Here is a 72,089-nt window from a genome sequence, read left to right as displayed (position 1 = left end):
TTGGAAAGCCCTATCATTGTTATCGGTTTTGGTTTGTAACAATTATGTTGTCAGCCCATGTGATATTAAATGGCCCAATCATCATTCACGTTCGTCAGTCATTTAACTATGTCATCAAATATTGAGGCACATGTGATTGGTTGATGTTAAAGGTTCAATAAGCAATATTCAAAAGGTCGGCATAATCATTTGAAGGCTTAATGGATGATAAGGCCCAATAGGAGTTTGTTGTGTTTTTTTTAAAGGTGTCTGATATCAATAATTAAATATAGCCGGTCCTTTATAAATTGTGCCCAATCATACTTGATGGTTTACATGTGAAAAATCAGAGTGGTCAACCACCATTTTACGGATCAATCATATCACATGGTTATGAGATTGTTGTCGGCCACAATTGAATAATGGTCCAATAGAACTATCAAATACAATGAAGTTGTCGGATCTAGTTTATGTCATTTTGTCCACTACTTGTCATCGGTCCAATCATAGTAAATGGTTTTATATGTTTGGTTAATATTGGCGGCCCAATAATAAAAGGTTTTATAAGTTGTGGATTGTGCGGCCCTATCAACTAAGATTGGTTGTCGGCCACTTTATAAAAGAAGTATAGGTCAAATAAGTGTTTACCAGCTGTTGAATGCTTGTGGTATTGCTGTCGGCCCAATCATTGTTCAAACATTTTGAAAGGTTCATCAGTTTATATGTAGTGAACCAGCCCAATTGAAAGAAGGACAAGTTGTTTGGAAGTCCAAGTTATGTTTTTGTGAACCAGGTCATTAAAAGGTCTCTTGATCTCAGTCCTGTCCGCTTGAGAGTTTGTTCCAGTTCTTACGGTCTGGAGTTCAAAATTGTTAAAAGTCCATCAGGTCGTTCGAAAGTCCATCAGTTCGTACGTAGTGAATTTGTTCGTTTGAAATTGATCCGAGTCATAGCAGTTCTCACGGTTTGCCAATTTAAACAGTTTGTCAACATTCAGTTTGCATAGTTTGTTAATCCTCAGTTCGCACAGAATATTCATCAGTTCAAGTGTTCCAGTTCACACAGAGTATCAGTTTGATTTAGTTACTTTGATAAATGTTTTAAACTGATTGTGTTTTGTTTATTTCGACGTCAGGTAATTCGAGATCATCAGGTGATACAGGTGTGAAACATGGATACTGAGTTTTACAACGCGTTTGCTACAACCCCTGCTAGTCCGTCTGATATTGCTAAGAACATGACAATGGAGAATGAAACCGGAACAATGCAAAAACCCCCGAAACTTATGGGAATTGAAGATTATCATGGATGGAAGAAACGTTTCGAGAATTGGGTGCAGGCGAATCATCTAAAAGCTTGAGAGAGCATCGAAACTGAATATGTTAGACCACAAAACGCTATGAGAGTTGATAAAATCATTTCTGAATTCAGTGAACAAGAGAGGGAAAGTTACAAAGCAGAAAAAATGATGATCAATTTGCTACAACAAGCTGTTAAGGAGGATATATTTGTGTTGCTTCAACACGATGAAAATGCTTATTCTATCTGGGAAGCTCTTAAAAAGAAATTTGAGGGAAGTACTGAAATGCTACAAAGTAAAGCAGCTTTGTTGAAAAAGGAGTTTGAACTGTTTACGTGTATGCCTGGTGAGACGACCAAGACTCTTATTGAGAGATACTGTCATCTTGTTCGCACCATGTCACAGTTAAAGATTACAAAAACTCCAGCTGAATGGGTTGAAAAGCTTGCTGATGCATTACCGCAAAAGGAATGGGGCACATATCTGATGATATTGAATAATTCCGGACAGTTTAGCAGACTATCTATTGCACAGTTTATCGAGAAGCTGGAGGCACAGGATTTGGAACAGCAGAAAATTGCTAGAATGAATAGTTCAACTCATCAACAAGATATTAAATTGTACTATAAAGGAAATATTCAAACTGTTGAAGCCAGTCCAAAGATACAAACTGCATTTAGTGCTGGTAATCAGTCTCCGCCTAGCAGTCAAGGATCAGTCAACACTAGTGGGTTCTCAACGGTGAATCCTCCAAGTGTTCAAAGTGCATCTGCTGGAAATGGACATTCGATTCAGTGCAATGTAGCTCTACATCTTCAAAATGGTCAAAATTATTCTGAAGAAGTTGTAAAGCATCATATGGGATTATTGGTCACTACATTAGAGTCTTATGAAGGGTTGATTGCCGGAAGAATTGGCAATCCGATGCTCACAAAGGAAGATTATGACCAGATCGATGCAGAGGAGCTAGAATTGATGGACATCAAGTGGGCCTTAGCGAGCGTTTTGAGGAGAGCAGAAAAGTTTAGATTGGTTACAGGGAGAACTGATTTCTTGGATGCAAACCTTTCTAACTTAGGATTTGATAAATCTAAAGTTGTTTGTTTTCGTTGCAGGGAGAAAGGTCACTTTAAAAGAGAGTGCAAGAATCAGCAGCCGAGAGGAGAAAAGGAGGCAGTTGGGAAAGATGATTATTATAGGAAAACCATTTATCAGCAAATCACTCATCAACCGCATCAACAAAAAGAACCTCAAACGGCACATGGAAGAATGATCGAGGATGCAAACAGGAAAGCTTATTATGGCATAGTTGATCAAGATGATGAGAAAATGGCTGAAGGTTTTAGCTGGGACAAGTTTATTCCAGCTGATTCAAATGTTCAAGCGTTTATTACACATATTGTTTGAAAGCCATAAATGCTGAAGGAATGGATGGAAGTGTTATCTGATGAAGAGAAGAGTGAAGATGAAGGATCTGTTTCTTCTGAAAACAGTTCATCAGAAACAAGTGATAGTGATGAAGAAATTGAACAGATTAATATTGGAAAAACTCACTTATCTTCTGATAGTTTTGAATTTTATTTTGCAGAAAAACTAAAGAAACTGAAAGAGAGGAAAGCTGCGAAGGAAATGAAGGAAGTCAAAGTGATTGAGAAGATTGTGGAAGTTGAAAAGATAGTTGAAGTCGAGAAGATCGTTGAAATCACAAAACCCTGTCTTACATGTTTAGAGTCTTGTAAACAATGTATAGAGAAAGACGAGAGGTTTAGTGAGTTAGAAAAGTTGAAAGAACAGTTGTTATTTGATGTAAAGAATTTGAAAAAGTTGTATGATGTATTCAACGGGCATGTGAATAGTCTGGAGAAGACTAACTCTGAAAGAGAGAAAGCTTTGAAAATGATGAATGCTACCATGATGACAAAGCAGAAAGAGATCAACATGTACATAGAAGAATGTGCAAAATGGAAGAAAGAGTTGGATAGTGAAGCAGCTGAGAACGAAAGAATCAGAAGATTCATGCAAAGTTACAAAGGTTGTGATTACATAATCGACAGAATTTATCCAACAGTTGAAGGATTTGAAGCGTTTAACGGTGAAGAATCAAAGTCAAAGAAGAAGAAGGATACTGGTAAGAAACAGGGTGTCTGTTATAATAAGTGTCCGCCTCCGAATTGGGAAGGGTACTCACCCAGAAAACCTAACGAGGAAGAACTAAAACAGGCAGTCAATATTAAGTTAGAATCCGAGATAACCGATGTTTTACCGGACAATATTGACGTCACGTTCACAGCGTCCGACACAGATCATGAGTCCGAACTGATAAAACGAATGGTCGATCAGGTGTTGAATAAGGATGAGGAGTCAGAGTCAAAGTCCGAGTCCGAAAGTTCGTGTCAGTCAGTCGGGAGTTCAAATTCGTCCGAAAAGAGTTCAAAATCATCGGGAAAACGGGTTTATAGTAAAGAATTTTTGCTATCAAAATCTAATTTGAATGATGGAACATTTGAAGTTGTGTATACTTTGAATGATTCTGACAAATTATATTTTGATAGAGAGTTTCCAATAAGAGGTGTTAAAAATGAATTGATTAAAAAGGTTTTCAAACTAACAGAAATTAATATTTCTGAAATAAAAGATTTAAATCTTAATGGTAAACCTAAACTTTACACCTCAAGAGTTCAACAAAGGTTAAACAAGAAAAAGGGTTACAATTCTGGTTCTGGTTTTCAAAAGAAACCAAACCAAAATCGTAGCTACAAAAAGAAAGGACTTGGTTTTACTCCACCAGAAAACTATAAAAATGAAAAATTTTCTAAAACAAATACAAAATTTGTTTCAGGTACAAGCTCGGAAGAGGAAGCAAAAAGCTCATTCTGGAAACAATCTAACCAAGAATTTCTTGCCGAGAAGAGAAAGAATGGAGCTTATGTGAAGAAAGAAACCAGAACCTGTTTCCGATGTAATGAAGCCGGTCACATTGCATGGAACTGTCCGAAAGCGACAAACACAAAACAGGGAGTTTCTGAAAAATTGAAAGAAGTTTTTGTTGACAAAACCGAATCACCAACTGAAAAATTTAAAGTTTTCAAGAATTCAACATTTGAAGTTGGTGAGTGTTCGAAGAAATTTTACAGGCGTAGTGTGAAACTTGACAACCAAAAATGGGTTGTTAAGAAATCTGAGGTAAAATCTGGCGATGAATATGATTCCACAAAATCAGAGGAGCCACAGTTTGATAAGAATGATGAAAACTCAATTCCTTCAATGGATGATGACAACTTTCCACCATTGAGGACTGAGAATTTTAAAAGGAAAGCTGGAAAGTCTGAAATCTCAAATCAGGATTATTCTGAAAAGGATAATTTTGATGTTGAGAAAGCATTTAATGGTAAAGTGAAGAAAATTTTTGGAAAAATGGTTGATGGAAAGGTGAAAGGGGTAAAGGATTTCTATGCTAAAAAGAAGGCAACTTACACCCCAACTAAATCCGAATTGAAATGAACCAAGGCTGGTCAGGCTTGGGTGGACATTTTCATTGCTTGAAAAACCTGACTTGCCGGAGATCCCAAGTTTGTAATTGTGGATCAGGAATCGGCATCTTTCATGTTTTAATAAGGTTGTTTTTGTAAATGCTTGAAAATTGTTAAAATTTTACAGGTTGAATGACTACGCCGGAGCTTCCAGGTTGGTAAGTGCGAAGCAGGAATCGGCATTTTGAATATACATACAAGTGGTACTGTATGGTTATTTTACAAGTGGTACAGGTTGCTAAATTGCAAAATAGTAAATCAGGGACATTAAGTTGTACTTGATTTACTAACTCATGATAACACAAAGAACAAGATGATGAACCATATCCCCGATTTTAACAAAGTTGATAAACCTACAAGTGTTTTTTATCTTAACAAACTCATTTTCCGGAAAAATCATTTTGATTAAAACAAACTTAAGTGTTTTGAAATCTAAATGAGAAAATGGTTTGTGAAAGGGGGAGTTCAGATTGTTTATGCCTAGTGAATGGCGATTTGAAGCGATTTGATATCAGTTGTCAAGTTTCTGTATAGTTTGTGTTACTTTTTATGTTTCATGTGGGTCAAAAGTCTAGTAGTTTTCAAATTTCCTTTGAAATGTGTTTGCATTTTAGGGGGAGTAGGGAAATTTCAGAAAATCCAAAAACATTAGAAAATTTGAAAAAGCCAAAAACATGATAAAATTCAAAAATGAGTGTTGTTGTGAAAAGAGGAAATGATAGTACATCAGTAGGCTGTCACAACATGCTAAAGAAATGTAAAGATAAAATGTGATAAACAATCTCACTGAGGATGTGCCAGTAGGTTTTTACACACTTAGTAAATTGTGACGAGATATAAACTAAATTTCAAACTTGCTTGTTCTGTGGGTTAACACAAACTTGGATATATAGGTAACCCCTGAAATCTTGTTTGAAAGGTCCCTTATTCTGAGATACTAGGTCTTTATACTCAGTGATATCTGGGGTATTATCCCGGGACTTCTGCTGTATGGAAGTACTGACCTAGTCCCCGGATAATGCTTTCAACAAATGCTTGAAACATAGCATCGCCCTCAGCAAGCTGATGAAACAATAAAATTGATAGTCGCTGCTGTTGAAATCAAAAGATCCTCTAAAGGGGACACACCAAAAAGTCGAAGCTACCATCTCTCTGCGTATACGGAAGTATCGACCTGAGCTCTCATGGCCCTCGCATTTAACCCCTGAACAGATATTATCTGTGGTATACTCACCTGTAAGACTGAATATTGGGATCTGGATACGAGAGTATATTCAAGAAGTGGGACACACGGATAAGTTTAAGTCATTAAGACATTAACATCGTATCTCGGAACAATTGAACTTTGTATGAAAATTTAAGTGGACAAATATACTGACAATCTAGGTAAATTGTTTAGAACTTAAAATGAAATGAAGCTTAACGGTGTTGGTGATTTGTCTAAAAAACTGATATGATCCTGTTACACAAACTCACAAAAAATATTGTTTGTAAATATTTCTTTACTGCATTACATTTGTCTTTATTTCAAAATCCAAAAGATTTTCAGTGTGCTTTAGCATAAACTTTTGAAAAAGTCAAAAAGATTTTTGACAACTGGTATTGAAAAGCAGATTTTCAAAACTCCGAGTGCTAAACATGATGAGCAATATTTGAGGGGGAGTGTTTGTTTGGAATTAAATGTTGGGGAATTGGCCTGTAATGATCCCACCTAGACCTTATTGGCCATTATAATCCCACCTCAGAATATTCCCCCCACCAGTCCCACCTTTCACCTATTTTTCCTACAATGGTCCCCCGTTAAAAAAACTTAACGGAGTTAAGCTGTTTTCCAAATTACAAACATATTTTTTAGGGCTTTTGATCAGAACGATGATACGAGTCCATTGATGTAAAACTTACTTCGAAATGGTGCTCCAAGTGACTTGATTTTGGTTAATTGGAAATTTAAACACCTGAATTGAAGCGTCGTTTTCATCGTTTGGAGCACCGTTACGAGGCAAGTTTTACATCAATGGACTCGTATCGTCGTTCTAATCGAAAGCCCTAAAAAATCTGTTTGTAATTTGGAAAAAAGCTTAACTCCGTTAAGTTTTTTTAACGGGGGACCATTGTTGGAAAAATAGGTGAAAGGTGGGACTGGTGGGGGGAATATTCTGAGGTGGGATTATTAATGGCCAATAAGGTCTAGGTGGGATTATTACATGCCAATTTCCCTTAAATGTTTTCATAATCTAACCTTTCAGGTGGTTCATCAACACTGTTACTGATAAAGTTTTAGTTTGGTTTGAGAGAGAGTTTGTTTTAGTGCATACACTTTTATTCTAAATTGTAAAACTTATGTTTTGGGTAGAGAATTTGCAGGTGATCCAGTTGCAGGTGATCCAGGTTGTGTTGCTTGAATCTGTAATAAGCCAGACAACGATCCTAAAGCTGATGATGCTGATGAACTGAAGAAATGCCAGCGAGGGGGAGTCTGAAGACATGCAAGAAAAGATTGAGAGAGAAAAGCCCAGAAACTGATCAAGACTGAAGATGTGAAGACACAGCATAGTCGTGACTCAATGAACGACTCCATCAACATCTGAGGGGGAGTCTGTTGGTGCACTATATCTGTTGATTTCGTCTTAGATCATATTATTCATTGTATTGTATAGATTAGGGCGCGTTTTACGAGAAAACTAGAGAGTATATGTGTTTTAGAGAGTAGGTCCGCTTATACGGACATAGTAGGTCCGCTTATGTGTCAGGTCCGCTTATACGGACATAGTAGGTCCGCTTATTTGTCAGGTCCGCTTATACAGACATGTCCGTATGTGGGGACCTACCTGCACTATAAATACCACATAAGTGGATCTCATTTGTAACCTTCTGATTTCCATACCGAGGTGCTGCCGGTGTGATTGAATGTAAACGTTGTTATATCAATCAGAAAAGTGACTTAAGAGAATTTCTAGATGTTTCTACGTCAGGTACTTGTTTTCCGCACCTGTATCTGATCAAAACTCCTCTGATAGACTCGTTCGGGTCAAAACACGATCCTACATGTGAACCTATAATCAGACCTAATGCACAGCTAAATCAAAATGTCCAACTGAAACTGAAACTGATGCACAACTAAGACAAATGTCCATTATATATTCAAACCACAAATGTCCATTATCTGATGCACAACTAATGACTATCTAATGCTAATCTGTTCAAACACCAACAACTGAAATATAACCTAATGCACAACTAAGACAAATGTCCATTATAACACAATGAATTGAAATCTAACCAGTCCATAATTAGCATACATAATAGTTTAAGTTAATCGGCATACAAAAGAAGGGCTAACCCTGATCATAAACACCAAAAACCCAAAAATGATCAGGATCAGTCCAAAATTAACCCTTTTGAAGTTTTATAGTAATCCTAATAGTTACATATATAATATGTGCAGCCAAGCAACCACCATCGGATTCATGGTCGGCGGCTGAAACAGGGCTCTATCCTAAACCCACTTCCACCCCTCAAAAGGACCCGATATTGGATCCTAATCGGTCGTCGAGTCACCTACACACGAATTCCGACTGGAATTCGAAGAAAACCAACCCATATTTAAGATTATACAATGGGCACCCGTATCGAAATCATAGATTAAATTCAAAGTTAAGACAAATGTCGTACCGATCACGTGGAATGTAAACAAGATTACCGAGTATTGCCTCATCTTTATCGATAGAGAGCCTATTCGTTTGGACGAACTTTCTCCGGTGAGGCAAGAAGGGTGGAAGAAGGGTAGGGGGATTGAAAATGAGCTTCTCAAACAAGTTAGGGGATTAATATGGAAGGGCGGTGTAACTTTTGGGTGAATTTACCATTTTGCCCTTTAAGTTATTAATTAAATAAAGGGATAATAATTGGAAAATATAAGCATGGACGTTATGCAATGCAATCGGCAACCACATGGACTTGATTGTTGCGTTTTTTTTCAAATGAGGGTTGTTCCCGCGTTTTGGTGTAAACCTCAGGGACGTAAATTGAATATTAAAATATCATATATGTGGATTGTGTTTTGTGGTTTGGATGATAAGGCTCTAATTATCGAGTGACAAACATTATGGTGTTTATGTTGATTAGCATGTTGTGTTTTATATTCATAGTTCTACCATTGTGTGTTTGAAGCTTTTATGGACTATTATGGTTTTAATATTGTGTTTTAGTAGTCTTCACTTTGTTATTTATGACTTTGTAGCCGAACCCCACTCTATGGGGGGGGGGGGGAAAGATCCATTAAAATGTGAGTTTCGCCTAAGTAGCTTAAGAAAAATTGTAAAGATAACATGTGGTACTCCATAAAAGTTGAATAAAAGGGCATTTGGGTCCAACAACACAAACTTTCACCCTTTTGTTTTTTCAAAGAAAACAACACAATAGAAAAAAATATAGCATAAAAAATCTAATACCAAAAAGTCAGTATAAAAACATCTAGCACAAAAAAAGTAGCACAAAACAAACCTAGTACAAAAAATTAGTAAAAAAATATAGTAAAAAAAATTAGCACAAAAGTACTATACAATATAGAAATACAAAATATTCTTTTTGAGTTTTTTAGTTGTCATATTTTATATAGTAATATGGTACTCAAAATAAAGATAGAAAGATACTCCATTTTATTGGGTAATTTTTAAAAAAAATTGTATAAAAATTACGAGCGTTTAAAAAATTATAGGGTTAGGTTAATGCGGAAACTAGTTTTAATGAGAGAACTTGAGAACTAATGTGAACACAAACAATATAAACCCAAAACAAACAATGAACCCCCCATCACCAAAAAACCTAAACCCACACCTCCTTAAAAAAACAAAAAAAAAAAAAAAAAATCTATTCCACACCGAAAACCTAAACCCACACCACCAACCCTCAAAAAAAAAAAAAAAAAAAAAGATACCCCGCAAGAAACCCCACAAAAAATCTAAACCCCACTCACCACATTCCCACCAAAGCTAAATGCTAAAAATTAAACCCTAAAGATAAACCACAGAACTAAATGCTAAAAATATTATTATTTACTTAAAAACATTTTACATTAAAATCATAACTTTTTATTAATAAAAAAATCTATTAATAAAAATTTTCCCTTTCAATTGAAAAAAAAATCCTTTTTATGTGTCTTTGAGTTTTTTTAGATAGTTTTGGTTGTATTCACACTAATTCTCGTGGGTCTCGTCTTAAACGCTAGTTCTTAACGGATAGTCACCCTATGTAAATATAAATAATAAAATACTGTTTTTCTTCTACGGGTTTGTGTATAAACGGGTTCGATCTTTGACGCAAGGGAGGGGAACCGTGCCAAACCTACGTTTTGGAATACAAGCCGGACCACTTTGGAACCACATTCGGTTCGGGTTTGCCAAACCGGTTTCTTGTTCATCTCTACGTAGAACTGTCTAGGTCCAAAACCAGTTAAAAGTTAAAGAGGAACCCGAGGACCGACCCTGAATCGTTGGGGTATAATGATCTTGGGTTGTACAGGTAATATGGGTTGAGTTTATAAACGGGCTGGGCAGACTAAATGGGCTTTGTGGTGTAATTTTGGGCTACCACCCCCACCATTGACAACCACCACCTCCAGCCCTTTTTCCCTCTAAACCTACCATCCAAAACCAACTCCACTCCCACTGCCACCACCACCACCGACATATCCTGAATATTATGTTCTCTCCTATAATTCATAACTAGTAGTAAGACCCGTGTGAACAGACGAGAATGTTTAATAACGATCGAAATGAAATACTTTATAACAGATTATAATATATCATTTAAAACCCGGGTAGTTTTAGTAATGTTTTATTATATTAATTAGTAAGTAATTATCGGTTCATCTAGATTGTCGGGGATTTGATATATATTGACATTCAAAGTAATTTAAAGTGCTTCAGAATTTAATACGTTGTATTCAATCTTCATTCCTAAGAGATCTGGAACAGATCGGATCAAGTTATTGTTTGACAAATACCTCAAAAGGAACAAATTATTAGCATAAAAACTACAGAAACTTGGTTTATATTATTTCATTACTTCAGCTCACTAAGACTTTTGAGATTCGTTAGCTCCTCAGGCACTTCCCTAGCCAAGGAATTCAGGTGCCTGTTAAATAAAAGACGGAAAAATAAACAAATAGGTAGATCAAGTGAAAGCATTTAGTTTGGAAGCCATTTTCATTATTTTAAAGATTTCTAATCGTTGTCTCGTTGATACTTTCGTTGTCTCGTTGATACTTACACGACCTCAAGAGTCTGCACAGTTCCTATCGAAGCCAGATAATTGGTTGTTGTTAACTATATTGTTACTACGTGAGCATGTACATGGAAACAATTTTTATGTATATATATATATATATATATATATATATATGACAAAGATCCGTTAGGAACCACCCTTTATTGTGAGAACCGCGAGAACCAATGTGAACATAACCAAAAATGCCTAAAAATAGCTAAAAAACACAAAATTATTTTTTAATACTTTTTTATAAAAAAAATCGCTACTTTTAGTAGCCAAAAGTAGCGATTTTAACAAAAAAAAAAATATTAAATTTTTTTTTAGATTTTTTAGGTTTTTTTGGGATTTAGTTTTTAGCATTTTAGCTTAGGGGGGTGGGGGGGGGGTTAGGTTTTTGGGGGTGGGGGTGGGGGAGGGGGGTTTAGGTTTTGGGGGGGGGGGTGGGGTGGGGTGGGGGTGTTTAGGTTTTTTTAGCTATTTTAGGTTGTGTTCATATTGGTTCTCGCGGTTCTCGTAATAAAGGTGGTTCTCGCATGAACCTTACCCTATATATATATATATATATATATATATATATATATATATATATATATATATATATATATATATATATATATATATATATGGTAGGGTTCTAGAGTGAACAACCTCCTAAGAGTGAACTATGTGAACTAATCATAGCCCTTGATTATCTTTTTTGTTAAAAAGGTTAGGATGGTAATTATACATTAAGTTATTATTAATTAGTTTAATTAATCCATGAAAGTTACACTTTCCTATTTTTTGTAATTACTTAAAATATCTTTTAAATCTAAACAAGTGTATATCATAATCACCATTAAAAAAAACCAGATTTTTTTTTCAATCCACCAGTTCTTCATCGATAAAAACCCATATTTCAATTACGTACGCTAGGGGTGTGCATGGGTCGGTTTGGTTCGGTTTTTACTATTAACCATAACCATAACCGCTAGTTCGGTTATGGAGTTTTGGTAACCATAACCATAACCAAACTTCGGTTACGGTTAATCGGTTATGAAGTCGGTTATGGTTCGGTTTTGGTTAGTTTCGGTTAAGTAACCAAGCAAGGCTTGAAATAAATAGGGTTGTGCACGATTTGAACTTAGCTTGAGCCTATTTTATAAGATAACGGAGACTGAACTTTTTGGTTAAACTACCGATTTAGGATTCTTTTTAGTAAGGTAATTCTCAAACAAAAACAATTATGGCTATAAGACCTTAGTTCTTTATCAAAATAAATGGCATCTACATCAAGATTATTTTGTTACTAACATACTTTTATCTTAGTAAAAACCCTATATGGTTTTGTAAAATACAAATCCGTTATGTAAAGTTAACATCACAAGGTCGGTTCGGTTTCGGTTATATCGGTTAACCAAAGCTTCATAACCATAACCATAACCGATTGAGCGGTTATACAAAGTTTCATAACCATAACCATTGGTTATATTGGTTATCGGTTATTAGTGGTTCGGTTATGTCGGTTATGGTTTGGTTATCGGTTATGATGGTTAATTTGCTCACCCCTAACGTACACACATTCATGAATACCGAAGTACACCTGTGTATTTAAATTTAATACACCTATGTACAGACATATATACATTTGTGTATTATCTTTTTTTTAGATTAGTAAACTCATACTACTTCACCATAAACCATAACATGTCCCCAAAACAAATCCGAAAACATATTATAAGGTATAGAAACCAACTAAACATCTAGTTTACATAAAAAAAATAACCCAACCAAACAAACAAATAACCACATATCGGAAAAACAAAAACATAGTATTCATCACGGAGCGTGTTCGCATGGGAGTACAAAATCTTGACAACATACTTCTTCACATCAATCTTCACAGCATACTTTTTTACAGCAACCTATCCGGTATTATTCCTTCAGATTGCCCACATTTCGGATGATTCACTGATTCCTTCAAATTACAAACTGTAAAACACAAATACGTTTACACAGGTCAATGAATGTCTTAGATAAATAAAAAGACCAATACTTTATACACAGGTGTACACCCAATTTACACAGGTGTATACGCAGTTTATACCTACAATAAATTTGTATACACATGTGTACACCAAATGTACAAACACTGTATACACAGGTGTACACCCAAATTACATAAGAAACTGAAACAAAACCGAAGCTTATGAAGACCCTCGGCCAAACAAAACCGAAGCTTAAATCCACTGTTGTTGCTGTTTCATAGCCCAATTCAAGAACCACGTAAAGCATAAAGGTATAATAAAAAACCACCATAAAAGTAACAAATGATTATACAAAATGCATATCACTAAATAAAAAACAAAGTAAACTCTAAAGCATTTGTTTTGTAGAATCTGAAGAGCCGCATGAAGCAGAAAGTTATGATCTTTAAAACTGTTTCATTAAGTGATCCAAAAAAAAAACCCCTAGATTTGTAAGGATGTCAAACCCCAGTTGAACAAAAAGACCCATTTTGAATAAAAAATTGCATCGATGAAAAAAATTTGACCAAAAAAACCCTTAACTATAACTTCAGCCATATATTCATAAATAAAAGAACACGGATGCAAACAAAACATTTAACTTTTAAAATTACTCAAACTAAACACATTTTATAAACAAAATTAGGTAAGAAACAACATCTAAAATAGTTTATACCCCGAGTGAAGATCGATTCATACAATAAAACACAAAATTATGATCAATAATCATCTTCTTCCGAATACCACCATGGCTGCTGCCGTGCACCACCATGGCCGGCCGTCGTGGGTGCCGTTGTACACCATGGTTGTATTGATGAATGGATCTGTTGTTGACGAAGTGGTTGTATTGATGATGAATGGATCTGTTGTTGACGAACTGGTTGTGCACCACCTGCAACTGCCTTCACGGACATCGCCATCACCGTCGTTAACCATCAACCACCTCCACCTTCATTGTCATCTCCGGCGACTGCATCGTCTACCATCGTCATCATCATCGTTCTAGTATGGTTGTCGATCGAGGGTAGTAGATATCGAGCAAGAGATGGTTATTGATCGGAGGTAATAAATCAATCGGTGGTGGTTGTCGTGGTGTTGTTTGTATCGAGCATGGGAGAGAGAAGTCGAGCAGGAGAGAGAAACAATAATGGATTTGAATTTATGAGATTTTAATATAATGGAAACAATTTAGGTTTCCTATTTGAATTCTTTTAATTGTGTAATTACACATGTACCCTTTTGTATTTAATTAAAAAGAAATTTAACCAAATAATTATCATCATGCCATTCACTTAAAATCTCAAGATCATAAAAATCAATGGCCCAGATCAGTTCACACAGTTCACAAACAAGGATGTTGTTCACTCATGATCCCTATCCTATATATATATATAGTGGAGAGTTCAAATGAGAAGAAACTTTATGTAAGAAGAAAAAAGAAGAAATTTCAACCAATAAAAATGCTTCATTTTACTTCATTTAATATAAGTATTTAATGTTACTATAAGGGTAATATGGTAAACCTACAAAGATCATTAGTTATTAGTATTCCTTTTTAATAGATAACTACATTAAAAGTTGTAACGTATCTTCAAAATATATTTTTTTTGAAAAAATAAAATAAAATAATTTAGAGTGTAGGATAAATTACAATATGTAATATGATAAATAACGGGTTGTGTTGGATAAATTTCAACATGTGTAGGGTAAATTTCGAAAGGTGTAGGGTAACTTTTGATGTGTGTAGTCAAAAAAACATTAGTGTGAAGGATGATATTTTTTATGACTAATTAATTAGTCAAAGATGATAATAAATGAGATAAATGAAAAACTATTTAATATTTTACAATTATACCCTTTGTTCTTTTTCTTCTCAATTAAATTTTCTTCTCAAATGCACCTTTCCCTATATATATATATATATATATATATATCCAACTCAACCAAGTAAAGATTTAAATAATTTATTGAAGGTAATGCAATACTTATAAATGTATTAGGCTCATGCTTGAGTTGAAAAATTTAGATTGAATGGGACCTGATAACTGATAGCAATGCTAAACATTAGATAACAAAATTGAAAATTAGCAACAGTGATATACCTTTAGAACCATATTACTAACGCTACCCGCTAACTCGCCAAAATTATCAGCTCAATCTCCATTTGATTTGTTGATTAAACAAACCCTAACATTTCAAATTCAACAAAATCAACATCCTAAGCTAATATTAAAAGGTCATTTAAAACGTTACTAAAACTACCCGTTGGGCACGTGGCCTTCTAGGTATTAATACAATAAATAATTGGAAACTGGATTCGAACCAAGACCTCAACTATAAGGGAATCACGCTTACACTATGTCTCCCCTTGAAAGTTAAATCATTGTAACTTACAAGTAATGGTTCTAGAGCACAATCCCTATAATACGTTTAATTATAGGAACCAAACACATATCCCAAAACTTGCTAGAAATATTATTCTTAAATTCTAGCATACACAAAATTTTCTTAGGGAACTTGCATCAGGTTCATTATGTATAAAACTACAGGTCCTCAACCCAATTTGCAGTCTATTAAATTAGCATATATATTAACATTAATGGACAGTAGCCTAACCTATAACCGGAGGTGGCACGATACGTGCATCAAGATTTTTATTCATATTCATAACTCCTTTAATATCTGTAACTTCATTCACAGCAGAACTCATCTCATTCTTCTCTTTAGCACTCTTATTCTCTTCAACTTCTACAACCACTGATGTCATATGAACAACACCTTCACCTTCCGTGGCTGCAATATCATAAGCCGTAGCTGCTTTCTCTTCTTTGTCATATCCACCTAGCCACCAAAATTAGTAATAAAATCAGATCATTTCAACTTTGAATAGAAGATCATGATAATGATATTGATGAAACAATGTTATGAAACCACTGTTGGGTTAAAACAGTGTTTTGAAACCACTTTTGGGTTAAAACAGTGGTTTCAAACAGTGGTTTCAAACATTGTTTTAACCCAAAAGTGGTTTCAAAACACTATTTTAACAACACTGTTTTAACCTAACAGTGGTTTCAAACACTGTTTTAACCCAAAAGTGGTTTCAAAACACTATTTTAACCCAAAACAGTAGTTTCAAAACACTGTTTTAACCCAACTATCTAAATATAATTAATTGTGAGTTGTGCCCTTGGCAAAGAAAGCTTCAAAGTGGATAGCTCATATGATGACAAATAATAAACAAACGCTAATAAGCGAGTAAAGCAAAACTGCCATATTTAAAGGCAAGAACAAACAAATACTACAAAATAAAAAAGGGTTGAATAATCTGACCCTACCCTTTTTACCTATCCTAAAGTCTACCTGATTAGAGAGTAAATACACCAATTAGAGGCTCAAACTGCAACTAAAGTCAAATAAAGTGCACATCAGATTACTATACTATGAATGTATGGATTCGCATATTCATCATTGGAAAATATACAAACAACAATGAACTGATCAAATCAATTATATAAAGATCAATTGAACATGTAATTATCCTTAATCACCCAATTCTAATCAAATGTTAGGAATGTCTAAAAAACAATATGTACTCACCTAAATCCTTAAACACCCAATTGTAATCAAATGTTGGGAATGTCTAAACAACAAAATGTACACACCTGAATTTAATGAGTTGGCCTCTATGATAGAATGAAGTTTCTTCACTTCATTCTTTGAGAGACCAAGCTCTTTGCATTTTAAAAGAGCCTCACGTGCCTTGATCCTAAATGAAGAAACATATGACATTTACATTTTTGTTTTTTTAACATATATATATATATATATATATATATAATGCTAGACAAAAAACCCTAAAATTCTTAGAAAACTCTGGAAACCCAAATCTCCCCCCATTTTTACCCAACCTCCCGACATTTTTTTTTTGAAAAAAATTACACATGTAATATACATGTTTTAGAGTGTTTTGGGCCAAAAAAAAAAAACAAAAAAGCGCCGAAGGGATTTTTTTAAAAAAAAATAAACAAAATTCAGTGCCTAACATGTGTTAGACAAAAATGCTGAAAGTTGCTGAATTTTTTTTTTTTAAATTATCCCTTCGGCGCTTTTTTGATTTTTTTGGCCCAAAACTCTTAAAAACATGTATATTACATGTGTTATTTTTTTCAAAAAAAAAATTGTCGGGAGGTTGGTTTTCTAGGGTTTTTTATATAGATAGGGTTTTCTATCTAGCCCTACCCTATATATATATATATGTAAGAGTGCAAACTGGACAACTGACAAGTTAACATTCCCTCTAAGCTTGCAAAGTGAACCTATGAAATTTGGTGTCTCAAACCATCCTGACCCATATTCTTGCTAGCAGGACTCTGCCCAGAAACTAAAGGATTCTGCCCACCGCCGCCGCTTCCATTACTCATATCTTCAAGCAGTTGCTAGTTGCTGGATCATGCGTTGTTGCATGCCAGACCTCACTCCTTGCCTAGCACGTCATTTCATTGAAATAAAAACAAATATTTAATTTAACCGAACCACTGTGGAACAAAAAATGGAATTTTTATCATGCCATGAACTGAGAAAGCCAGAACCAGACCATGCATAACCGGTTCAGTTTCCTCCACTAGGTTTTAACGTTTTGGACAATGTTATACACACCCCTAACTTCAAAAAACTAAATCCATACCTGTCTTTGTAACTGCTCAGGTCTTAGTTTCTCTTTATTTGCCAGCTCATATTCACCATTGATCAAGTGTTGTTGATCTGGTCTAAACCTATATTTGGTTCAAGTTGACACGGATCATGTCTGAATAAAGGCCAAACTTTTTAAGAAAGTTCATAAATAGAAAAGGAGTTATATATGATCATAAAATCGGACCCACTTGAAAATGAGTCTTTGAAGTTCCACTTTAGATAAAATAAACAGAACTATTTAACCCCCTTGAAATAAATCAACCCATTTATATGTGAATAAGTTGTTAGTGCCACGTGCACAACTCTAATATCCAATAATCAAGTACTCAGAGAGTGAAGTTTGAATAAGTTAAGAAAAAAAACAATAACTTTCAGTATATGGCTTACTTATCTCTTTAGTTATTTATAATAAGTTGTTAATGCGCCTAAAGCGTGTGCAAAGTTTGCCTTTGTTGTAAATTTGCAGCAACCACCCAGGTCACCCTTGTTGCCCTGATGATATAAACAGTAAGATGTGCAAAAAAAAAAAAAAAAAAAAAAACATAACCGGCTGAGTACATACGTTAGAAGAATGTATTCGACTAATACTAATTGTAATAGTTAAATACTGTCGCAACCCTCGTCCCCCTATACAAATACGGGAACGGGCGGCCGTGGCCACTTTCGGTGGTGTCTGGTATTTTCTAATTTTGACAGCGGAAATTTCATCAGGACCGTAGTTAGAAAATATTTTATCAGAGTAAAATACCACATTTTCATAATATTCAACACATGGGTTTAAACCCAAGTTTTAAGTACACACAATTTCATAGGAATAAATCCTATTTTTATTTAATAAAAACATCTATTTCTTTTAGGTAACTTTATTGCCACTTTTCGAAGCCTTCAGTGCTGTCCAGCTGGCTTCTATTTGGCTTTCACATTTTGTTACCTGAAACGCGTTTAAAAATATTTTGTCAATGGGAAATACTGGTGAGTGAATCCCAGTTCAATCAAGTTTTAATAAAAATCATTGTACAGTATTGAGAGCGGTCTCACAATTACATTTGTTTCCAAGTCATATCAATTACCACCCGCGGTACTGTCAAACCCAACTTGTGGAAATGTTACCCCTCACAAGGCAGTAACAAAGTTTGTATACAAAACCCCAACATATCGATGATAATTGTATCCTTACAAATACTCAATAACTGCTTAATGTATAATTAATCGTGTGAGGTTTTGTAAAACAATTTGCAAAAACGAGATTACTCACAAAACGGTTTACACAAAAAGAGGATTACTCATAAAATGGTTTACACAAAAAGAGGATTACTCACATTGCTGTCTTAGATTATCCTTTAGGGTTTCCTGGTGACAATCTATAAATTACACAAATGCACACGTGTTAGTATAATAACCCATTTTAACATTAGTAATACCCTCACCGAGACGACATTCCAACGACTATGTCGGGCAGAACCACGACAGCCGTTACGGAACCCTAGATCGATCGGGCAGAGTATCTAATACGTATCCAGGGGTTATGATACTTACAATGGAGCAAAACTTCGTTATTTAAGGGGATATTATACCCGAGTATAATGCCTACTATTAAGAAATTGAGAGAGAGATCGAGTGAATGAACGAATTTCGACTGAAGGCCCGATGCTCTCTTATATAGGGCCTGATTTGGCTTTTCTCGTGGCCCGCGTAAGAGTAGGCTAAGGCCTACGCGGCCCGCGTAATAGGTCGGGTAGGGTTTAGCTCATCCGGGTCATCGCCTAGCGTTCTCGATCGCTCGCGGCCCGCGTAAGCTCAAGGGGTGGCTTACGCGCCCCGTGACAGCCCCAAAATTTTGATTTTTAATTAATTTTATTAATATTAAAGGTATTCGGGGTCCGTTTTCACGTATGGGGGTATTTTAAAATATATTAGGGTGTCGAAAATATTTCGAGGGTGTCTGTTTACTTTAGGGTTGTTATAAATAAGAACCCAAAATTATAAGTACCAAATTATAATACCACATCAAATACCCTATTATTCATATTAAATGTTTAAAAGATATAATATGAAGATATGTAGTTTGGTGACCAGCCAAAGCCGCCAGTCCATCACATTTGTAACACCTAACTACAATCTTGACAACCAATTTTGGCTACATCTAGTTTAGTTCAGAGCCTTTAGCTACTCGCCTACACTTCAACTTTCTCAATAGAGTAAACTTTGTAACTTCTGTCTGATCTAAAAGTCACAAAAATCCAATAACATTTTTGACAAACTTATCTGAAAATTGTATAATATAGTACCTCTTTTTCGTGGAGTGTCACGAAACCAAGGTACATTTTTTCAATTCTAGTTTAGACTATACTAATTAAGTAATCAAATGTAAAACAGGTGGAAGTATCTCATATTATATTTTTCATATTTGGAACCGTAATTAGGGAAGATAAGAACACATAATTCTATTAAGATGCATATAAATGAGGTGGTTAGATTACCGGTCCTCTTTGCACACCATCTGGCTTGATAGCAATGAAAGCGCGCTCCATCTACACAAAAAAAAGGAGATACATCATGGTTCAGAGATATATCAAAAGAAAGAGAGTCATGATTCAAAAAAAGGGTAAAAGAATGTAATATTTGTGTCATATATGTGCCTCTTGATCTTGAAGCATGTCTGCTGTTAAGAAATTAAAAGACTTCACAGTCCAATCAAACTTCCACTCTCCCTGCACACATAACAACAACATTTAACAATTACAATAACATAATTTCCATCAAATCTGTATGAAACAAACAAAGAGCCATTAAATAAAACAAAACACTACATTCTCATCTTGCGTCATACGTCTGGCAGCACACTTAAACCTCTTTGGCTCCTTCTTCTCCTCTTCACCTTCTTCTACCTTCTTCTTCTGAGATGTGTTCCTCTTCTTCTTAGGGCTCTTAAAATCATCCAAATCGAGAAGGTGTTTATACACAGGATTCTTATTCCTGTTACTTCTACTCGACCTCCTACAACCTGTTTCTGTTTCTATTTCTGTTTCCTCCACGTTGTTCAGATCTTTGTTATCAACCGTACCTGTTTCCGGTGACATGTGTTCTTCCTCTTCTTATTCACTTGAATCAACCTCTTTCTTCGGTTTAGATTTCTTCTTAGCACCGTTTTTCGCCTTCAAAACCCTACTGTTCTTCTGCATCACTGTCAGATCGTGAATCGTCTAATTCCTGATTGTCGTTGTTCGTAACCGTACGTGTTTCCGGTGACATATGTGCATCTTCTTTGTAACATACGAAACTTTTCAAACCCTAATATAATAAATACCATATGTATTATGACATGTCAGATATTATGTGATCCTAATATTAGTCGATTCTTGTAAATTCTAAAACCGTTAAAAATGTAAAAATAACAATAATAACAACATTAAAATTATTAAAACAAATGTGTATGTACAGGAAATTATTGCAATCATCATGTTTAGAATTCATTTTGTCTATTTTGGGTCGCCGACAGAACACACACACACATATATATATATATATATAGGGTGGTTCTCGTGGTTCTCGCAATAAAGGGTATATATATATATATATATATATATATAGGGCATGGATCTACAGAAAACTTATTTCTACTAAGAAAACCTAGGAAACCCAATCTAGACCATTGATCATGATCATCCAATGGCTCATAAAATTTGAAGCATTTTTGAATTAAATTAAATAGAGTGGTAAAGTCAAAAAGGTACTTCAAGGGCATATGGGTAAAATTACCTATGATATTATGACATTTTATATATTATATTCATATTGATTAGACATTCATGATATGAAAAGGAGAGAGAAGCACAATTACCTATAACCAAGATTCCCATTTCTCTCTTTCTCTCTCAGACCTTCATTCTCTCTCTTCTTTATTATTGTCACCATCACCATCATCATTGTTTCTCTTTCTTCTTTCTTCTTTTCTTTGAGAATTCAAAAAAACTTCTGTGCATTCACCATCATCATCATCCCTTCTCTCATCCTCTCTCTTTCTTCATGTTTCAATCACCAAGAACACACACAAGTGTGTGTGAGAGAATCGTTATTGTTAAAACCCCTTCGTGTTCATGAAGAGCACCAAGAACACACACACAAGTGTGTGAGAAAGAAGCAGGCCTGAATCATTCGGTTGCATGTGTTTCTAGAGAGAGAAAGTTATTAGAACACCAAGACCAAGAACACACACAAGTGTGTGAGAGAGAAGCAGGTCAGAAATCATTTGGTTCATGGGTTTTAGAGAGAGAAAGTTGTTAGAACGCCAAGAACACACACACACAAGTGCGTGTGAGAGAATCATTTTTGAAGATCTTCATCGTGTTCATCAGACGGGTCTAGATCCGGTTAGTGTTCTACTAATTGCAAGAACACACTTGATTTTTTTGTTAAAAAGGTTGTCAATAACTTTTTGTGTGCTCAAAGTGTTCTAGTAATGGGTTAATGTTCATGTATTTTGCAGGTTTTTGTTTTTATGTTAAAATGATTTTTAGTTTTTTGATATTTTCAGTTTGTTGACCAATAATTTATGGGTTGGGTTTGTGTTAGGTTTTATAAATTGGATTTGCTTTATTTTGTTTTCTGTTTTTTGTTTAAATTGGGCATCCCAATTATTGGTAGATAATTAGTTTGAAAATCCATAATTGTTACAGTAAAGGTTTCAAAATGTTGTTGGTTAAGTTGTTCTTTTTTTATAATTAGTGTTAAATGTTTCAAATTTTTGCAGGCATAACTAGTTACGTATGTTACATTTCTGCCAGCTAGATTCTAAACTGTTTGTCCTGTATGTTGTAACATATGTTACACTTTCGGACAATATATGGTGCATACATTGTGTTACACATTTTGTTTTGATATGAGTGGATATTGAAATGGTGAATGGTAATTGTTGTATCCTCATCTTAGCAAGTACTCTTTTGCTGACTACTAATATTTGTGTTTTTCATTTCTTGGGCAGGACTGGGACTGGGAAGAAACCTAACAAAACATTATGTGTTTACAAATCTATATCTTTTTAAATGGGTTGAAATGTTATTTTAAATGGGTTGTTAGTTGAAATGTCTTGCTGGCATAATTAGCTACATATGTTGTAATAAGGTTACACGTGTTACTTATGTTAAAACCAGCCCTTTCTTGGACATAAAAAGGAGCTACACATATGTAACACATGTTTGTAACGTGTGTTACACTGGAGGGTACCTTTGATGTTGTACAGAAGTTACCCTCCAGTGTAACACATGTTACAAACATGTGTTACATATGTTCAACCTCTTTGTTACCAAAAATCGGGGCTGCACATATGTAACACGTGTTACAACAGGTTTTTACCTACTTGCACGTCTCTATTACAAATGGATGAAAAACAGTTTTTTTAAAACATCCACGGTGTAACACTTGTTTATTTGAAAGTTCTTAAAACAACCGTTGTAACACGTGTTATAATCCCATCTTCAATGTAAAGATACATCCAATGTAACACGTGTTACAAAAGGAAATTACCTACTTACACATCTCTATTACGTTGATTTAAACAGTTATTTAAAAACATCCACTTTGCAACACTTGTTTATTTGAAAGTTCTTAAAACAACCGTTGTAACACGTGTTACAACTTTTTTAGTGTTGTGCATTTTCCTTTTTATTATGTCATCTTCAGCTTGAAGATACATCCAATGCAACACGTGTTAGGTTTGTTACGTGTTACAAAAGGTTTTTACTTAATGTAATAGTAAGTTTAAATGTTAAAATGTTTTTTTAAGATTGGCTGTTAAATGTTAAAATATATAAACTTCATAATTTATTCGGAATATCTCGTTTATTTTACAAATAACTCCGGAAATATTACTTGTGCTATTATGTATTTACTATGGCGGTTGTATTTGCAGGAGTGAGGAGAATGACCAGGTCCGTGACGGGTAGGCTGGCTAATAAGCGAAAGCAGAACGATAAAGAAACAGAACGATAACGAAAGAAGGTAGATGGAGAAACCGATGAAGAATGGGAACAAGAAGTCGATGAAGGGCAGGTGGTGGGTACCTTTGACGTTGTACAGAAGTTACCCTCCAGTGTAACACATGTTACAAACATGTGTTACATATGTTCAACCCCTTTATTACCAAAAATCGGGGCTGCACATATGTAAGACATGTTTGTAACTTATGTTACACTAGAGGGTAACACATGTATGATCATTTTTGGATCATTTGTATATATTTAAGTCTGTATAAACCTACAACATTGATACCCCCAAAAAGGTTACACATGTTACGATAGAATGGGAAATGTGTAGCAACGTTCAATACTGTTGTTTCACTCTATAGTGTGTAACATGTGTGAAATGGCGTTTGTCAGTAAAACATATAACTTGTAAGGTGATACGACTGTATCTTTAAAACATGTTTACCTATAAGTACTTACATGTTACAGGTTGTATCTTTAAAACATGTTTAAACTGGAAACAGGAAACACTTGCAATGTATAAAGCAGAGTTACAGAAGATGTAACATGTGTAAAACTGGAAACACTTGTGTAACATTTTGGTGTAACACATTTTACAGGTTGTATCTTTAAAACATGTTTACCTATAAGTACTTACAAAATATAAAGCAGAGTAGGAACACAACTTTTAAGGATGTTACATACATTGTAGAGAAGATGTTACATGTGCACACATAATTAAGATGTGTAACATCACGACAAGTGTCATGTGTGATCTTTTTTTGTTACCCTAGGGTGCTAAACGTATTACAACGTTCATAACACACGTAAACTTATACTAACATCCGTCCCTATGTCCACAGATGATATAGAACATACTCCACGTTACCATATTTACTAGTATTCTAATGGCACTAAATTGTGGACACCGAATGTCAACGAGCAATATCATCCTATTATTGTTAAATCATACGTCACACTGGAAGAACTTCTTGCCATGTGTAAGGCTTATAACCAAGAAGCTGGGTTCAATGTAAAAAATATACGTTAATGCAGTTTTTTTATCTACTAATAACATTGTTAATAACAAGTCTAGGTACTTATGTAACATGAAGTGTATCGTTTGTCCCTTTAATTTGTTACACTAGTCTCATATACTTATAGTTACATATATTACTTGTTTGTTCATTGATATGACATTTTGGATGATGTAATGTTGTTACATATGTAATTTGCTAAGTTTAAATTGACACCAAAGGGGCTGACATATGTAACACATGTTTATAACATATGTTACAATATGGGTATATATGTAACACATGTATAGCAATCTTACACATATTACATATAGGTGTTACATGTGTTACAACGTCAAGGTTACACATGTTACATATAGTTGTTGCATCAAAAAAAAAAAAATTGCCTTCACAACAACATCCGTATTCATCCAAATATTGGCATACTAACAATGAAAATAAAAATAAATTTTATATCAATAGTTGTAATGCTTCTAAAATGGTCTTCTAAAAATTGCCTTCACAACAACACCATCGTCACCACAAAAACCTGATGATGCGTTGTAATCCTTCCGCGGGTTTCGCTTCTTGATAACCATCTTCATCTTGAACACAAAACATCTTTCCACCTATGAACAAAACAAGTACATCAATATTAAATATTCTATAGTTAAAACTTATTAATCTTCTATGTAACATGTGTAACGTGGCTATACATGTGTTACCTCTCTAGTGTAACACATGTTACAAACATGTGTTACATATGTGCACCCCCCCTTTGTGTCCAAAAAGGGTTGGGGTATTTATAAGTAACTTGCATAATGTTGTTACTACATATGTAGCTAATTATCCCACAAAAAAAAAAACACGACTTTTTATTTGTAAAATAAACGAGATATTCCGAATAAATTATGAAGTTTGTACGTTTTAACATTTAACAGCCAATCTAGAAAAAACAATAAGCTGGTCTCATATACTGGGTGTAACACATGTAACACCCTATATACAACATATGTAACCCGCAGTGTAACACGTGTTACAACATATATGACAAACAGTTTAGAAATTTTAGCATTAATCTTCGTAAAAATAACAATATACTCTGTACAAACAATTTAGAAAGTCAACATTAATCTTCGTAAAAAATATCAATATACTCTTCGCATAAATGTAGCTGATAGAAATGTAACATATGTAACAAATTATGCCAGTAAAAAACACGAATTTCTATTTGTAAAACAAAACCGATATCCGATTAAATTATGAACTTTCTAAAGGTAATGAAAATGTAATATCGGAGTGAATTTATTCAAAAAAACAACTAAAAAACAATGAAATTTGAAACATACATCGTAAAAATTATGGATTTTCAAACTAATTATCTACCATCAATGGTGATGCTGAATTTAAACAAAACTAGAACACAAATCAAACCAAATCCAATTCATAAACCCTAAAAAAAACCCAGCTCACCCACATCCCCCCCCACACACACACACAAAAATCCAACTAAAAGCAATCATTAACTCAAAATCGCTGGACAAACAATTTAGAAATTTAACTTTAATCTTCATAAAAAAATCAGTACACTTTGAAGAGAGAAATACAACATACAAAAATTTCTTATAGATCTTGATTTAAAAAATAAAATAAACAAACTAGCTCTGATTTTAAATATACCAAACGTTATACAAAGTATAAATCTAAACAAATTACATAAATTAACAAAAGTAATATCTTTAAACCTGTTTCTCTCTCACACACTTGTGCGTGTGTTCTTGGTGTCTAGGTGAACAACATGAAAATTGTTATCTCTCCTTCCAAAACATTAGCTTTCTCTCTCTAAAAAACAGAAACAAAGATGTGATTAAAATGACACCGAGCTTCCTTTTCTTTGAGAGCTTTGATGGTGGCTTCGATCTTCAATGGTGGCTTCGATCTTCAGATTTCAAGGTTGGAAGGGATGGTGGCTTTGATCTTCGATCTTTGAGAGCTTTGATGGTGGCAGAGCATTGATGGTGGCTTCGATCTTCATATTTCAAAGGTTGGAAGGAATGGGGTGAAAGCAATGGAGTTAGGGTTTTGAAGAGAAAGGAATGGGGTATGAAGAAGAAAGAAAGAGATGGATTCTGTATGTATTTTTTGTTTAAAAAGGGAAGAAATGATGGGTAATAAATGAGTTGATGTGATGGTGAAGAGAGTGAAATGATATCTTGATTAAATGACCAATACGCCCTTTTAACATGTGTTTTAAAAAGATGATATGGATCAATCTTGGCCACACAATTAAGGTTTGCCAAGTTTTCTTGATTAAATGGGTTTTTCATAGATACTTACACTATATATATATATATATATATATATATATATATATATATATATATATATATATATATATATATAGGGGATCGCTAAAATGAAAACCACCTATAGTTGTAAGAACCATGGGAACCACTTTCTAGCCATTAGATAAACAAGATGGATGTATGAGATTAAAAGTAACAAAAATTAATATTAAATGGTTTTTGTCTTATTATGTCTTTAATATTATAATCCAAAAGGGTAATTTGGTAAAATAACTCTATTTTGTCTTTTTGTTTTTATTGTTTTTTATTAGTTTTTTTTTTGTATTATTATATTACTTTTTATTTTTTAAACATAACTTTTTTATTAAAAACATTTTAAAATTCAGATTTTTTTAAAGGTTTTTTTATACTTTTTACAATTCAAGTTTTACGTTTTTTTGACGCGCCGTTTTTACGCCGGGTTTTTTCAAGCGTTGTTATTTTTTACGCGCCAATTTTTTAACGCCGTTGTTTTACGCGCCATTTTTTAACGCCGTTTTTTTCAACGCCCCTTTTTTACGCGCCAACTTTTTAACGCCGTTTTTTACGCGCCAATTTTTTAACGCCGTTTTTTACGCGCCAATTTTTTAACACCGTTTTTTACGCGCCGTTTTTTAACGCCGATTTTTACGCGCCAATTTTTTAACGCCGTTTTTTACGCGCCGTTTATTAACGCCGTTTTTTCAACGCGCCGTTTTTACGTTAACGAAATTTACGTTTTTAACGCCGTTTTTTACACGTTTTTTTACGTAACAGTTTTTACGTTTTTATGTAAACTTTTTGCGTTTTTACGTTTTAGGTAAAACTTTTTACGTTTTACGTAAAACTTTTTTACGTTTTACGTTTTACGACCGCCAAAAAACTTTTTACGTGTTGCGTAAACCTTTTAACGTTTTACGTAAAACTTTTTACATTTTACGTTTAACGTTTTTACGTTTTACGTTAAAAAGTTTACATTTTACGTTTAAAAGTTTACGTTAAACTTTTCACGTTTTACGTAAAACTTTTTATGTTTTACGCTTCACGTTTTTACGTTTTAGGTTAAAAAAGTTTACGGTTTACGTTAAAAAGTTTACGGTTTAATTTTTTTTTACAAAAGAATTTTTACGCAAAAACGAACGCACCCAGAAATCGCAAACTCGGGAGGTGTCTCAGATATATTGTTATCATCATCGACGCCTCAAAAAAATATAAAAACCCAACAAACAAAAATAAAAAACGAGTGGAATCTTAAAAAAACGATGTTTTGGCTCAGATTATCCGATAAAACAAGAGGCTGCAAAAAGTGGGGTTGCAGGTTCAAAAAACCTACCCTCCGCCGTCCTTGCCGCGCCATCGTCAGCAAAATCTACGTTTTTTTTTTGCATCATCGTCGCCTATCCATCGAATCAAAACCCACAGATTCATAGAACACAAATCAAAACCCCCCAAACATATCAAAAAACCATCAGATTCGTAAAACTTAAAAATTTCAACCAGATCATTCAAACCAGAAGGAACATGAACATGTTTCAAACCAGATCATTCAAACCAGAAGGAACAGGAACATGTTTAAACAAGAAAGGAACAGTAGCATCATTCAAACCAAATCAAAAAAATATGAAGAACATACCAAAAATCAAAAACAAACATCAAAGAACACAGGCTAAAATATGAAAATCCCCAACATACCAAATCAAAACAAATATCAAGATCAAATTCCCCACACATGCTAAACCCAGAAAAATCAAGAACACATGGCAAAAAAAAAATACCAGAGAAATCAACAACACAGGAGGAGACCTGGACCTCCGCCGCTCACGGCGGCGCTGCCGCCGGCTCACCACCCAGCCATCGAACCGCCACCACCACTCACGGCGGCGCTGCACCACCGTCATCGAGCACCACCTCCACCACCGCTCACGGCGGCGCTACCACCGTCATCGAGCCATCGAACTGCCACCACCGCCACCACCGCTCACGGCGGCGCTGCATAACCCTGGCGTCGCCGTTAACCCTCATCAACATCTTCATGTCCATCTCTCCGACCTCTCTCTCTCTCTCTCTCATCTGGTTCTTCTCTCTAAAAAAAACATGTTAAGTGGGTGTATTTAGAGAAGATTAAGATGGAGGGGGGATGGTTTGTAATGTGGTGCGGGTTTGTGGAGAACAACGGCTGCCGGCGATGGAGAAGGGTGTTTGTGGGCGGCAGAATGATGGGTGAACAAATCTTCAAGAGAGTGCAACAAAGATTTCATGGTGGGTGAACAGATCTTCAAGATTTTCATGGTGGGTTTGCTTTATGTATTCGAGAGAGAGAGATGAGAGTAATGAGAGGGCTGGATTTACAGAGAGATTGAAGGGAGAGAAGTGGGTGGGATTTTAAATTTTTGGAGAATGAAGATCCGTATTTATTTGAGAGAAAAGATGAAAGAGAAAGACATTAAATAGAGAGAGAGGATGAGGAGAGAGGAGAGAGGTAATTAAAAATTTAGTAATTTAATGAAGAGAGAGGAGGGATTTGACATTTGGGGTAAATGACCAAAATACCCTTTGGGTTGTCATATTCTGATTGGTTGAGAGTGGTTCTCATGGTTCTTACAACTGGAGGTGGTTTTCATTTTAGCTCCCTCCCTATATATATATATATATATATAGGGGATGGTTCAAATGAAAACCACTTTTATTGTGAAAACTCGAAAACTAACTAAAAAAAGCCTAAAAAACACACAAATTTTTTTTTTCAATTTTTTTTATAAAAATCGCTAGTTTTTATATATAAAAAAAACTTTTTTTCAAAAAAAAAAAAAAAAAGATTTTGTGTAGTGCACATGTGTAATAATACACATGTGTAGTACACATACATATGTGCAGTATTACACATGTTCACTACACAAAAATTTTTTTTTTTGAATTTTTTTTATATTAAAAAACCTGCGAAATTTTGATTGCAAAAAAAAAATTAAAAAAAAAATTTTTGTATGTTTTTTTGGCTTTTTTTAATTAGTTTTCGAGTTTTCACAATAACTAGTGGTTTTCATTTGAACCTTCCCCTATATATATATAGGGAGAGGATCATGAGAAAACTACATATATATGAGAAAACTAGAAAACTAACTAAAAGCCACTAAAAAGGAGGGGGGAGACTTTTAATGAAGGAGGGGTAAAATTGGAACAAAAAATATATAACTTTTCAAACATTTCCCATTTCTCCATACATTATCATTTTAAAACAAAAATGACACCATAAGATCACAAATTTTCTTATCTTTCATTCAAGTATATTCGAGCATATTTTTTATGACATAAAAAAAGATTTACGGTGTCGTCTTGTTTTCAATACTATTATTATAGTAGTGCACATGTGCAATATTACATGTACTACAATGTGCATTACATGCTTAAAATTAGCTTTTTGAGTCTAGTTTAGCTTTTAGGGTTAGTTTTTTTGGAGGTTTAGGATTAGGATTAGGTTTTTGGGTGGGGGGAAGGGGGGTTTAGGTTTTTGGGGGGTGGGGGTGGGGGGGGGTTAGTTTTTTTCGGGTTTATGTTTAGGATTTAGTTTTAGGTTTTCGGGAGGGTGGGGGGGGGGGTTAGGCTTTTGGTGGGAGGGTGAATTTAGGTTTTTGGGGGGTGGGGGTGGGGGGTTTAGGTTTTTGGGGGGTGTCGGTAGGGGGTGGGTTAAGTGGTTTAGGCTTTCCGTATTAGTGCACATGTGCAGTACAACAAAAAAAAATTAAATTTTTTTTTCCATACATAAAAAATAGCGATTTTTCTATAAAAAAATCTAAAAAAAAAATTGGTATGTTTTTTAGGTTTTGTTAGGCTTTTTTAGTTATTTTTTGGTTTTCTCATTGAAACTAGTTTTCTCATGATCCATCCCATATATATATATATATATATATATATATATATATATATATATATATATATAGAGTAAGGTTAACATACAAAAAGCCTTATCATACATCACGTAGGAGACAATGGTAACCTTTGGATCAGGGGTATAATCACGTATGGGACCACATAATCACACATGGGACCACATAATCACGCATGGGACCACATAATCACGCATGGGACTATAATCACGCACGTTCTATGATAATAACGCACGTTATATTTTTTGTCATGTATGTTAATGTAGGTTAAGCCCTGATGTACATTATACTTTCTCTCTCTCTCTATATATATATATAGGAATATAAATAAGGAGAAAGATATGCAAAAGATAATAAATAGGTCAAACATTACAAATTTAATTGCAACCATATCTCCAGCCCTTTAATTCTCAATCTCCGACCATAGTGACGCGGTTTCCCGTTTCCAATTATGGCAACATGAATCTTCGTATTTTGTATTCGCTTACTGACATCCATTCAATCTTTTTAAAAGCCGATTCAAGCCACAAAAACCTTCTCGGAACAACCACTACCTCTCTGCTGCTACTCATCGTGGTGATTCAGGCCGAACAACCTACCGATACACCTCCGTCCGCTGCCACCGTCTGCCCCTTGTGTCCTTCGTTTCGCGAATAGGTACCGTGTTTCACGAATAGGTACCGTGATCACCTTTCTCTCCCTTATAAACTGTGTTTCGTAATTATGTTAACCGACCTCGACAATTTTTGACAGCCGCCACTCGCCGCTGCACCCCTTTGAACCGCCATCACTGTGGGAATCCAGCCGTCGCTGCTATTTGAACCACCGGGATCGCGAACCAGTCATCACCACCTTTCTACCGGATACTTCCGCAATCACGCCGTTTTAGTCGTCCTTGCAACCATCGTTCGCCACCTTCGGTCATCACGAACCGCCACCACCTTCGTTTCGTTCTTTCGAGCAGGAGAGGTAGGCGACCAACTTTAATGTTATTTCGTTTCTGTTCTGGTAACTTCAGCATGGGATATGGGTTGGGTTCTTGAACTTCCCGCGGCATGTTATTTTGATAGAGCGTTGTTTATGTGTGTCGTCATGTGTGAAAGTGAGCGTGTGTATAGGCATATAGGGTGTGTGAGTTGTATGTGTGCGTATGTGTTTGATGTGTGTGTGACTGTGTGCTTTGCGTGATGTATGTATTGATATACATATAATTAAGTGTGCGGAGGTGTGCTCTGATGTTGGTATATGTGTTGCATGGTGTGTGTGGAAAAATGTGTGTGTGAGTTTTAATTGGTGTGTGGGTGCGTGAATGTATAGGTTGAATATATGCATGTGTATGTTTTTTTTTAAAGTATGATCTTATTAATTTATGTGATGCATGTAGGTGGGTGTATTGTGTATTGCATGCAAGCATGCATGTGTTGTGTGAAACATGTCTGTGTGTATAGTGTGCTACTTGGTGTATGTGTTATGCAATATTTTTGTATGAGTTGTGTATGGGGAGTAAAGGACACTAAAACCTATATGATTTAGTATTTTATAAATAAATTAATGTTATTAGTAAACTGGTAATGGTTGAAGTTTGTATTATTATTATTATTATTATTATTATTATTATTATTATTATTATTATTATTATAATTATTGGTTGGGTCATTTTAAAATACTCTAGTATTTTCTGATAAGATGATAAAGATTTTAATCATGTTCCTAAATTTGATATACATTCCTTTTCACAAACATGATATACCTTATAAATCATAGAACATGACGATTAAATACTTGTTAGTGTCAAATGATGTGTACTTTGATAATATATTACGGGTAAGGTTAGTTTTCCGGTCAATGAGAAAAATTACAAAGAACGACACCTTTAGATTAAAGTTACAATAATAAAACTAATTTTGAGAATACGGGATTTAGGTGCGTAATACTTGAGGAGGACATTAATTGTGGACTTTGCTTTTGCTTGCTTGGTTAAGGTACGGATTCTTTGGTCTTCTCATCATAGTATATTTTTATTATCATATCAGTTACCTTGCAGTACGGATTTTGTCTGTTTCCGCTTCAGTTCACGTTTATTATTCGATAAGTTCGTAGTAGCATGCAATAGACTTTAGCAGTTGTAATCATTATTGCATGTTCCTATGAGAATTAGTCTAAGTTGCATGTATATTAATACATGGCCTAAGTTTCTGTACTCTGTCACCCGAGCATGTCTGGCTTGTCGCTTGGGCGTCAACGGCATGGCACTTATCGTGACGGATAAAAGTTCACGGCGTCTCTACTTTGTGCTTGTGTAGCACCTGGCCCCTAGAGGCGCATAGATCGATCTTAGCTCCGAGTCTGAGTTTGTTGTCTGGAGATTGGAATAATGGGTGAACGCCACACTCACCATCTCATAGGTGCATGGACTAGCTAGCTATGTACCCGTCTGTTTAGGCTCGTGGGTGCTTCCGTCTCACGTGACTTGGTTTGTTGTTATTTGTAGTCACGTAATCTGATATCTGTTTCTGATCTGATATGTTTATAATATTTTCTGGTAAGCTTTGTATGTCTGATTATGTTCTGCCTCAGATTATGTTCAGTATTTGTTCAAGTATCCGTTTTGGTTTTGTGTTCAGAAAATTCATATTTCTTTCTTTATGTCCTTTCTTTACTTGTACTAGTTGATTTTTCCGTTACTGGGCAACCTTTGGCTCAGTCGTAATTTTCTTTGTTGTGCTTTTCTTATTTGTTGGCAGGTAATCTGGGGAATGTTGGGAACTAGTGATGATGAGAGTAAAATGCGGTTCAAAAATAAAGACTTTTATTTATTTCAGTATTTTGAATTAATTAATACTTAGGATTCTTCGTTTGTTTTTGAAACTTTTGGTTGTCTTTTGGATCCTATTTTTTTCCTTGTTAAACGGCTTGAGTTTGGTTTTTGATATTTGTAATAGTGACACGTCAGCCCTATTCAGGTCGGGGTGTTACAATTATGGTATCAGAGCCCAGGCTCCTTCCTGTAGAAAACTTTAACATTAATAACTAAACGTGTGAGTTAATGGGTAGACGTCGGGTTAGGACTTCCCTCTTTTATTATCCACGTAATTTGAAATTTTCGCTTCTCACATGTGAACCTTCTTTTCAGATGCCTCCAAGAAGAAGTGTGAACAACCATCGTAACGAGAATAACGACATCCCTATTGAGACCCTCATTGCTAACGCCGTCGATACGGCTATCGCGGGTTTGGTTCCTAACTTGTTGCAATAGCTTCAGCAAAATAACAACGGACCACAAGGGGGCAATAACAACAACGGACCACCACTGGGTAACAACACCAACGGCCCTCAAGGCGGAAATGATAACCCTCCTATTGCCATTCATGAATGGCTTGATCGCTTCCAAAAGTTAAAGCCAAAATCGTTTAGTACTGCTGCTACACCAGTTGAGCCGGAAAACTGGATTGCTCATATGGAGAAGAATTTTGAAGTGTTGGGTGTGAATGACGAATTCAAAGTCAGGCTTGCTAGTTACAAATTCGAGGACGACGCTCATAGGTGGTGGAAGACTTTGAAGAATGCTCGTGGAGGAGATAATTATGCAGCCACACTCGCTTGGGGTGACTTTCGTGCACTGTTCTATTAGCAGTACTTCACTGATGCTGATCGCCGTGAATATCTAAGGGAGTATGCCTCTATCATGCAGGGCAACGATGCCCATCATGGAATTTAAGAACCGCTTCTGTCGTTTGGTTAATTTTCTAGGCCCGGCTGCCGGAACACCAGAGCAGCAAACCAACACTTTCAAGTGGGCTATATGTGACCGGGATAGTAAGTTCATCCTAAATCTTCGTTTTAACGACATTACTGAGATAATTGATGAGGTTAAGAACTTGGATAATGATAAGAAGCATCGTTAGAAGGCGTTTGATGAAAATCGCAAGCGACCACGAGAAAATATTCAGGGGCAGTCTTCTACTCATGCTGGAAATGATCAGTCTTTAGCACCACGAGATCGTAGACACCGTTCTAACAGGTTTTACAGCAATTAGTCAAGAAATGGGGGAAATTGAAATCAGAATCATAGGCCCGCACAGAATAATCAGGCCCCCATTAGAGCCTAACCTATGAATCAGCAGAATCCCCAACAGAACCCACCTCTAAATCGTGACCCTCCCTGTGCCACTTGCGGGAAACCACACAAGGGTCCATGTCGTCGAGCCGAAGGCCTCTGTTTTAGATGCGGAGGTGCAGGAAACTAGATTAAAGAGTGCCCTCAACTTAAAACTGGAGCTAATACTAGGGGAAATTTCAGGCCTGCTGAGGGACGAGTTTTTGCAGTTACAGCTAATGACACAGCTAATGCCCCAGGTACTGTTTCTGGTTATGTGCATATTGGTGAACGTGAATTGTATGCTCTTTTTGATACTGCCGCTACACATTCTGTGGTTTCTCTTTTATTTCCTAAATATTTGAAGTCTACGCCTACTGCCTTAGAGTATCCTCTAGTTATATCTACACCTTTGAGAGATGCTTCTGTTATCTCCTATGTTTATAGAAATTGCCCAATCCGAATTGAGTCCACCATTCGTGCAGCAGTCTTGTATCCAATTCACATGAGTGATTTTGATGTTATTCTCAGTATGGACTGGCTATCGCAGCATAGCGTTTCGATTCAATGTCAGACTCGTCGTGTTCTGTTTGGAAATCCTCAGTGTCCAGAACTTATTTATCAGGGGACTCAACCTCATAAGTCCATGAAGATTATCTCTGCACTTCAGGCTCAAAAGTTTTTATTGCATGGTTGTGCCGGATTTCTTGCTTCTGTAAAAGTTACGTCTTCTGAAGAGCAAAACATCTCTGATTATCCGATTGTCTGTGAGTTTCCTGATGTTTTTCCTAAGGAGCTGCCTGGACTCCCACCAGATCGTGAAGTGGAGTTTACTACTGATCTTACTCCTGGTGCTGAACCGATTTCTAAGGCACCTTATCGCATGGCACCTCTTGAGCTCAAGGAGCTCAAAGAGCAACTACAAGAATTGTTGGAACTTGGTTTTATCAGACCCAGTGTCTCCCTGTGGGGCGCACCTGTCCTGTTCCTGAAAAAGAAGGATGGTTCTATGAGACTCTGTATTGACTATCGAGAGTTAAATAAAATCACCATACGAAATCGTTATCCACTCCCCCGCATAGATGATTTGTTTGACCAGCTTCAGGGTGCCAAATGTTTTTCTAAGATTGATCTGAGGTCTGGTTACCACCAATTGAAGATCAAGGATTCTGATGTGCCTAAGTCAGCTTTTCGTACTCGATATGGACATTATGAATTTTTGGTTATGCCATTTGGGTTAACCAATGCTCCCGCTGTCTTCATGGACCTAATGAATCGAGTCTTTCATGAGTTTCTTGATAAATTCGTCATAGTCTTCATTGACGATATTCTGATTTATTCTAAGATCAAGGAAGAGCATGAGGACCATCATCGTATTGTACTTGAGATTTTGCGACAGAAGAAACTCTATGCAAAATTCTCGAAGTGCGAATTCTGGTTAGACCAAGTAGCTTTTCTTGGTCATGTAGTTTCTGCTAGTGGTATCTCTATGGATCCTGCTAAGGTGGAGGCAATCACTAAATGGCCTACACCTACCTCACTCACTAAGGTTCGCAGTTTTCTAGGTCTCACCGGTTATTATCGCAGACTCGTTGAAGGATTTTCGACTGTCGCTTTGCCTCTCACGCAACTTATGAGAAAAGGGGTTAAGTACTCTTGGAACAAGGACCATGAGAAAAGTTTTCAACAATTGAAGAAAAGGTTGGTTTCTGCCCCGATTCTCACACTCCCATCAGGTACAGGTGGATATCAAATTTACAGTGATGCCTCGAAGAAGGGTCTTGGATGTGTTTTGATACAGCATAACAAGGTCATTGCTTATGCCTCACGTCAGTTAAAACCGTATGAGGTTGATTATCCGACACATGATCTTGAGCTTGCCGCAGTTATCTTTGCTCTAAAGATTTGGTGACATTATTTGTACGGAGAGACTTGTGATATTTTCACTGACCACAAGAGCTTGAAGTACATCTTTACGCAGAAGGAGTTGAACATGAGGCAGAGACGTTGGCTAGAGTTGCTAAAGGATTATGATGCCAACATTCAGTATCACCCGGGTAAAGCCAACGTTGTGGCCGATGCTTTTAGCCGAAAGAGTTTTGGGTCTATTTCTTCTCTTCAATTGCAGCCGCAGATTCTCGCAGATCTAGACAAGTTGGGTATTGGTATTCATCTTGGTGACTCCAATGGTTATCTAGCCAGATTTCAGATAGAGCCTGACTTGATCTCGTGAATCAAGAGTGCTCAACAAGACGATGGAGAACTTTGGGCTATTACTCAGAATTTGGCGGTTGGAAAACAATCAGAGTTCAGAATTGATGAGAATGGAGTAGTCTGGTGTGGAAAATGGTTATGTGTGCCTAATGATTCCACTCTGCGAGAGTCATTGTTAGCTGAGGCACATAGTTCACCATTCTCTATTCATCCTGGGTCTACAAAGATGTATCGGGATCTTCGCCAGCACTTTTGGTGGAGCGCCATGAAAGAGGATGTCGCTAGGTATGTTAGCAGATGTCTCACTTGCCAGCAGGTTAAGACCGAACATCAAAGAGCTGGTGGCTTGCTTCAACCACTAGACATTCCGGTGTGGAAGTGGGATGACATTTCTATGGATTTTGTAACTGGTTTGCCAAGGACGTTTAGAAAGAATGATACCATATGGGTTGTATTTGACCGTTTGTCAAAGTCTGCTCATTTCCTTCCTATTCAGCAAGGTTTCTCAGTCAGTAGATTATTTGAGATCTTTACTCAGGAGATTATCAGACTTCATGGTACTCCAGTATCTATTGTTTCTGATCGTGACCCACGTTACACTTCTCGTTACTGGAAAGGTTTGCAAGCCGCATGGGGCACCAGGTTGAGATTCAGCACCGCATTTCATCCTTAGACCGACGGCCAATCGGAGCGTACGATTCAGACACTCGAGTATATGCTTCGGGCATGTGCCTTAGAGTGGACTGGAAACTGGGACGAGTACCTCTGTGTTGTTGAGTTTTCCTATAATAATAGTTGGCAAGCTAGCATTGGTATGGCACCATTTGAGCTTCTTTACGGTCGAAAGTGTAGAGCTCCTATTTGTTGGGAGGAAGTCGGCGAGAAGATTATTGAGGGACCCGAATTAGTGCAGATTACGAGCGAGAAAGTTGCTATCGCTCGGGAAAAGGTAAAGGAAGCTCAGAGTCGACAAAAGAGCTATGCAAACCGACATCGTCGAGTATTGGAGTTTAATGTTGGTGATCGGGTATTCTTGCGAGTTTCACCTTGCAGGGGTGTTCGCCGTTTTGGAATTAAAGAGAAGCTTAGTCCTAGATTCATCGGTCCGTTTGAAATTCTTGAAAAGGTCGGAGAAGTTTCTTATCGTTTGGCACTACCGTCCTAGTTATCGCACGTGCATAACATTTTTCACGTATCTCTTCTTAGGGGATATAACTATCATCCGTTACATGTCGTGAATTATCTAGTTCATCAGATTCGTGAAGACTTGTCATTCGAAGAGGAACCCGAAGCTATTCTTGACAGACAGGAGCGTATTATGCGCAAGAAGACTATTCCTTTTGTTAAAGTTCTGTGGAAGAACCATTTTGAGCGTGAAGCTACATGGGAAGTGGAAGACATGGTCCGCTCCCAATATCCGAATCTGTTCATGTCTTAGCTCCTCGTAGTCCCGGTTAGTTGACTTTATCTTGTTCTATTTTGGGTTCGTTGACTTTATGTTTTTTGCTCTTTTGTTTGATCCGTTTCGGTATCCAGTGATATGCCATCTCAGAAACCTGTTTGTTAGTGTGTTTTATATGGTTATAAGGGATGTTCTGAGTCCGCTATGTTTGCTTTTCGTGTGTTATTTGTGCTTAGCAATTTCGAGAACGAAATTTTTTTTAGGGTGGTAGAATTGTAACATACGAAACTTTTCTAACCCTAATATAATAAATACGATATGTATTATGACATGTTATAATGTCAGATATTATGTGATCCTAATATTAGTCGATTCTTGTAAATTCTAAAACCATTAAAAATGTAAAAATAACAATAATAATAACATTAAACTTATTAAAACAAATGTGTATGTACTGGAAATTATTGCAATCATCATGTTTAGAATTCATTTTATCTATTTTGGTTAGCCGGCAGAACATATATATATATATATATATATATATAGTATGAGTTGGGTGGAAAGTGTGTTTTTCCTAGAAAGTCTAGGAAGCAATAAGAACGCGACATGTGGCATTGAAGGATTTTATCTAAAAGGGCATTTATATACTTTCACAATCTATTTTTATTTTAGGAAATTATCTTCAATAACTAACTATACATAAATTTCGGAATTTTTTGTTTTCGATTTCTGATCTCACGTAATATCAATCATTCCTTCGTTTTCTTGCTGGAATCTATCAGTATGTTCTTGGTACTGTGTTTTAACAGTTTGTTCTTGGTGATGTGTTTTAACAGCAAGCAGATTCATACAGCTGTGTTTTATTATTCAGATTCATACAGTTGTGTTTTAACAGCAAGCAGATGCATACAGTTGTGTTTTAGCATTCAGATTCATACAGTTGTGTTTTAACAGCAAGCGTATTCATACAGTTGTGTTTTAGCATTCAGATTCATACAGGTGTATTTTAACAGTAAGCAGATTCATACAAATGTGTTTTAACAGCAAGCAGATTCATACAGTTGTGTTTTAGCATTCAGATTCATACAACTGTGTTTTAACAACAAGCAGATTCATACAAATGTGTTTTATCATTCAGATTCATACAGTTGTGTTTTAACAGCAAGCATATTCATACAAATGTGTTTTATCATTCAGATTCATACAGCTGTGTTTTAACAGCAATTCAGATTCATACAGCTGTGTTTTAACTGCAAGCAGATTCATACAAATGTGTTTTACATCAACAGATTTCACCCCAGCTTTCGATCGGCTTCCGGTAACTGTTCCGCTGCTATCTATCATTTCCAAAGTTTCCTGCTTTTTGAATCTCTTCCCTGCAACCAGCAAAATACCGTCAATTACAAACAAGAATCACCCGTAATCGCTTTGTAAAACACGCAGTACAATGAAAGCTTGATCTTACGTATATGGAACAAGGAAAATCTCTTATCTTCATCCATGATTTTAGGTATTTTTGGTATGATTTTGGGGGTTTCCGAATTTGGGTTTAGAGAGAGAAAGAGAGAGAGAGAGAGGGAAATTGGCGTGTATTAAGGAGATGTAATATCTTTGACGGTTATTTTTGATTGGTTTAAAACATACATAAGGACGAAATTGCCCATACTCATTTAAAACAATCTATTAAATATAGTTAATTATTACAAGATTGCCATTGATTTAATCTCAACCCTTAAACACACCAATCGGATGGACAAGATCGCTTCCTAGACTTTCTAGGAAAAACACACTTTCCGTAGGAACCCTACTATATATATATATAAGGAGAAAGATATGCAAAAGATAATAAATAGGTCAAACATTACAAATTTAATTGCAACCATATCTCCAGCCCTCTAATTCTCAATCTCCGACCATAGTGACGCGGTTTTCCGTTTCCAATTATGGCAACATGAATCTTCGTATTTTGTATTCGCTAACCGACATCCATTCAATCTTTTTAAAAGCCGATTCAAGCCACGAAAACCTTCTTGGAACAACCACCACCTCTCCGCAGCTACTCATCGTGGTGATTCAGGCCGAATAACCCACCGATACACCTCCGTCCGCTGCCACCGTCTGCCCCTTGTGTCCTTCGTTTCGCAAATAGGTACCGTGTTTCACCAATAGGTACCGTGATCACCTTTCTCTCCCTTATAAACTGTGTTTCGTAATTATGTTAACCATTAACCAACCTCGACAATTTTTGACAGCTGCCACTCGCCGCTGCACCCCTTTGAACCGCCATCACTGTGGGAATCCAGTCGTCGCTGCTATTTGAACCACCGGGATCGCGAACCAGTCATCACCACCTTTCTACCGGATACTTCCGCAATCACGCCATTTTAGTCGTCCTCGCAACCATCGTTCGCCACCTTCTATCATCACGAACCGCCACCACCGTCGTTTCGTTCTTCCGATCAGGAGAGGTAGGCGACCAACTTCAATGTTATTTCGTTTTCTGTTCCGGTAACTTCAGCATGGATATGGGTTGGGTTTTTGAACTTCCCGCGGCATGTTATTTTGATAGAACGTTGTTTATGTGTGTCGTCATGTGTGAAAGTGAGCGTGTGTATAGGCATATAGGGTGTATGAGTTGTATGTGTGCGTATGTGTTTGATGTGTGTGTGACTGTTAGCTTTGCGTGATGTATGTATTGATATACATATAATTAAGTGTGTGGAGGTGTGCTCTGATGTTGGTATATGTGTTGCATGGTGTGTGTAGAAAAATGTGTGTGTGAGTTTTAATTGGTGTGTGGGTGCGTGAATGTATAGGTTGAATATATGCATGTGTATGTTTTTTTAAAAAAAATGCATGATCTTATTAATTTATGTGATGCATGTAGGTGGGTGTATTTTGTATTGCATGCAAGCATGCATGTGTTGTGTGAAACATGTTTGTGTGTATAGTGTGCTACTTGGTGTGTATGTTATGCAATACTTTTGTGTGAGTTGTGTATGGGGAGTTAAGGACACTAAAACCTATATGATTTAGTATTTTATAAATAAATTAATGTTACTAGTAAACTGGTAATGGTTGAGGTTTGTATTATTATTATTATTATTATTATTATTATTATTATTATTATTATTATTATTATTATTATTATTATTATTATTATTATTATTATTATTGGTTGGGTCATTTTAAAATACTCTAGTATTTTCTGATAAGATGATAAAGATTTTAATCATGTTCCTAAATTTGATATACATTCCTTTTCACAAACATGATATACCTTATAAATCATAGAACATGACGATTAAATACTTGTTAGTGTCAAATGATGTGTACTTTGATAATATATTATGGGTAAGGTTAGTTTTCCGGTCAATGAGAAAAATTACAAAGAACGACACCTTTAGATTAAATTTATAATAATAAAACTAATATTGAGAATACGGGATTTAGGTGCGTAATACTTGAGGAGGACATTAATTGTGGACTTTGCTTTTGCTTGCTTGGTTAAGGTACGGATTCTTTGGTCTTCTCATCATACTATATTTTTATTATCATATCCGTTACCTTGCAGTACGGATTTTGTCGGTTTCCACTTCAGTTTACGTTTATTATTCGGTAAGTTCGTAGTAGCATGCAATAGACTTTAGCAGTTGTAATCATTATTGCATGTTCCCATGAGAATTAGTCTAAGTTGCATGTATATTAATACATGGCCTGAGTTTCTTTACTCTGTCACCCGAGCATGTCTGGCTTGTCGTTTGGGCGTCAACGGTATGACACTTGTCGTGACGGTGCGTAATAAAAGTTCACGACGTCTCTAGTTTGTTCTTGTGTAGCACCTGGCCCCTAGAGGCGTATAGATCGATCTTAGCTCTGAGTCTGAGTTTGTTGTCTCGAGATTGGAATAATGGGTGAACGCCACACTCACCATCTCATAGGTGCATGGACTAGCTAGCTATGTACCCGTCTGTTTAGGCTCGTGGGTGCTTCCGTCACACGTGACTTGGTTTGTTGTTATTTGTAGTCACGTAATCTGATATCTATATCTGATCTGATATGTTTATAATATTGTCTGGTAAGCTTTGTATGTCTGATTATGTTCTGCCACAGATTATGTTCAGTATTTTTTCAAGTATCAGTTTTGGTTTTGTGTTCAGAAAATTCATATTTCTTTCTTTATGTTCTTTCTTTACTTGTACTAGTTGATTTTTCTGTTACTGGGCAACCTTTGGCTCAGCCGTAGTTTTCTTTGTTGTGCTTTTCTTATTTGTTGGCAGGTAATCCGGGGAATGTTGGGAACTAGTGATGATGAGAGTAAAATGCGGTTCAAGAATAAAGACTTTTATTTATTTCAGTAGTATTTTGAATTAATTAATACTTAGGATTCTTTGTTTGTTTTCGAAACTTTTGGTTATCTTTTGGATCCTATTTTTTCCTTGTTAAATGGCTTGAGTTTGGTTTTTGATATCTGTAATAGTGACACATCAACCCTATTTGGGTCGGGGTGTTACATTTTTCTTCTTCGTCTTCACTTGAATCAACCTCTTTCTTCGGTTTAGATTTCTTCTTTGCACCGGTTTTCGCCTTCAAAACCCTAGGTTTCTGTTCTTCTGAATTTTGAAGGAGCGTCATGAATTTTGAAACTTTAGTTCCAGAGCCAGAGATAAAAAAGGGATTGGAATGAGTGCGGTGATTTAAATTTTGAAAGTCCGCCCAAAAGCCAAAAAGGGTATAATTGGATTAGAAAAAAATAGATAGAATATATATTAACTTGTTATTTATGACATCAGCATGGACAAAGTGGCATATCTCAGAGGTAGGTTGACACGTAAGCAAAGTGAGGTCAGCTTCTAATCTCTTATTATAGATTATATAGATTTCGAATATCTAGGGTACTATGTTCAAGACTGTGTGGGAGAATTTCCTATAATAACTAGAGTTAGTTAACAATAAGGATTTCTCTAAAGCAGACATCAAAATGTATTATATGAGATTTGTGGTTTTTTTTTTGGTAATTCTTAATTTCAGTAACAATACAAGAAGATGGGGTTAGTTGTGGGAAAAAATCCAAATAAAAGCCTTTTTGCTACTGGATAATGTCACACCCCCAAAATCCACATGCGGAGTACCACCGCTAGGTGTGTGACATGACCAGGATCCAGCCATCAATTATACTGAGTAATTTAATTTATAACATAAGTAATATTCACCAACCACAGGGTTAGCAAATATCATAATCAAAGTTCAAAAGTTTTAAGTTCAAATAACAGTTCTAGTAAGTAGCGAAAGCATAGGCAAAACAGTTTAAAACCGAGTTCATAGTTCAAGTTTATTTAGGACCCAACACACGGGTTAAGACGACCACTACACATCCCCAAGCTGCAAGCTCCTGAGTCACTGGGTACCTGCAAAGCATGCAGTAGGGTATCAACATAATGTTGGCGAGTTCACGAGTTTGTCCAGTTTTTAACTTTTCGAAAAATGTAGGTTGTTTAGATAAAGCATTTATAATCACGTCATGGGGAGCTACCCCATATGAAAGCTACTAAACTGGCGTTACCGAAACTGTTGACGAGAAGATTTTGTGCCCTAGGTCAATGTCTATCGTCATTGACCAAGATGCAAGGTCTACTAGTTCACGCCCGATCTCCCCCGGTCACGGTGTGAGGTTGTCAAACCTAATAGCGATATCAACTAATAACCCGTTCACCCCCGGCAATTAATCGGTACAATAAGCAGGGACTTTATATGATAGAGATCCGTTTAGTTTTTGCTAGTCGTGATATAAATATTATCCAAACGTATCTCCCCCGGAAATAGTAATTTAAATTATACCCAATCGCATTTCCCCCGGAAATATTAGTTTGAAAGAATTCCTTAGTTTGTTCGTGTCCCTCCCTGGGACGCATGCTTATAGTGTGTGAACTCACCTTAGTTTGCTCGGTAGATAATAATGTTTATGATAAACTTGGTCAACCGCGTCCTATAACGGTTACCATTAGTTAAGACCGTATGCAAGTAGTTTACGTATAACACATTGTTCATACATGTATCAAATAGTCACGTATTCCATACACATTATTAAGTCAAGTAATCGTATAGCTTGATAATGCACACTAATGAGTATTCAATACAGTACCAGTTAGTCATAGGTTCAAGTAGGTCACATATGTCAATCAAGTAGGTTTGAATTTTTAATCAGTGCATGACTAACACCCTGGCCCAAGTTGTGCAGCCCAACAAAATGACTTGTGCGATCAATACCCACTTGTGCGGTTCCTGATACCATGTGCAAACACATGGTGGGGCCAGTCCTTAAATTGTGCGATTGGTGAGATGTTGTTTAGTTGGAAAAATTGTGCGATCCATATTTTTAAAATGTTAAACGTGCAGTCGTGGGGCCCTTGTTCCCTTGTGCGATTCATGTCATGAATTACAAAATAGGTGGTGGGGCCAGCTCTTCATTTTGCGTTTGAAACAATTTGTACGAGCACTACAAACATGCAGGACTGGTGGTAGGCCCCGACATTAATTATGCGATCAGCCTTAACATGCATTTCTTTTTTTATTCATTCAGATCAACAGGAAAAGACAAACAATTTAGCACACAAGATTCAAATTATGGAACACTCATGTGGGTTGTACCATTCGCACTCCTACTTGTACATTCATGAAAAACCCATACCCCACTAACAGTTATCATCTTCCTCACTTTTAGCAAATCATTTCATCCAACAATATTGCAGGCATACGAATTATATTAACAATATCACTAAAAATGCAAGACCAGGTTGTATTCTAAGCGGAACTGGTTGTACCACCATGAAAGCATGACAACAGTATTCAAACAAAAAAAAACCAGTTCATTAAATTACATCTACTTTCATGTTCTTGCAAATCTGGATCATTAAAACTTTTAAAGCTCACAATTTTGCATCATCTAAACGACTAGTAATCCCTATCATCATCATGTTAAACATTTAAACGTGCTTAACAAGGTTGTACCTTGCGCATACACAGTTGTACCCACCAAGAACACAGTGACAACATTCAAAAGAAAACCCAGATTCCTTTCATAACTCTACACTATTTTGATGATTTTAAGTGGTCATATATAACACAGACAATCATTTTTCATCTCTACACATACAAATATGCAAAACCCAGCTTCACCACATTCAACATGAACAGATTTAACATCAATGTGAGCAAAATCATGAATCATTATTATCTAACTCCTTTTTCTTAGCACAGAAATCTCCTCAAATAAGAACAATCATTTATTAAACGGAAATCATAGAAATCATGAAACAACATACCACATCGACAGATATCACAGTGTTAAGGTTCTTAATAACCTGAAAAGTGTGAGCTTAAAGGTACAAGAATATAAGATGGAGATCTTCAAGGATAAGTTGGAAGACGAGGCTAACGGCTGCCGTAAATACTCCGGTGAGCGGTCGGTGTTCAGCTGAAGAGGAGGAACAGACCTGATGTCGAGTTAATCGGAACTTTATCGGAGAAGAACGGGGGTTGCCAGAGGTGGATCGGTGGAGGTGAGTTTTGGGTGTTGCAGGTATTTTCGAGGAGGAGGAAACAAAGAAGAGAGAAGGAGGTGTGCCTTGGGATTTGCTGAAGAATGTATTGATTGGAAAGTTTTCCCAGGTTGTCGGCTAGGAGTATTTATATACACTCACTTGATTGGATCGCACAATTCATGTGTGCTCTCACATTCCCTTGTGCGACTCTATTAGGGTATCTAGAAGGTGTCTCTTAGGCCGATCAAAAGGAGTGGGCTCTAATAATTTGGACAATTTTTATCCTAGTGTTTTAATAGTACAAATAGCCCCATGCAATATGCTCATACAAGGTAATTAACTAATTCACTAATTATAAATCTGAGATAAATATTTAAATCATATAAATCAAGTAACAAGATTTCTAGTTTAAAGAATTAAAACGGGCGGGTCAAACCCAAAGTGTCACATTATCCCCAAGTTATAGGAAATTCCGTCCCGAAATTTAGCGTATAGTTACTGTCAAACTAATAAGTTAATTGTTTTCACGGGGTGTCACATCATCCCCCCGTTAGTTTGGAATTTCGTCCCGAAATTCGGTTGTAGCTTCAGTGCTGGGGGTTTCGTTTGGGAACAGCTGGGGATACTTGCGCTTCATCTGGTCTTCCCGCTCCCAGGTAAACTCTAAGCCACATCGCGAGTTCCAACGAACTCGCACGAGAGGTATCTGGCTACGTTTGAGGGTTTTAATCTCTCGATCTGTGGTCTCAATCGGTTCCTCAGTAAAGTGTAGTTGTTCGTCAAAAGTGAGTTCCTTGAAAGGAATGATGAGTGTTTCATCTGACAGACACTTCTTCAGATTAGACACATGAAAGACGTTGTGCACCGCACTCAGTTCTTCCGGCAGATTCAATCTATAAGCAACCTTACCGATCTTCTCGGTAATTTCAAATGGTCCAACATATCGCGGATTCAGCTTGCCCCGTTTACCAAAACGAACCACACCCTTCCAGGGTGAGACCTTAAGTAGAACCCAGTCGCCGACCTTGAATTCTAGCGGTTTCCTACGCTTATCCGCGTAACTTTTCTGACGGTCACGGGCTGCCGCCATGCGTTGTCTGATTTGGGCAATCCTTTCCATTGTGTCTACTACTAGTTCTGGACCCGTGATCTGATTGTCACCAACTTCCACCCGGCAAGGAGGTGATCGACATTTACGACCGTACAATGCCTCAAAGGGTGCTGCCTGAATGCTGGTGTAGTAGCTGTTATTATACGAGAATTCCACTAGTGGTAGGTGATTCTCCCAACTCTTGCCAAAATCGATCACACATGCCCTAAGCATGTCTTCTAAGGTTTGGATGGTGCGTTTAGACTGCCCATCCGTCTGTGGATGATAGGCGGTGCTCATGTCTAAACGTGAGCCAAAGGATTTGTGCATAGCTTGCCATAACTCCGAAGTAAAACGTGCGTCTCGATCGGAAATAATGTAGGTTGGCACTCCGTGCCTTGACACTACTTCCTTTAAGTAAATGTCTGCCAAGGTAGAGAACTTGTCTGTTTCTTTAATAGCCAAAAGTGTGCAGACTTGGTCAATCGATCCACCATCACCCAAATAGTGTCATTTCCTCGTTGGGATCTAGGTAGGCCAGTAATGAAATCCATGGAAATTTGCTCCCATTTCCATTTCGGGATCTCTGGTTGCTGGAGTAGGCCCGCTGGTTTCTGATACTCAGTCTTGACTCTCGCGCAAGTCAAACATTTGCTGACATATGTTGCTATGTGGGCTTTCATGCCAGGCCACCAATATGTAGTCTTTAAGTCGTGGTACATCTTATCCGAACCAGGATGTACTGAGTAACGGGACTTATGGGCTTCGTCCATCACAAGTTCACGTTGACCTCCATAGAGTGGAACCCAAATGCACCCCCTGTCACATAGTAAGCGCCGTCTCCCTTTTGTTCCAAACGATTCCTCGATCCCCACAGGGACTCAGCCCTGACGTTCTCTGGTTTCAATGCTTCGACCTGTGCACCTCGTATCTGAGTAGGGAGGTTAGACTGGATGGTAAGTTGTTGCGCTCGCACGCGCTTGGGTGTAGTGTCCTTTCGGCTGAGGGCGTCTGCCACGACATTGGCTTTGCCCGGATGTACCTGATTGCGCATTCGTAATCATTCAGGAGTTCGACCCATCGACGTTGTCGCATGTTTAATTCCTTCTGCTTGAAGATATGCTCGAGACTCCTGTGATCGGTGTAAATGGTGCACCTGGTACCGTACAGGTAATGTCTCCATATCTTAAGAGCAAAAACCACTGCTCCCGATCCCAAGTCGTGCGTAGTGTAGTTTCTTTCGTGAGTCTTAAGTTGTCAAGAAGCGTAAGCAATAACTTTCTCGCGTTGCATTAACACGCAACCGAGCCCATGAATTGACGCATCGCAGTAAACCACAAAGTCATCGGTACCTTCAGGTAACGAGAGAATAGGAGCACTACAGAGATTATCCTTTAGCTTCTGAAAGGCAGACTCCTGAGCATCATTCCATTTGTAAGCAATACCCTTTTGGGTGAGAGTCGTGAGGGGCTGAGCAATCTTCGAAAATCCCTTGATGAATCTGCGATAGTATCCTGCCAATCCCAAGAATTGGCGGACCTCCGTCGGAGTCTTAGGTGTAGGCCAATTCTTTATAGAGTCGATCTTAGCTGGGTCGACATGAATTCCGTCCTTATTAACCACGTGCCCAAGGAAGTGGACTTCTCGAAGCCAGAACTCGCATTTCGAGAACTTGGCGTACAGTTGCTCATTGCGAAGGAGTTCGAGAACAAGACGCAGGTGCTGTTCATGCTCCTCTTGACTCTTCGAGTAGATCAGAATGTCGTCGATAAACACAATTACGAATTTATCGAGGTAAGGCTTGCACACTCGGTTCATGAGATCCATGAAAACCGCAGGGGCGTTAGTCATTCCAAATGGCATGACGAGGAACTCATAATGACCATAACGGGTTCTGAATGCAGTTTTGGAGATGTCTTCGTCACGGACTCTCAGCTGATGATAACCTGATCGCAGGTCAATCTTAGAGTAGTAGCTCGATCCTTGCAACTGATCAAATAGATCGTCGATGCGTGGGAGTGGGTAACGATTCTTGATGGTAACCTTGTTCAGCTCACGATAGCCGATGCACATTCGAAATGTGCCATCCTTCTTTTTGACAAAGAGCACTGGTGCTCCCCAGGGCGACGAACTAGGACGGATAAATCCTTTGTCTAACAGTTCTTGTAGTTGTGTAGAAAGTTCCTTCAGTTCAGCGGGAGCTAGTCGATAAGGCGCACGAGCTATAGGTGCTGCTCCGGGAGCTAGCTCGATTTGGAATTCGACCTGACGGTGAGGAGGGAGTCCAGGTAGTACTTCAGGAAATACCTCGGGGTAGTCGCGTACAACTGGAAAATTCTCGATCCTCCTTTCCTTTTCCTGGGTGTTGGTGACAAGTGCTAAGATAGTGGTGCGCCCCTTTCGTAAATACTTCTGGGCTTTTAAGAACGAGATGATACCCGTGACCTCTCCGCCTTTGTCACCTTGAATGATGAGGGGTTTTCCAGAACGACGGGGAATACGTACCATTTTCTCTTGACAAAGAATTTTAGCCTGATGTTTGGATAACCAATCCATACCATTGACGACGTCGAAACTTCCAAGAACGATAGGGAAAAGATCGATGCTAAAGGTCTGACCAGACAACACTATTTTGCAGTTATTGATAATGTGTGAGGCTTCGATATTTCTACCATTTGCTAACTCAACGATATGCTTAGAACTTAATATTGTAGGCGTACGCTTAAGCTTCTTACTAATACGTAGGGATACATAACTAGCATCGGCTCCAGAATCAAATAATACAGAAACATAACAATCATCAAGTAGGAACTTACCCGCCACGACGTTGGGGTCATTCCTCGCTTCTCCAGCCCCAATGACAAAAGCCCTTCCTCTAGCACCATTCCCAGCATTGTTGTTGTTTTGGGTGTTGTTCCCAGCGCCCTGATTGTTGCCGTTCTGATTCAGCTGGGGGCAATTCCTCTTAATGTGTCCTTCAGCTCCACACTGGAAACAACCCTTGACATTCCCATGATGTTGCTGCTGCTGTTGTTGGTTCTGCCCTACGGGACGTGGACTCCTACAGTCCTTGGCCTCATGCCCCATCTTATTACATCGCTGACACTGACTTTTCCCACAAGGCCCACTGTGGTGTCGGTTATACTTGTTGCACTTGGGGTGGTTCCCTCGATAGCCACCCTGTTGCTGAGGGCCCTTGTTGTTTTCAGTTTTCCTTTGCTGAGATGGGACCTGAGTGGGGTTAGCATCCTTGTTTTGGTTTCCTTCCCACTTACGCTTGTTATCACCAGAAGTTCCAGCAGTAGCACTGATCCTTTTGGGCAACTTGCCCTGTTCCACAGCCTGATCAGTGAGTTTGTGAGCAAGACGGACGACTGGCTGAATGGTATTGAGGTTGGCTGAGGTCACATGGCTTCGGATTTCTGGGGCCAAACCCTTGATGTACAATTTAATCCTTCGATACATAGGTCGAGACATGTTTGGGCACAGAGCAGCATAGTCGTTGGACTGTTTGGTGTAGGTCTCGATCTCTGATCCAACCATCTTGAGCTCAAAGTACTCATTTTCGAGTTTGTGGATGTCATCCCTGTGACAGTACTCTTCCTTGATCATGTCCTTGAAATCTTCCCATGCAGTAGCATTGGCAGTTTCCAAACCAAGCATTTGAATCTGCGCTTTCCACCATGAAAGCGCGTTTTCTTCAAGTGTACCAGTAGCAAACTTCACCCAATTAGCAGGGGGACACTCGCAGACAGCGAAAACAGCTTCGGCCTTCTCAATCCAGTGCAGAAGACCTATGGCACCCTCAGTGCCATTGAAAGGGAGAGGCTTGCAATCCATGAAGGTTTTGAAAGTACAAGCACGTGGTTGCGCAGGCGCAGAGCGAACAGAATTGAGAACGACAAGACAATACAGGAGTAGGACCTAATCATCCTAGAATGACTAGTTTACCTCCAGGGTGGGCTGCAAAAGCTGCAGCCACGGTGTCGATCAGGTTCGTAAACTGCTCCTGAGTCATGTGGACATTGCCTCTTCCGCGTCCGCTCATTGTCTTCATAACCAGAAAACACAGTATGAGTGTGATGTCGTAACGTAACGAGAATGGGATAGAAGAGGGGTGTATCTATCTAACTAGGCACACTAGTACGTATAGTGGAGCATAAAGCATAAGGTAGACAAGCAGGTAAACACAAGTCCGAGCTATGAGGTTTAATGTGTTGAGCCTTGCACTTGGAGTGTAGTGTCGTCACGAGTCACGGGTTATAGTCTAGTTTTCTCAAAAAGACTTCCTTTTTAAAACCGAGTTCACTATAACCAATAGCTCTGATACCAATCTGTCACACCCCCAAAATCCACATGCGGAGTACCACCACTAGGTGTGTGACATGACCAGGATCCAGCCATCAATTATACTGAGTAATTTAATTTATAACATAAGTAATATTCACCAACCACAGGGTTAGCAAATATCATAATCAAAGTTCAAATAATAGTTCTAGTAAGTAGCGGAAGCATAGGCAAAACAATTTAAAACAGAGTTCATAGTTCAAGTTTATTTAGGACCCAACACACGGGTTAAGACGACCACTACACATCCCCAAGCTGCAAGCTCCTGAGTCACTGGGTACCTGCAAAGCATGCAGTAGGGTATCAACATAATGTTGGCGAGTTCACGAGTTTGTCCAGTTTTTAACTTTTCGAAAAATGTAGGTTGTTTAGATAAAGCATTTATAATCACGTCATGGGGAGCTACCCCATATGAAAGCTACTAAACTGGCGTTACCGAAACTGTTGACGAGAAGATTTTGTGCCCTAGGTCAATGTCTATCGTCATTGACCAAGATGCAAGGTCTACTAGTTCACGCCCGATCTCCCCCGGTCACGGTGTGAGGTTGTCAAACCTAATAGCGCTATCAACTAATAACCCGTTCGCCCCCGGCGATTAATCGGTACAATAAGCAGGGACTTTATATGATAGAGATCCGTTTAGTTTTTGCTAGTCGTGATATAAATATTATCCAAACGTATCTCCCCCGGAAATAGTAATTTAAATTATATCCAATCGCATTTCCCCCGGAAATATTAGTTTGAAAGAATTCCTTAGTTTGTTCGTGTCCCTCCCTAGGACGCATGCTTATAGTGTGTGAACTCACCTTAGGTTGCTCGGTAGATAATAATGTTTATGCTAAACTTGGTCAACCGCGTCCTATAACGGTTACCATTTGTTAAGACCGTATGCAAGTAGTTCACGTATAACACATAGTTCATACATGTATCAAATAGTCACGTATTTCATACACATTATTAAGTCAAGTAATCGTATAGCTTGATAATGCACACTAATGAGTATTCAATACAGTACCAGTTAGTCATAGGTTCGGGTCACGTATGTCAATCAAGTAGGTTTGAATTTTTAATCAGTGCATGACTAACACCCTAGCCCAAGTTGTGCAGCCCAACAAAATGACTTGTGCGATCAATACCCACTTGTGCGATTCCTGATAACATGTGCAAACACATGGTGGGGCCAGTCCTTAAATTGTGCGATTGGTGAGATCCTGTTTAGTTGGAAAAATTGTGCGATCCATATTTTTAAAATGTTAAACGTGCAGTCGTGGGGCCCTTGTTCCCTTGTGCGATTCATGTCATGAATTACAAAATAGGTGGTGGGGCCAGCTCCTTCATTTGTGTGTTTGAAACAATTTGTACGAGCACTACAAACATGCAGGACTGGTGGTAGGCCCCGACATTAATTATGCGATCAACCTTAACATGCATTTCTTTTTTTTATTCATTCAGATCAACAGGAAAAGACAAACAATTTAGCACACAAGATTCAAATTATGGAACACTCATGTGGGTTGTACCATTCGCACTCCTACTTGTACATTCATGAAAAACCCATATCCCACTAACAGTTATCATCTTCCTCACTTTTAGCAAATCATTTCATCCAACAATATTGCAGGCATACGAATTATATTAACAATATCACTAAAAATGCAAGACCAGGTTGTATTCTAAGCGGAACTGGTTGTACCACCATGAAAGCATGACAACAGTATTCAAACAAAAAAACCCAGTTCATTAAATTACATCTACTTTCATGTTCTTGCAAATCTGGATCATTAAAACTTTTAAAGCTCGCAATTTTGCATCATCTAAACGACTAGTAATCCCTATCATCATCATGTTAAACATTTAAACGTGCTTAACCAGGTTGTACCTTGCGCATACACAGTTGTACCTACCAAGAACACAGTGACAACATTCAAAAGAAAACCCAGATTCCTTTCATAACTCTACACTATTTTGATGATTTTAAGTGGTCATATATAACACAGACAATCATTTTTCATCTCTACACATACAAATATGCAAAACCCAGCTTCACTACATTCAACATGAACAGATTTAACATCAATGTGAGCAAAATCATGAATCATTATTATCTAAACTCCTTTTTCTTAGCACAGAAATCTCCTCAAATAAGAACAATCATTTATTAAACGGAAATCATAGAAATCATGAAACAACATACCACATCGACAGATATCACAGTGTTAAGGTTCTTACTAACCTAAAAAGTGTGAGCTTAAAGGTACAAGAGTATAAGATAGATATCTTCAAGGATAAGTTGGAAGACGAGGCTAACGACTGCCGTAAATATTCCGGTGAGCGAGCGGTGTTCAGCTGAAGAGGAGGAACAGAGCTGATGTCGAGTTAATCAGAACTTTATCGGAGAAGAATGGGGGTTGCCGGAGGTGGATCGGCGGAGGTGAGTTTTGGGTGTTGCAGGTATTTTCGAGGAGGAGGAAACAAAGAAGAGAGAAGGAGGTGTGCCTTGGGATTTGTTGAAGAATGTATTGATTGGAAAGTTTTCCCAGGTTGTCGGCTAGGAGTATTTATATACACTCACTTGATTGGATCGCACAATTCATGTGTGCTCTCACATTCCCTTGTGCGACTCTATTAGGGTATCTAAAAGGTGTCCCTTGGGCCGATCAAAAGGAGTGGGCTCTAATAATTTGGACAATTTTTATCCTAGTGTTTTAATAGTACAAATAGCCCCATGCAATATGCTCATACAAGGTAATTAACTAATTCACTAATTATAAATCTGAGATAAATATTTAAATCATATAAATGAAGTAACAATATTTCTAGTTTAAAGAATTAAAACGGGCGGGTCAAACCCAAAGTGTCACATTATCCCCAAGTTATAGGAAATTTCATCCCGAAATTTAAGGTATAGTTACTGTCAAGCTAATAAGTTAAGTGTTTTCACGGGGTGTCACAGATAAGTTGTCCTTGTGTTCAATCTTGATATGCACGTCTGCTTTACTGAAAGCAGAGAAAAGATCTGAAGTTGAAAATACTTGTAACACAGTTATGTGTTCTCTAAACCCATACAGCCGGGACCAACAAATAAATATGTGATTTAAGCATAATATCATCAGGAGCAAAAATGAAACATGATTTCATATACTGAGGAAAAACATTAAAATGTTATTGGTTGACCACCACTTCCTTATATAATATGATATCATAGAGGGAAGTATAATTAGAATCGGAGTTAGCGGTGTAGTTAGCGTTAGGTAACAATTGCTGCAATTGAATTGCAAAGAATAAACAGAAGATAAAATATATGAAGAATAATTACGGAAGAGATGGCGGAAGGAACGGGGATGACGATGGAGAGGGAGCAGAACCAGGATGATGATGATGGTGGAAGTTGCAGATTTGGATGAACCCTAACGAGGGATTTGGGGGTCAAAAGGGGGGTTTTTATATAGTGGGGTAGTTCGTAGGTGGATGGACATAAATGCCCTCACGTGCCAACCACGTGATCAGAGTTAACTTAAATTTCTAACCTGGTTTGGGGTAAAGGACAAAACATGCAACGAGTTTTCAAAATAAAGGATTGTAACTGATCCATTGCAACCCGCTACAAACATAAAGGACGAAAAGTGTAATTTACCCTATAAACAATTAAACAGTATCAGAATCTTGGGCTGGAGTTTTTAGACATCACAATTTTGGGCTGGAACATAAAGATTGCAATTGTTGCTAATAACTGCTATGATAAATTAGTGATATTTTGATTTGTATACCAAGTTGGCACCCATAAACAATAAACACATTATAAACAATTTATAGTTAAAAACATAAGCAAATTAAACAAAGAAACGACAGATTCAAACAATTTAACATTCGTCCGAAATGCGTTGGAAAATAAAGATATAAAATTAAAGTTTTCCTACCAACATGTTTTTTTTTGTTGGGAATGCGTTGGAAACGTCTGTTGAAAAAACAAGTGTTTTCAAGTAGTGGCCAGAATATTAAGCTGTTGCCTTTTTAAACAAAAATATCTTTAAGATGTTGAAATTCCTATAAACATGAGAACACCAAAATGCAGAGACAACACATATAGTGAATTTCAAACCTAGATATTATGGTACAAGCCAAAGTGCATATATACCAATATAAATACACATGCATGCACGAATAACTATCAACTTTAACGTCCACCCAATGTGGTCATAGTTACTTCATTAACAGTACTTAAATCAATAGCTGATGTATCAAGCTTCTTTGTATAACTTTCTCTGCAAAAACCTGGTTCCTTAGGTTCGGGTAGCTCAATGTTATCATAACTTAACATGGCGTATACCGTAGACATTTTCGGCCTGTCTTCTGGATATTGTTGCACACACAAAAGAGCAACATGAATACATCGTATGATTTGATTCTCAAAAGATGGATCTTGTACAACAGGGTCAAGTGTCTCCAATGGTTGTCGTCTGTTCCAAAGCATCCATGCCTGATCCAACCATTCCAACAACACTTAGTAAACAAAGTTAAAATTAATCAGATGCTTATGCATATGCCTCCATGTTTGTATGAGAAAGTAGTGGATCGAAACTTTCTAACAAGGTTGTTATATAGAGCTATTACAAAAGTTAGCGGACAAAAACATGAAAGAAATGGCCTACACTATAAAGAGCATACAAGTTTGAGTTATGGGACTGTAAGCAGCGGACGGAAAGGTCTCCGTGATCAGATCATGAGACAAACGACCATATGTGGCTTAGCCCAGCTGTCGACCCGAATTCCAGCATTTAGGGATCCAATTTAGCAATGATGATTCTCCCCCAATTCTAGTGATTATGTTAATTTGGCATTTTTACGACGTGTTCTTTTTTCAAAATAGTTAGTTTTAAAATGATAAAAATGATTTATATATACATTATTCCATATTTCAAAAAACTGAACCAAAAATAAGTAAGGTGAGCTCTTAAAACTAGTTTTTCAAACAAACAATAAATTGTGTTTTGCTTCAGTTTCGCAGTTCGGTGTGGAAGCCCTTAGTTAAAAGTAACACGAAGCAACTGAACCTGTAATAAGGTAGCTGTGTAGAGAACTTACATGCCCTAAAAGGTTAAAATCATGATCAGGATGGTGAAATGCCCAGTTCTTATAGCCACTTATAATTTCCAACACGATGACACCGAAGCTGTAAACATCTGATTTCACAGAATAATGGCCAGTCATTGCGTATTCTGGAGACATGTAGCCGCTGCAACAATGAAAAGAGTTACTCAGGATAAAATTGGCAGCAGTTAGTTCCAATTACTCAGAAAGAGTTAACTAGTTAAGTCTTATATATTGATCAGACAGTGGCGGAGCTTGAGATTTCCGACCGAGGGGTCGAAAACGTATATACCAAAATATTTCGATAAAACCAGAGGGTCAAAAACCTATAACCCAAAAATTTCTATACGAAAACGTATATACCAAAATATTTATTCGTTCTAACAAAAAACTATTTAAATTAATGAGTTTGTTTGATTACATTTCTTATAATCATATTAAGAAAAAACAAACAAGAAAATATTGATGTTCAGTTCAACCCAAGATGACTTATTTCAATCTTATTTATTTTTATTCAAACTCCTATCACAAAAACCCAACAATTTTGCCAACTATTACAGGACCCTGTATGTCTTTTATACTTGACATTGTTGGGCTCTTTTCCTAAAGCTTAAATTATTGAATAAAGAGTGAACTACAAGTTTCGACTTTTAATGATATACGGAACGCCATAAAAAATTATTGCTCTTTAAATGATTGAATAAAGAGTGAACTACGAGTTTCGACTTTTAATAATATACGGAGCACCATCAAAAATTATTGCTCGATATTTGGTTCTCCGGAAAAAAAAAACTGAAGTAGAGCAAATCGAAATTGATCATAAGTAAGGTAGCTTACTATGTTCCTATGATTCTCTTTGTCATTTCTTGCATTTGATCTGTTCCAAATATACGAGCAATGCCAAAGTCCGAAATTTTTGGATTCAACTCGCTATCTAGTAAGATGTTACTAGTTTTGAGATCTCTATGGATGATTCGCAACCTTGAGTCTTGATGAAGATAAAGTAAACCTCGTGCAATACCCTTAATGATGTGGTAGCGCTTTTTCCATGTAAGTTGTTTTCGTGTAGGTTTATCTGTGAGCAAAGAACCAAACTAACTAAAAAATTGTAATGATAAGTGTGAACTGAATACTTAATAAATGCATAACATGCTTGATTTATAGATTCGATCACCCAATTATATGCTACACGATGGCATGGCACCCCCGATAGAAATGCACTATGTACGGTGCACAAGATCAAACAAGATCCATGCTCTACTAAATCAGAAGGAATTTGATGATTTATTCGGACAATGTACATAAATCTTATGAATTCAACTACTAAAATAGCAAAAATAATATGGTTTTTAGGATGATTTATTAATGTTAATTGTGTGATTTTCCCAAATCTCAACAAAAGTCTAATATTTTTGCATTGTCAATCAACAAAGCAAAGATGGCCTTGTTTATTGTTCATGGCACTCATATTTCTAGTTTTTTGAAATATTAATATTTAACATCAATAATAACATCATTTTATTGAAGAGGGAGTAGTATGTACCATAAATGAAGTTGTTTAAACTTTTATTGGGCAAATACTCGTAGACTAACATTGTTTCATCCCCTTCAATGCAGCAACCCAAAAGCTTAACAAGGTTGCGATGTTGCAACTTTGCGATCAAAATAATTTCATTCTTCAATTCTTCGACACCTTGTGTCGACTTTTCTACAAGCCTTTTTACTGCTATCTCTTGACCATTTGATAATTCACCCTGTGTCATAAGAAAGTGATCCACAAAAGATAATTAGCAGCCATTTGCTCAAGTTTTCTACAGCTAAAACACGGCCTTCATATGATAAAACACAATTCTTTACATGGTAACACCTAGTAGGAACAACATTACTACATTAGCCCATTCATATAGAAGGGGAGGTTCAATAAAGAACCACAAATTAATAGACAACAAAAAGAACTCTTTTGAGCCATCAGATCACGGAGGGGAAGATAGATATGAGATGCTAAGCATATGTTAAGTGGCAAACGTGGTTAGTTCTGTCCTTCATACATTTTTGGTTCTCTAGAGAGCCCCCTCTCAAATTAAATATGATTGAGTTTGGGTTTTTCGTATAAACATATTGTCAAATAGATAAAATTACATAATTTTGTCACAAAGAGACTGGTTAAAAGAGTTAAAGTGTTTACAACTTCCAATGGTCAAGTTTGAGGTTATTTGTTATTACTATGGAAAAATTCCCAAACTAGACAAGTTGAATGTCATAAGCCAACCCACGTATATGAAAACTATTTTGTTCACTTAGTGATCACTACAAATAGTTTGTGAAGTGATCACCCATCGAACCACTTTTATTAAACAATTTTACAAAGAAGTGCGTTGATGAAGAGTTACCCTGTAGACAGAACCGAAACCGCCTTGTCCAATCTTGTTTCTTTCCGAAAAGTTGTTACAGGCAAGATCAATCGTTTCAAGATCGTAAATGGGTAGTTGAAATCCGGAATCTTGATTATCTTCGACATATCGAAAGCTCCCGCTTTGTTGAGCTGTCACACAGGTTCAAATATATGAATAGTGAAATAAAAGCAAATAATACAAAGACTGAAATTATCTGCTTGAAATAAAGAGTTTGTAGTATCTAATAGATTGAAGAAAACAAAAGAAAGTGTTTGTTATAATGGGTAGTGACCGCCTAAAACAATTGTGAGGTAGAAAATCATGGATCCAACAAAATGTAACTATTGGTATGTTAATTACTCGAGTGGATTATAATAGTACCTTTAGAGCTCCGCCCTATTTCGTCTTCTCTTCTATGCCGGACTAGCCAACCAAGGTACCATATGGCACCACCGGATAGAAGTAGTATGCCAATAACGGTTACTACACTAACGATCTTTACGGTTACACGTTTCCTTTTAGCAGCAGCAATTGACTCTGAGAAATTCAATAAACCAACAAAGGAAAATTTAATTTTTTAAAAAGTGCAGCAATGCAAACTTCAACAATATACAGGCAGTGAGAAAGTAGGGATAACATACGCAATTCAGCGTGTGCCATTCGTATGTAAATCTGCTCCCGGCCATCAGGAAAGTTCTTCATATCAACCAAATCGCCAATCCAAACTACGCATCTACTTCCATCTCCGTAAACATCAACATTAGCATACGCCATACAACTACAATTCTTTAAACACTTGGCTTCACATACGTGATCCGTGTCATTTCCCCAAACAATCGGATTATCCGGCAACTTCAATGCGCCATATTTAACAAATCCATCTCCATGACCACAGCTCAGTTCATGTTTCCTTCTACATCCACCTGAATAACTAAACAAGCCCCAATCCCGTGGCGAATCAGGAGTAAACCCACTCAAACACTTGCAACTACTTAGCGAATAACAGATCCCATAATTCCCACAATTTGCATAGTTATCACAAGGGTCGCTGTTGAATGTTACCACCAGGTTCCATTCTCTACTGATGTTAACTCTCCATGTAAAATACTGAACTGAACCCGTCGGTGAAATCACAATTCTAGATAAAACAGACTCATCCAAGATCTCATATTTGAAGTAGAGCTCTTTAGAGTTGTAAACAAACATAGTTTGTAACAACGGATTTGCTGTCAAAGTACTGCTGCCGCTGAACCAGATCCCATCAAACGGACCCCATCTGAACAATTTCCGCGAACCACTTCGTAGAACCAACTGCGGTGCTTCGGGTGGATCCAGGCTAAACCAGTACTCACCTTCAGAGGGATCTTCAATGCTCTTCCAGGACCTAATAAACCTTTGCAATCCATCATCCAATTTCCAACCCAGCTTTGAATCTGGTAAAAGTGTATCAGCTGGAAAATCAAAGCTTTCCCAGAGGATAGTTTTGTTCCTTCCATCATCTCTAATAACAAGATTACCTGAATCTAATAACTGCAGAACCGGAGTGAAGCTACTCTCGATAGGCGTGTTATTAGTAGACCAGACAGTACCCAATGAGCGGTTATAAAGCGTTAAAACTCCGTTTTTATCTAATGATACCTTTCCAAATGAATCATGAATTGGGTAGTTTCGATTGGCGACCCAAACCACAGTGAGAGACAGATTGTGATACCATATTCCGAGATAGCGATCCCCAGAAGAACCATTGCCAGGACTGAAGAAACCAAATTCAAATCTTTTGTTGGAGGAAACTAAAGTGAAGCCATCCAAAAAGCTTTGGTTGGGTTTCAAGGTGTCAGTTGAAAGGGAGGTTTGGAAGTTTAGAAAAATGAGTGAGCATACCAGTGTGAGAAACAAGATATTGTTCATCTTTTTGCAGGTTTCAATAACATTCTAACTGTGCATTCAAATAGTCTCCTGTTTGGGAATGGTGACCAATGATGCCCTGGAGTTAATCTAGACAAAAGAGCATTCAAACCAGTTTTTATTGAGTGGGAAAAGGCAAACAATTGATAACTTTTATAACAATATATTATTATAGCAGCCATGACTTTTGCCGGTTTCAAGCCTACCCCAAGAGTTTCAGAACCAACAGAAAACGGAAATGGGGTACCAAACCGGTCCAATTGACTCTATTTTAACCCTCTTAGGTTGGGACAAATGAACCACCAAACCGGACCAGATTAACATTTTTTAATTATTTTATTCTTTTAAAATCTTATTTGCGAAAAAACTCTAATTTCTTTAAATTTAAGGTTTCATATGTTATTACGATTGCAACTACACATAAAAAATAAAGTAGTTGTATATTCTTTAAGTTATATATATAGAAAAATTTTTTAAAACAACATCTTGTTGGTCCAACTGATTCAATCTTTGAACTAGTAAGGAAGCCGTTCTGTTAGGAAACTTTGTAAAAAGGTCACGACATTGTTGCATACCTAGGAAAGATGAGATGTACACTGTGGCGGCTATGATGGTGTACGAGGAGGGCTTTCGCACAGGTCCCGTAATTTCAAGGTGCACGTGTTTAAAAAAATCCGATATATATGTTATTTTCTTTTTTTTCAATATTAAACTCATGCCAATTCTAATGTAGGCGCATTTACAAATTATTTTATATGGTTTAGAATTTAGCTCACTTAATATTAGGTTTAGAGTTAATTGCTCGGATGGTCCCTGTGGTTGCACGTTTTTTCACGTTTAGTCCTCACCTTTTGAAAATAGCATGTATGCTCCCTATGGTTTGTCATTTTGTTACTCGGATAGTCCCCCAACATTTACTCTGGGGACTATCCGAGTAACAAAATGACAAACCATAGGGAGCATACATGCTATTTCCAAACTAACTGACATTTACTCACGGACTATCCGAGTAACAAAATGATAAACCATAGGGAGCATACCTGCTATTTTCAAAAGGTGGGGACTAAACGTGAAAAACCTTGAAACCACAGGGACCATCCGAGCAATTAACTCTTAGGTTTATTAAATTCATTACTAATTTGATTTTGAAAAAATAACAATAATAAAGGTATATTTAGAAAAAATAACAATAATAAAGATATATTTTTGAGCTCGAATAGAAATAAATAGTAAATTCACAATAATGGATGCACAAATTTCATACTATGGATTCCAACTTTGACTTCTGGATATTTAGTAGGATCCTCCACAGATATATGTCAATGGTAAAAATAGTACACCTAAATACCTAATATATGACAAAAATGTATCATAGGTTATGAACTACATTTGTATGGGTATTTGGTCGGAGCGTTCACATTGTGATCCTTGTATCACTTTTAATACAACTAAATACCTAATATATGACAAAAATGTATCATAAGTTATGAACTACACTGGTATGGGTATTTGGTGAGCGTTGACATTGTAATCCTTTTCACTTTTCAAACCATAATATTTAAGCAAAAATTTTGGTTTTCATCGATTTTTGCACTTAATCAGGTTATTTAAAATATAGAATAAATGTATGGACTCAATATATATATATATATATATATATATATATATATAGGGGCCACTAAAATTAAAACCACCCTAGTTAAAAGAATTACTCTTCACCAATCAGATAATGACAATAAAAAAGGTAATAGAGTCATTTAATCAAAACCATCAAATCATCTCTTTCTCCTCTTTAAAGTCTATTTTTAAAGTTATTTCAGTTTCTCTCTCTTCAAAACCATTAAATTATCTCTATCTCCTCTTTAAAATCTCTTTTTAATCAAAACCATCAAATTATCTATCTCTCCTCTTTAAAGTCTCTTTGTAAAAAAGTTTTCATAAAAAAAAGTTGTAAAAAAAAATTTTTAAACCGTAAAAAAACGTAAAAAGTTAAAACTATGTGTGTGTAAAAAAGTTTGTAAAAAAGTTTTTTTTTTTGTTGAAAAGTGGTTCTCGTATTTCTTTTAACTGGGGTGGTTTTCATTTTAGGGGCCCCACTCTCCAGTTGCGAGAACCACCCCCAGTTGCGAGAACCGCGATAACTACTCTCCACCAATCAGATAAAGACAACCAAAATTTAATATAGTCATTTAATCAAAACCATTAAATCATCTCTCTCTGGTCATTAAAGTCTCTTTTTAAAGTCTTTTCAATTTCTGTCTCTTCACATTTGTCTCTCCTCTTTTTGTTATTTTGTAAAAAAGTTTATGTAAAAAAATTGTAAAAAGGTTTTTGTAAAAAAAAAGTTTAAAACCGTAAAAAAAGTCTTCGTAAAAAATGTAAAAAAGTATAAAAAGTGTGTGTAAAAAAAGGTTTTTGTAAAAAAAAGGTTAAAATCGTTTTTCGTATAAAACTTTGTCCTTTGTAAAAAAGTTTTTATGAAAAAAAAATTTTGTTAAAATATTTGTTAAAAAGTTTTTGTAAAAAAAATTTTAAAACCGTAAAAAACATTTTCATAAAAAAACGTAAAAAAGTTAAAAGAACGTGTGTGTAAAAAAAAAGGTTAAAACCGTAAAATGTTTTTCATATAAATTTTTGTTCTTTGTTAAAAAGTTTTTGTAAAAAAAATTTGTAAAAAATTTTTTTTGTAAAAATGTTTTTTGTAAAAAGAAAGTTTAAAACCGTAAAAAAAGTTTTCGTAAAAAAAGTTTAAAACCGTAAAAAAAGTTTAAAAACGTGTGTGTAAAAAAACGGCGCCTATTACGGGGCGTAAAAACGGCACGTAAAAAATAGCGCGTAAAAAACGGGGTGTCAGAAATGGCGCGTAAAAACGAGGCGTAAAAAACGGCTCATAAAAAAACCGGGTGATAAAACGACACGTAAATACGGGGCGTGAATACGGGGGCGTAAAACGGGGCGTAAAAACAGTGCGTAAAAAAGGGGGCACAAAAAACGGCTCGTAAAAAAATGACTCGTAAAAACGTTTTTTGTAAAAAAAATCCTGACAAAAATTGTTTCTTGTAAAAAAGATCAGATTTTAAAATGTTTTTTTTATTAAAAAATCTGATTTTAATAAAAAACAATCTATACTTTCTATAAAAGGAGAAATCTAAGTGACATAAGAAAAGCTGATGTGTCAGCAGGAGAGCATGTCCAACAAGGCTTTTCTTATGTCATTATTACATCATAATGTCTAATATTAAAAGACTTTAAAATTCAAAGTTGGCCATCATTTAAGATGCAAAGGTCTACTGAGGGAAAGTTCTGCCCATGTTAAGCCTAATTAAAATAACATTTAAACTTTTAATTAAACATCTGCCCTTAACATTTTATAATCAAACATCAGTTCCCAATAAACATCTGTTGAGATTCAAAATTCTGGCTCCACATTCAAAAATCAAAATTCAAACCATATATTCTAATCCTATAAATAAGGGTTAATAATCTGGCTCCACATTCAAATCTCTCCCGCTCACATCTGTGATCATATCTCTCACTCTCAAATGCATCTTTCTCGTGATTCAGTCGCTAATCTCCGATTACACTTCATTGATCGAATGTTTGTTGATTATGTTTACATGTTATCGTTCCAATATCATTGTTCCGACATCGTCGTTTCAATGAAGCTTTCCATCACACATCAACCTTTCAATATCGATGTTGCAGTATCATTGTTGCAACATCGTGAAAAGTTGTATGTGCTATCTTCTTTGATAGGAGAGTTGCATTGTTCGATTTTCATTAAATCGAAAGTCAGGTTTTCTTGCCTCAGGAAGATTTTCTCCTTTTATAGAAAGGATAGATTCGTGCAATATCGTGAAAAGTCAGATGTATTACAACAGTTGAGAAGAGACCTTTGCATGTTAGGTTTGCTTCTTATTTTGATTAACTGTTGATGATGTTGAGAGTTTTTATAGACACTGACATTTGAGAATATTAAGATGTATGTTTATATTATTAAAATGAAACGACTACATAGAAAAAATACAAATTTAAAGAAATATTTATAAAGTATTACACGCTAGAGTTAACACTTGCTAGGATTCCGTAGACTCTGGCCTTTCTCCATGTGATTTCATGTTCTCTTTTGATTTTCAGGTCAGTTAGCATTGTGCAGATTTTCTGATCCTGATTTAGAAGTTGTGTCAGAAACTCTTCTGTATTCTTCTGGAACTCTGATGGAGGAGAGTGGAGGACTTCATCGAGCAACGCTATGCTGTTCCAAGTTTTGTTGTAATTAGTGTCATTTATTATATCGACTTTCCTGTATAGTTCTACGTCTGTTCTTTGTTCTTTCAGTGACCACATGGAGAACTGTGTTTTAACATTGCTGGTGTCTGAGTAGTGGTAGAAGCTGAAGTTTGCCATGTAGTTTTTTTGTTGGTTTTCTGATTTGGAACAATTTTTGACAGAAAGTGATTTGTAGGGCAATTTGTTGATGTTTTGAATCAAAAGTAATTATCGGGGTTTTATAGAGTTTAAAAACGCGTCTACATGGTAAATCAAGAGGTTAATTGTAATTTTGATAATTTGCTTTTGTTCTTTGAACTTTGAAATTTTATCCCTTGGGTTTCTTGGTATTTAATTTTACAGTTTTCCCATAAAAGTTGGTGTTTGAAAAGGTTTTTGCATTAAAAGATGCTATTTTGAAATATACATTAATATGTTTATATTAAATGTACACGTTATACCAAATTTCAGTATATAAACTCATAGTCACTTCACCTGTTTTTCATCACATTTTCCTACGAAGATATCATACTTTCAGGAAAGTCGAGTAATATAGTTTATTCAAATGGCGTCATTCACAAATGCAAAATCAGATGATTTAAAGCAGCGTATTGTCAAGCAAATCGAGGAACAGGTGTATGAAGATAGGGCTACCCTTCAAGAGTTGAAGAGATGTTTTGATGGATTGCAAGTTGGCTTGTTCACTAGAGAGCAGGTTTCCAGAGATCTTATGTGGATGCCTTCAACTTCCGTTCGTGAGCTTTGTGTTGTCAGTAATATAGAGTGCGGTGATAGGGACGTGGAGTTCATGGCAATGTTGAAGGACATACATAGAGAGGTTCAGCAATCGATGGAGTTGAAGTTAAAGTTTCTTAATTCTTGCTGTTATTGTTAGATTTGACCTTTAATGTTGTTCAGTATGTGATGTGATTATTGGAGTTTTAGTTTAAATGTCATGAATAAATGAATAAATTTTAATTTTAATAATCTATGTTGTGTTTTGTTTTTACTTATTTAGTGTTTGAGTAAGATTTAGATTATGTTGATGTTGAATTGTGTTTGAACAACTGTTTGGTAAGTCAACAGAGGTTTAATAATATATAGGGTTGGTTTGATTGTGAATAGATGAGTGGAAAGATAAAACAAATGTTTAGAATTTGATCATTGATAGCAGTTTTTTGAATAATCCGTGCTCCTGCAAATTATAGAGAGTCAATACTTCGAGTTGTAAAATTTCTGTTGTAGTTAAAGTTTGGCAAAAGAGAACATCTACTGATGATGAAACAACTGTGTATTCTAACAACTGTTGATACTAACAGTGGTTGGACTAATGATGAATAAGTATTATTATATAACGTCTGCTATAAGTATTATTATATAATTTTGTTTATGAATAACAATTTTTTGGAAAAAATTACGGTATATTTTTGTGTTATAAAAGGTGTGTTGTAGCTAAAGTCTGACAAAAGAGAGCATCTGCTGATGAATAAATGTCTGAAGATGCAAAGGTCTGCTATGGGACAACGGATGTTAACGAACAACAGATGTTAACGAACAACAGATGATATTCAATCTTAAAATGCATAACAGAGGATTTGATACTAACAGTGGTTGGGCTAATGATGAATAAGTATTATTATATAGCGTCTGGTATAAGTATTATTATATAATTTTATTTATCAATAATAGTTTTTTGGAAGAATTTACGGTATATTTTGTGTTATAAAAGGTGTGTTGTAGCTGAAATCTGACAAAAGAGAGTATCTGCTGATGAATAAATGTCTGAAGATGCAAAGGTCTGCTATGGATCAACAGATGTTAACGAACAACAGATGATATTCAATCTTAAAATGCATAACAGAGGATTTGATACTAATAGTGGTTGGGCTAATGATGAATAAGTATTATTATATAGCATTTGGTATAAGTATTATTATATAATTTTGTTTATCAACAACAGTTTTTTGGAAGAATTTACGGTATATTTTGTGTTATAAAAGGTGTGTTGTCGCTAAAGTCTGACAAAAGAGAGCATCTGCTGATGAATAAATGTCTGAAGCTGCAAAGGTCTGCTATGGGTCAACAAATGTTAACGAACAACAGATGATATTCAGTCTTAAAATGCATAACAGAGGACTTGATACTAGCAGTGGTTGGGCTAATGATGAATAAGTATTATTATATAGCGTCTGGTATAAGTATTATTATTATATAATTTTGTTTATCAACAACAGTTTTTTAGAAGAATTTACGGTATATTTTGTGTTATAAAAGGTGTGTTGTAGCTAAAGTCTGACAAAAGAGAGCATCTGCTGATGAATAAATGTCTGAAGATGCAAAGGTCTGCTATGGGTCAACAAATGTTAACGAACAACAGATGATATTCAATTTTAAAATGCTTAACAGAGGATTTGATACTAACAGTGGTTGGGCTAATGATGAATAAGTATTACTATATAGCGTCTGGTATAAGTATTATTATATAATTTTGTTTATTAACAACATTTTTTTATAAGAATTTACGGTATATTTTGTGTTATAAAAGGTGTGTTGTAGCTAAAGTCTGACAAAAGAGAGCATCTGTTGATGAATAAATGTCTGAAGATGCAAAGGTCTGCTATGAGTCAACAGATGTTAACGAACAACAGATGATATTCAATCTTAAAATGATTAACAGTGGTTGGGCTAATAACATATGTTAGACTTACGACTGTTGAGTTACACCGATTGAAAAAAAAAACTGCTGAAAGATATCATCTGTTCTCATAACTTCTGTTTATCTAACGACTGTTTGACTCACACTGTTCCCAACGACCAACAGAGGTTTCCAAACAACTGTCATTGGTTGTCACAAGAGAGGTTCTGACGTGGACAGATCTTAGCCATTAAATATTTGTAACTACTGCCACGTTAGTATTCACTTCTTCTCTCTATATAAAAGCTGCTTCATCCCTAAATCGAGGTTCCACCACTGCAGTCTCGAATTCAAAATTCTCAAAAATAGTTTCCAACATGTTAAAAACCCTCAAATTTAAACTCTGTTTCATCTCCAAATCACCTTCTTTTCCGATCATGTCTCTGAACATCAAAAACCCTCACAACTACCTCCCCATCTTCGAGAAAACTAGCAAAAATACTAGCTATCACTCAATAATTGACCTTTTAAAGTCATCGTAATACAAATCAATTCTTACTGCCGATACTCCGGTTCATAAAGAAACACTCCGACAATTTTGGTTTAATGCTGAAATAGAGGCTGAAGATAATAATCCAGTTGCCATCACATCTAAGGTCGGGGAAAGTGTGGTACGAATTTCTCCCTTTACAATTTCCACTACATTTGCATTGGACGACTTGGGAGGTAAGAACAACTTTGAAAAACTTGAACCTCATACAGAGTTAATTGAAAGAGGGTATGATGCATAATTAAAGGAAGTTACTATCTACAAACGAAATTTCCCTCCACCAATGAATTTTTTTTTCATAGTCTTTTTATTTGTCTCTCAGCCAAGACCACCGCATTTAATGAGATACCTTTGAACATTCAGTATTTGGGTTATGCTATTTTAACAAAATCTGATTACAATTTATCACAAGCACTGTTTTCTGATTTGTAGAATAATGTGAAAATTGTGAAAAAATTGAAAAAAAGTGTTCGTAGTAATGCTTTTCTGTTGTATCCAAGACTTCTAAGCTACTACCTACGAAAACAAGTGTCACAAACAGATTTTGAACAAGGTGTAGCTTTTCAAATAAATAGTCTTACAAGTAAAAATTTTACTAAACTTATGGATAAAGAGTCAAAAGTTTCAACAACTGAAACAAAGGGAGATGAGCCTGTTTTAGATGCGTCCGCATCAGTTGCTCAAACTTCTGTTGTTGAGCAAACTGCTCCTGGTGATCATGACACCACAACCGGTGTTGTGAAACACACACCAGGAAAACGCAAAAAGAAAGCTGTCACATCCAAAAGGTCCATCAAAACTAAACAAAATAAAAAGGTTCCTTTGGAAGATGAGATCCCAGAAGTTAATGCAGTGACAACACAAATGTCACTTGAAACCACTGCTGCTACTTCTTCAGAGTTGTTGGAAAGATCTTAACCCATCCAAACTCCTCATGTATGTCATAAAAGGATCATGTTGTAAGTACAGGGACACCACAACATGAAGTAGACCTTTCATATGAAAGTATGTTTAAAAGTCCCTCTCCCAAAGCAATCACTCTTTCTACACTACAACCCTCGGATCAAGTTCCATCAACAATATTACATCTGTTTGAAGCAATTGAATTTCAGAAAGAAAACAGTTCCTCTAATGCACACATTACTGAGAGAAGATCGCAACAAATGACTGTGTTTGAATCAATTCAATCTCCTATCCTACAAACAGTTGAGGAGGTTATCCCCATTAAGTATTACAAAACTCTTGGTGGTAGTTCAAGTGGAGCAGCCACTACCACTGTTGAACCCATTGGTGATCAGTTGGACAGTGGTTACATCATTAAGACTCCCTTGAAGGCAACTACTGATGAGGTTACAAGTGTAATCTCTGCTTCAGTGGGAAGTCCCCAGAACGAAGAAAAAGGGGCATCTGTTTCTGATGATATGGAGACTTCTCCTATTATCAAAACAAATACAACCACTACAGGTGGGAATTTAGATGATCCTATTAAAGTAGGTGATGAATTAAGTTATAAGGATTTGACAGTTAGAGTGTCTACCATTGAAACATATGTTACTGAAATGAAAGAATTGATTAAGCAGATGATAGAACTTTTTAAAAGTCAACCTTCCAGACAGGAAATTGCCAATGAGCTTTGGAATTCTATGCAACCCATCCTTCAAGCTCAGAGGAATTTAGCTGAAAGTAACCGCAATTTCAGTTTGGAATTTATCAGAAATTTGGTTAATGTCAGGTATAAAGACACACAAGAAGACATTATGAACATTAAGGAACATCTGTTGGAAATTACTGGCTCCACCTCTACATCAATATTTGAGAAAGATGATGATGATGATAATGATGCCAAAACGGGGGAGAAATATTCATTGAGAAAGTTACCACCAGATTCAAAAGCTAATCCTACAGAAATTGTATCGCCTGCTCAACCTAAATCCCAACCTTCTCCAAAAAAAACCACTACAAAAGAAGGAGAAAATACCTTCCACACCATCATCACCCATTTTGTCAATAGATGTTGGAAACACAAAAGTATCAGCAGATGTTTACCAAACAGCTGTTGAGACACCAGTTATTTCAGCAGAAGTTTCTCAAACATCTGCCATGATCATTTTCACTACACCAACCACAGTCCAACCATCTCCAACGTCACAAAGATTTCCCATACATTCATCTTCACTACCAAAACATTCTCCTTCACCATAAATCATCTCCACACATAAGAGAAAAACTCATATCGATAGAATCACGAAAATGAACAATGATCCTCTGGTAAAGCCAACTCAACCTAATTGGAAGAAAGTCAAAACAGTGGATTCAGATGAGGTATTGAAGTTTAAAAGAATGAGAGCAGAGCTTGTGGCTGCTGATTATGGTCCAGTTAGATCCATTGCCAGATGGTCTAAACTGAAGATATTTGAGTCCTACAAAAAGCTGAAAGAAGTTAGAGCTGAACATTCAAATGTTTTTCAAAACTCAGACTATCCTACAACTACTGCTCTGTCTCCAAAAATCGGTACTTCGAAAAACCTTCTCTCATCATCTGATTTGTCTGAATCAATTGCAAATTTAGTTAGCAGGCCACAATCACCAAACTCATCTTCAATAATTCTTTGCCCAAGAAAACCAACTGATCCAAAAATAGTAAAGTGGAAGTCATGCTCAAAAACCCAAGTATTGACTTTGATCAGATCAGATGGTAGTGTTGAAGAGATTAAAATGGATAGTGCATATAATCTGAATGCATACGATCTCCAAGATTTGTTAGACCTTCAACTTGAGAGGGATGATGAAGAAGACATGTTCTCCCTGGACTTTGAACTACAATTAAAAGGACAAATCAGGGAGATGTTGATTAGAAATAAAAATCAGTAATAAAGAAGGGTTCTCGTATCATCTGCTGTATAGGGAGATTGTTGGATCAGCAGCTGTTACATTGTTTGCAGTAGCATATTTAACCAGATCACAACATGTAGCGAAGGACATGTTGCTGGGTAACAAATTCTTGAGTGAGGTTTGATGTGTGTTGTTTAGGCAGGTGATCGTATGTTCTTAGTTAATGTTTCTTAAAGTTAAATTGTATTCGAATTTTATTAAGTTTGTTAGACATCTTTCATATGTACTTATGTTTATAACAATTTATATACTCAATGGGTGGATACTCTCTTTTATGAATAAGAGAATGGAAATAATCATATGTAACTGATGAATTTTATTAAGTTTGTTAGACATCTTTTAGACATCTTTTATTAAGTTTGATAAATATCTTTTATAAATATCTTTTCTGTTTACTTATAGTTGTCTTTTAACTATAATAAATAACACGTTTTGGTCACATATCTATACACATATCTATATGTTCTGTCAATATATGTTATGCATGGTTTTCTAAGAAACGACCGTATTTGCACACGGGTCTTACTGCTAGTTAATTTTAAAAGACAAAAAATAACAAAAAACAATATATATATAATAAGACAGAACAAGCAAATTTACTAAGCTGACCTTTTGACCATATAATATTGAAAACATAATAAGACAAAGGGAATTTAATATTGTTTTGTAACTTTTAATCTCATCCTTTCATCTTCAAAGATCAATGGTT

At 36.4% G+C, this 72,089-nt stretch overlaps 1 protein-coding gene and 2 long non-coding RNA genes across 3 annotated transcripts; 1 reads left to right on the top strand and 2 right to left on the bottom strand.

Moving 5' to 3' along the window:
- The first annotated feature begins 21,889 nt into the window (after positions 1-21,889).
- LOC110892122 lies at positions 21,890-24,241 on the top strand. The gene is made up of 2 exons (XR_002565847.2): positions 21,890-22,147; positions 23,686-24,241. It is a non-coding gene; the product is annotated as an uncharacterized LOC110892122 (long non-coding RNA).
- Positions 24,242-24,961: 720 nt separating this feature from the next.
- On the bottom strand, positions 24,962-26,889 carry LOC110892121. The gene is made up of 2 exons (XR_002565846.2): positions 26,499-26,889; positions 24,962-25,382 (listed from the first exon to the last, which is right to left on the bottom strand). It is a non-coding gene; the product is annotated as an uncharacterized LOC110892121 (long non-coding RNA).
- Positions 26,890-55,662: 28,773 nt separating this feature from the next.
- On the bottom strand, positions 55,663-61,108 carry LOC110890527 (G-type lectin S-receptor-like serine/threonine-protein kinase At4g27290). Its single transcript, XM_022138151.2, has 7 exons — positions 59,771-61,108; positions 59,511-59,666; positions 59,127-59,278; positions 58,280-58,490; positions 57,574-57,811; positions 56,731-56,881; positions 55,663-56,125 (listed from the first exon to the last, which is right to left on the bottom strand). Exons 1-7 carry the CDS (start codon positions 61,035-61,037, stop codon positions 55,823-55,825), a joined length of 2,478 nt encoding a protein of 825 aa, XP_021993843.1. The 5' UTR covers positions 61,038-61,108; the 3' UTR covers positions 55,663-55,822.
- Positions 61,109-72,089: the final 10,981 nt, after the last annotated feature.

Source organism: Helianthus annuus, chromosome 11 (assembly GCF_002127325.2).
Source record: "Helianthus annuus cultivar XRQ/B chromosome 11, HanXRQr2.0-SUNRISE, whole genome shotgun sequence".
Taxonomy (NCBI): domain Eukaryota; kingdom Viridiplantae; phylum Streptophyta; class Magnoliopsida; order Asterales; family Asteraceae; genus Helianthus; species Helianthus annuus.
The sequence above is the reverse complement of the archived record's forward strand: the minus strand, read 5'-3'. Positions and strand labels throughout refer to the sequence as shown.

Bases quoted from the DNA above. Each gene is read 5' to 3' on its own strand.
- LOC110890527 (XM_022138151.2), bottom strand. From the start codon at position 61,037: ATGAACAATATCTTGTTTCTCACACTGGTATGCTCACTCATTTTTCTA. The intron at 59,667-59,770 runs GTATGTTATCCC...TGAATTTCTCAG, and splicing joins AATGGCACACGCTGAATTGC to AGTCAATTGCTGCTGCTAAA. The intron at 56,882-57,573 runs GTAAGCTACCTT...TCATTGTTGCAG, and splicing joins AAGAGAATCATAGGAACATA to CGGCTACATGTCTCCAGAAT.